At 34.9% G+C, this 72089-nt stretch overlaps 4 protein-coding genes and 1 non-coding gene across 9 annotated transcripts; 2 read left to right on the top strand and 3 right to left on the bottom strand.

Annotated features, from left to right (window-relative positions):
* Positions 1-13735: 13735 nt before the first annotated feature.
* Positions 13736-14975, bottom strand: LOC107780661 (uncharacterized). 2 transcript variants are annotated; one of them, XM_016601226.2, is made up of 2 exons: positions 14729-14975; positions 13736-14209 (listed from the first exon to the last, which is right to left on the bottom strand). In XM_016601226.2, the coding sequence occupies exons 1-2, from the start codon at positions 14829-14831 to the stop codon at positions 13902-13904; spliced, it is 411 nt and encodes a 136-aa protein (XP_016456712.1). In that variant the 5' UTR covers positions 14832-14975; the 3' UTR covers positions 13736-13901. The 2 variants fall into 2 exon arrangements, with proteins under 2 accessions (XP_016456712.1, XP_016456719.1); XM_016601233.2 differs by having other exon boundaries at positions 13736-14206; positions 14729-14958.
* Positions 14976-18770: 3795 nt separating this feature from the next.
* Positions 18771-21160, bottom strand: LOC107780674 (uncharacterized). Its single transcript, XM_016601240.2, has 6 exons — positions 20844-21160; positions 20672-20713; positions 20064-20179; positions 19781-19886; positions 19557-19610; positions 18771-19360 (listed from the first exon to the last, which is right to left on the bottom strand). Exons 1-6 carry the CDS (start codon positions 21132-21134, stop codon positions 19202-19204), a joined length of 768 nt encoding a protein of 255 aa, XP_016456726.1. The 5' UTR covers positions 21135-21160; the 3' UTR covers positions 18771-19201.
* Positions 21161-40721: 19561 nt separating this feature from the next.
* TRNAS-GCU (transfer RNA serine (anticodon GCU)) lies at positions 40722-40803 on the top strand. Its single transcript has one exon. It is a non-coding gene; the product is annotated as a tRNA-Ser (tRNA).
* Positions 40804-45757: 4954 nt separating this feature from the next.
* Positions 45758-47237, top strand: LOC107763594 (mitochondrial uncoupling protein 5-like). The gene has a single exon (XM_016582084.2). The coding sequence runs from the start codon at positions 46096-46098 to the stop codon at positions 47062-47064; it is 969 nt and encodes a 322-aa protein (XP_016437570.1). The 5' UTR covers positions 45758-46095; the 3' UTR covers positions 47065-47237.
* Positions 47238-53264: 6027 nt separating this feature from the next.
* LOC107763593 (uncharacterized) lies at positions 53265-65430 on the bottom strand. Of its 4 annotated transcripts, XM_075228506.1 has the most exons (23): positions 65133-65430; positions 64416-64785; positions 63511-63556; positions 63339-63426; positions 63197-63253; positions 62961-63095; positions 62412-62530; positions 62019-62324; positions 61576-61663; positions 61377-61482; positions 60781-60894; positions 60027-60190; positions 59802-59922; positions 57749-57973; positions 57448-57638; positions 56419-56586; positions 56236-56341; positions 55565-55702; positions 55076-55237; positions 54774-54974; positions 54409-54603; positions 54233-54304; positions 53265-53765 (listed from the first exon to the last, which is right to left on the bottom strand). In XM_075228506.1, exons 2-23 carry the CDS (start codon positions 64749-64751, stop codon positions 53613-53615), a joined length of 3291 nt encoding a protein of 1096 aa, XP_075084607.1. In that variant the 5' UTR covers positions 64752-64785; positions 65133-65430; the 3' UTR covers positions 53265-53612. The 4 variants fall into 4 exon arrangements, with proteins under 4 accessions (XP_075084607.1, XP_016437567.1, XP_075084609.1 ...); XM_016582081.2 differs by having other exon boundaries at positions 63339-63556; XM_075228508.1 differs by lacking the exon at positions 64416-64785 and having other exon boundaries at positions 65133-65420.
* Between the last annotated feature and the right edge of the window lie 6659 nt (positions 65431-72089).

The raw sequence follows: 72089 nt of genomic DNA, 5'->3' as shown, positions 1-72089 counted from the left end.
ACATGACACGGACCTACTCGAGGCCTCAAATCACATCAAACAACATCAAAACAACGAATCGCACCTCAAATCAAAATCTATGAACTTTGAACTTTCAAATTCTATATCTTGTGCCGAAACACATCAAATCAATCCGGAATGACTTCAAATTTTTTGCACACAAGTCATAAATGACATAACGGACCTATAAAAATTTTCATAACTCAAATCCGACCCCGATATCAATAAAAGTCAATTTGTGGTCAAACTTTGAAATCTTTAAGCCTTTAGGCTTCTAGTTTTCGCCAACTGGCGATAATTCAATCTAGGGACCTCCAAATTAAATTTCGGGCATACACCCAAGTCTCAAATCATGATACGGACCTACCGGAACTATTAAAATATTGATCCGAGTTCGTTTGCTCAAAATATTGACCAAAGTCAACTTAATTGAGTTTTAAAGCTCTATTTCACATTTTAATCCATTTTTCAAATAAAAACTTTTTGGAAAATTATACAGACTGTGCACGCAAGTCGAGAAATGATAAATAGTATTTTTTTAGGCCTTAGAATACAAAATTAATTATCAAATTTAAAGATGACCTTTTGGGTCATCACAAGAAAATCCTTGATATGCTGAATTTCTTCCAAGTCATCTCCAGTAAGCAGTATGTCATCTACATAGACAGGTAGGATAGAAATCAGGTTTCCTCTACGTTTAAAGAATAGTGAGTAATCGTTTAATGATGAAGAATACCCCTTAAAAATCAAAGCTCTTGCAAGCCTAGCATACCATTGCCTAGAAGCTTGCTTTAAACCATACAATGACTTTCTTAGTAAACAAACATGTTTAGGACTAGGAGGTGTTAAATCTGCTGGAAACCTCATCTATACTTCCTCTTGTGGATCACCATGCAAAAATGCATTGTTGACATCCAATTGACACACATTCCAATCTCTTTTGGCTGCAATAGTGAGTAAACACCTTATGGTTGTCATTTTACCACTGGTGAAAAAGTCTCACTATAATCTATTCCTTCTCTTTGGATATCCCCCCTGACCACCAGTCTTGCCTTCAACCTTTCAATCCTTCCATCTGACAAATACTTTACCTTGTACACTCATTTGCAAGGTAGAGCTCTTTTTTCTTTAGGTAATTCAACCATATCCCATGTCTGGTTATCTTCTATAGCTTTAATCTCTGAATTCATAGCTTCCATCCAACATGGATATTGACAAGCCTGTCCAAAATTGTTAGGTTTTGTGATAGTAGAGAGGGATTGCAGCACATGTTAATTGTTGGATGACAGAGAAAAGAAACAAAATTCCCTAGGCTTACTTCGTTGAGTGAAAGGAGTTGCTGCTACATTTGTGAACATAATGTTACTACATACATAATATTTCAAGTAGGCTGGTTGATTGGAAACTCTTCCTGACTTTCTCAGTGATATAGAAATAGGTGAGCTAGTGTGTGGTGTATCTAGGATAGATTGAAAAGGAACTGGGCTAGTAGATAATTGGTGATGAGGAGGAGTGTATGAAGAACTTGGTAATGGTGAGGAGAAAACATCAGAAACTTCAGGTTCTAAAGAGATGGGTAAGGATTGATCATGTGATGAAGATGAATAGGTAGGTTATGTAGTAAATGTTAAGCTTAAGAATATAGGGTGTTGTGATGTGCTGGTTTCAACAAAAGGAAAGTGTGATTCGTGAAATTTCACATCCTTCACACATACTCTTCATGTGGACAATTCTAATAGCTTATATCCCTTATGATGAAGGGGATAACCAAGCAAAATACAAGTTGTTGCCCTGTCATCAAACTTGCCTCTTCCCTGGGCTACTGTAGAAGTATAACATAGGCATCCAAAATTCCTTAAATGATCATACTTGGGCTTCTCTTGAAATAAAACCTCATATGGTGTCTTTCCTTTAAGAACACTAGAAGGCATCCTACTAATAAGATATGTAGAAGTTAGAATAGATTCATTCCAATATGACATAGGTAGATTGGATTGAAACAGTAACCCTCTTGCAATCTCTAAGAGGTGTCTATGCTTCCTCTCAACAATTCAATTCTGTTGAGGAGTTGCTACACAAGACAATTGGTACAAAATTCCTTCTGAAGATAGGAAAGTTGCCTCTTGTGTACCTTTTCCCAATTCTAATGCATTGTCAGATCTTATCATTTTGACTTTCACATTGAATTGCCTTTCAACCATAGACAGAAAAGAGTTAAGCATAGAAAAAGCATTGCTTTTTGCACTTAATAAAAATGTCCATGTTTCTCTGCTATAGTCATCTACCATAGTAAGGAAATATCTTAATCCATTGTAAGTATTTGATTTATAAGGCCCCCCATGTGTCTACATGTATAAGTTCAAAAATATTCTTGGATTTTATGCTACTGATAGGAAAAAGATTCCTCATTTGCTTAGCCTTATGACAAACATCACAGATAAACTTAGAATTTGACTTACAATGAAGTAAACTTAGAATTTGACTTATAATGAAGGAAATCTAAATATTTCATTACTGAAAATGGGAGGTATCCCAATATTACATGCCAAAGTTTAACATCAGGAGTAGTATTAACTTGAACTGGACTAGAAAAGGAAACAGACTCTGAAATGGAATTTCTTTGTTTTGGAATTGAAAGTACATTACTACTGAATATCCCCTTAGACTCAACACTACTTGGTTCCAATAAGTAGAGTCCCTCTCTAACTTCACCAAAAACTTATGGACTCTTCATTAAAAGGCCCTGCAAGACACACCCAATAGATTTGAATAGGATATCATACTTGAACTGAACACAAAACCTATTAACTGACAATAAGTTATATTTAAAATCTGGAACAAGTAATACATTGTTCAGGATATGACCTGGCAGAATAGAAATACTCCTTATATGAGTAACAATCACCTTGAAAGAGTTAGGTAAACTGATATTCAAAGGTAAAGGAAGTAGAGTTAAAAATAGGAAAGAATTATGTTCAAAACACATATGCACTAAGGCACCTGAATCAATGATCCAGGTGTCTGATTTTAGACTAGTAAACACTGAACCTGAGTATTTTAGAATAGTACCAGCAACTGCATTAGCATTGATTCATGTATTTCCTGCATGTGCTAACTTTGCTTGCTTATACATGTGCATCATTTCTGCAATTTGTTCTTTGCTGAGTTGCTGTCCAAAATTACTGCTGTTGAGCTCAGTGTTTTGTCCTGCTGAATTCTCACGTTCCTCATGTGTTAGGATTGCATTTCCTTTAATTTGATTCTGATAACCTTTGTGATTGGTGAACTCTAAATCTTTTGAAAATCCAATAATTTTGTAGCAGTCCTCTTGTATATGTCCTGTTTTTCCACAATAAGTACAAGACACATTTGGATTGTACTTCCTTTTCCCTTTAAACCTTTGTTGAGGTTGAACAAATTTTAGCCCGGAGTTGTTATATTTGGGTGCTATGGTTGCTCCTCTTTGTGTTTGGTTTCTAAGTTTCTGATAATTCTTCTCTTGTCCTGTGATCATAAAAGCTGCAAAATCAGCTAGAAGTTGTGCATTATGCTGCTTGGCCTCTCCAGCTGCCATGAATGATACTGATTCAGAATTAAAATGTGCATTTGCATAAACTTCTCTTTGATTTTCATCTTACAAGAGAAGTGAATAAGCAATATCTATGCTAGGCAAAGGGTTCAACGTGAGGATATTTCCTCTTGCTTGTGCATAGATGTCATTTAATCCCATTAGGAATTGGATCAATCTCTGATCCTCAAGAGACTTAGTCAACTTTGCCTTTCCTTGACAAACACAAACACATGAACAACATATGATAACATTTAAAGCATCTAATTCATCCCATAGTCGTTTGAACTTAGTGAAGTATCCTGCAATGTCACTGTTTCCCTGTACTAAACCTAATAACTCCTTATGCAGATGATAAAGCTTGGCTCTATTTGATCTCCCAAATCTCTGCTCCAGGCTGTCCCAAAGCTCTTTTGTAGTTTTGGAGTATATCACACTGTCTGCAATATCCTTTACGAGAGCATTTAGGATCCAAGAGATGACTATGTCATTCACACAACTCCATTGTTCATGGTTTGGAGATTTCAGATCTGGAGATTTACAGGCTCCATTGATGAAACCAAGTTTCTTCTTAGCTGACAAAGATAGGAGAATAGATCTCCTCTACCCTGGGTATCCTCTTCCATCAAACACGGTGTTGAATAGAGTCATTCCATGTGAATCGGAGTTGCTGAGATGATAAGGGTGATTGATATCATAGCTGACTGGTTTTGCAGCATTGCTCGTATCACCAGTAGATGTGATGGTTGTTTCAGGCATTTTAGGTTACTGATTATGATAATGAATCTGATGTAAATGGAATTGATGGTTCGACTGTTGGATCGAGCTTATTGCTCTGATATCATGTACGAAATTGAAGAAGAAATCTAATTATATTGGAAAATTTTCTGCATGTGTTATTCATTGCTTTGTACATGTATATGTACAGACTTGCATATGCAATAACAGAAATATTTATTCCTCTCACCTAACCCATTAACTATGTTCCCTTATATTCTATTCACCTAACCCACTAACTATAGAATTTATCTTATCATAAACTCATCCGAAGGACCCTTAACTTTTTCGTGGGCAGAATACACGACTACTTCTAGGTCTTCTTCTTCTTCACCCTTCTTTTTTATCTCTAAGCAAATCTCCATGAGTCTTAGAATTATGATAGGGTTTCTTCTTCCCAACAACTTCGTGGCATTGACATAGGCCTTGAATTTTAGTGTAAGTATGCCACTGTAACTTATACAATATGCATATATATTATGCTGCAATAGTATATAACTCAAAATTTGCCTTGAGTTATTCGCTCTATATGTCCTAAATATTTTATTGCATCACGTTTTAAGTACGTACTTTAAACGGATAATATGTTGTATCTATTAATGTATATTTAAGTATTTTCGTATCATTTTATGACGCGTTATTTGAACCTTGATTCTATGGCTGCTCATAATTAATGTTGTATCTGGACTTATTCAAATGCAGTATTTCATCCTTTACTTAACATACGAAAGGCTGAGCAAATTGAAAAAGACTGAAAAGTAAACAATCGAACAATAATAATAATTTACTAGTAACAAATGCATGCAATAGTAAAAACATCCCAAGGATATATATAATCACAGTGCTCAAGTACAAAGATATATCCTCAAACTCAACACCAAAATCCAGTAAATCCTTAAATCTCTAAGAACACAATATGGTCACATGCTCCATAAACGGCAGCCGAGGGCGGGAAGGGTCATACCACAAGGGTTTATTTTATGCAATCATGTATTTCTTCAAGAGGCTGTTTCCACTCGTGACCTCCTGGTCTATAAAAATACTATAAGTAAACAATAGGTACATGTAAATAGTGGTGCAACAACTCAAAATTAGTTCGATGGAGGTGGCGATAGAGTAGTAATATTTGGAATATTGGGAATTGAAGGCATAGGAGGCAAAGTGACCTTAAGGATAGTAGTAGTTGAAATTGTTGGCAAAGTTGGGAGAGGTGTGTTTGGCAAAGATGGCAATGGGCCAATGTTGTTGAAATATTTGGCAATTGTGGCACTGTAGGAATAGTGGGCAGTGGAATTTGCAATATGCTACGAGCTGCAAAGCTATGACTAATGCTTGACAAGAACAAAGTCATGACTAAGCAGAAGACAAAGCCATTCTTGAAAGTAGCCATTGTAAAAATGATTGGGAAGAATGTTTTTTTTTTCAACGGCAAGGTGGCTTGGGCACCACGATTATAAAATAAATACTTGTTTTTCTTGAGGAAAGGAAGTGGAAATTATTTGGATTGGGTTATGGGGTAAGTTGTAATGAGTATTTATAGAGAAATTTATGTTGAAGGATTCAAAAGTTTGGGATGAGATGTGGGTGTGTGGAAGCATGGAAAATTAGGAGTTTGTTCACCTCTTTACCTGATTTCTTTTTAAATTTTGAAGTTTCTCAAGTTTACTTTGTATTACTTGAAATTGAGTATAAGAGGAGGACTTGACCTTATGATCCGTCACTTGATTAACTTCCCTAAAATAATGTATAATCTCGATATTAGCTTGATTTCAATATTTGTAGAATATTATCAATGATCTATTTCATTCTGTAATTACTAGCCTTCCTATGTAACATCATCTGTGTGACACCTAAAGAATCTTTTTGTAACCATTTTTTATGCACCTCTTCACCTAATGAAAATTATAGTTTGAAATATTATCAATACCGTCCTTGTTTAATATTTATTTTTTCCTACTATATGATCATAAAAAGAAAATAGTGAATATATATAAAAAAAATTAATTTTTCTATGTGTATAATCTACTTATCTGATCGATTGTTATATGACTTGTTACCAGAATAGATCAGAGAGGGAGAAGATGTTTGACATTTTACCGAAATTGAGGGGAAGTAAATACTTTTTTTTAATCCACTTCAGATAAGCATAAGACAAGTTAGTAGGTCAGTTTGGTCAAGACCCAACTCCAGATCATTGAAAGTGATTGAACATTTAGGTTAATTAGGAAACAAAATTTTCCATTTCTGTATTTCTTTCTAATGTAACGAAAAGATATATACCAGAGGCGAAGGTCTATACATTGATGGTATAAGAAATTATATTACAAATCTCTATGAGAATAATTAATTGATAACATGGTAAAAGTAGTAACTTACCTACTAGCTATTATCATTAATTTACACTAATATTATATACAATTTTGTACTCTAAATATATATGTATAATATTATCGTGGTTTGCGTTCAAGCTTACTTTCCTCGCTAGATATAGTAATATTATCGTGTGGTTTGGTATATAAGCAGAGCCAGGAGGAAAGGATTCATCTGTACCTCCTTTGCCGAAAAAACTATACTATATATATGTGATTAAAATTAATTTTTATGTATATATAATAGTAGATATTGAATCCCTTTAACTTCTTCTCGTATTAACTTTTTTATATTTTGAATCTTCTTAGTGAAAATTCTGCTCCCCGCACTGATTTGGTAATTGTTTGAGAGAAGCAATTGTCTGTCACCAGCTTGAATCCCTTTTTCTCACCTCCATCTAACTAATTAACCTTGCAGCGCCCCGAGACGGATCTACTATTTAAACTTAAAAGCGAGCTCAAAATCCTCTCTCTTCTTTAATAATCGATCACATGGGTTCAAATCAAAACTTAATAAGCCAATAATTTTTTTCCGTGTTTCAGAATTGCTTTTCAGGGTTTTCCACATAGTATATATTAATGATCCATATATACTGAAAATAATGAGTCCAATTACCCGAACCATGTTAAAATGATGATAAACGAGGAAGAATCCATGAATTCCTTTGGAAGAAAACCCCAGATCGAGTGTTCTAGAGAGAGCTGAAATACAGAGATAAGATGAAATATATATATTCAATAATATCCCATGTACAACTTAACCCTTATTTGTCTATTTATACTAAACAATAAAAAATGGCTATCTATTACATTTGTGGCTATTGATACAATAACATTACAAAACTACAAATCTGTCAAGTGTGTGGGCCTGGGTCTATTTCATCTTCAGAGACGTTTGGGCCTAAATGAATTGGGTGGAATTGGAGCAGAAATAGAAAGTCCCAAGTCTGCCAACAACCTAACAAGCCAAGTAAGCTCAGCAACATTCTTTCTAAGAGCCCTGTATTCAGCCTCTGCAGAAGATAATGATACTGTAGGTTGTTTCTTAAACTTCCAAGTAACAGGACTGTCCCCAAGAGTGACATAATAACCAGTTACAGACTTCCTAGAAGAAGGACACCCGGCCCAGTCAGAGTCTGAATAAGCAATGACTGAAAAATCCTAATTGTTGTTAAGGAGAATTCCTCTAGCCAGATCCTTAGCCAAGTATCTCAAAACATGAAGTCATGCTTACATATGAGCAGTTCGAGGAGCATTAAGGAACTGACTTAGGTGTTGAACAGAGAAAGAGATATCTGGCCTTGTGTGTTGAAGAAAGTTTAGCTTTCTTATGAGCCTTCTATAAGGGGAAGCATCAGCCAATGGATCACCAGAAGTGGGAGTGAGCATGATAGACATGTCCAATGATGTAACAACAAGAGAAGCAGAGTCACAATGAAACTCAGTAAGGAGCTCCTTGAGATACTTGTGCTGATTAACCAGCAATCCTTGGGGCAGATGAGAAACTTCAAGTCCCAGAAAATAGTGAATAGAACCTAAATCTTTGATCTTGAATTGGTTGTCTAAAAAGGATTTGATAGAGTCCAACTCAGAGGTATCATTGCCAACCAACAGTATGTCATCCACATAAACAGCAATAAAAACAGTGGAGCTGGGAGTGATTTTAGAGAATAGTGAGTAGTCATTAAGGCTGGAGGAATATCCCATTTAAGTGAGAGCATTAGACAATTTTGCAAACCATTGTCTTGATGCATGTTTGAGACAATACAATGATTTCTTGAGTTTGCATACCAAAGGAGGACCAGAAGAAGAAGAAGAGACAGTGAGGCCAAGAGGAACTTTCATGTACACCTCCTCGGAGAGATCCCATACAAAAATGCATTGTTTACATCAAACTGGTATACAAGCCAAAAAGATTTGACAGCCAAAGCAAGTAGACATTTAATGGTAGTGAACTTGACCACTGGTGAGAATGTTTCAAAATAATCAACACCAGCCTGTTGAGTATCCCCCCTAATGACCAACCTGGCTTTGTATCTCTCAATGCTACCATCAGATTTTTGCGAGAGAATAAGGATGCGAAATAATTTATTCCTAATATAAAGGGATACTCATTTAATTCCTAAAGTGTATATAATTGGTAAATTTGTATATATGATGTAATTAAATTGAAACTTGAGTAGGGAGGGTAATAAAGTTTCAAATAGTGTATAGGAATGTAAAAATCTCATTTATCAATGTTATATATTTGGCAAAAAATAATAATTTTTATATTTAAAAAAATTACTTTTAAATATTTTATTTTTACTCTTAACGAGATGATTTACAACTCGACAAATAATTATGGCTTATTTTAAACTATAAATTTACAATTTTTTTGGCAGCTTGATGGTAGAAAGAAGGTTCAAGTAAAGTGGTAGGTGAAGTAGATTGAGAGGAAGATGAAGAAATGACAGAAGTAGTGGGAGGAACAACATAGCAAATATAGTCCTTAAGGTAGTTAGGAGTGATGGTAGACCTAGAGGATCTTCTTAAAAGAAGATAAGAGGAAGGAGCAGAAATAGGAATTTATGTGTTGTGTGTAATATTGGGTGAAGGAACAGAACCAGGTTCAGGAGAAGAAACAAAAGAATGAAAGGGTGAAGAAGGAGAAGTAGCATGATCAGAAGTATGAAAAGGATCAGAAGAGGTAGTAGCAGGATCAGAAGAGGGAAATGGTGAAGAAGTAAAAGTAGGAATAGTATTAGGAGTGATGTGATCAAAAAAGGAGGAAGTAGAAGAAGGAAAGAAACCAGAAGGTGTAAAAGTAGATGGAAAGATATGCTCAACAAAGGTGATATCCCTGGAATAGAAGATAGACTTGGTTCCCAAATTCAGCAACTTGTAACCTTTTTTATTAAAACCATAACCTAAAAACACAGAAGGAATAACTCTAGATTACAGTTTATCCCTGGAAGGATGGGGAAAAGTTGCATATGCTAGGCATCCAAATGATCTGAGGTGACCATATTTAGGAGGATGATCAAGTAATACTTCATATGGTGTTTTGTTAGAAAGAATAGTGGAAGGTAATATGTTGATGAGGTAAGTTGCAGTAAGGACACACTCCTCCCAATATTTGGCAGGCAGTTTGGATTGAAAAAGAAGGGCTCTAGCAGTCTCTAACAAATGTGTATGTTTCCTCTCTACTATTCCATTTTGTTGAGGAGTGTGTGGACAAGAAATTTGGTGTGAAATGCCAAGAGAAGTGAGATATGAAGCATGTGAATGAGCAGATCCTAATTCAAATGCATTATCAGTTCTGATAGTTTCAATAGAAGCATAAAATTGTGTACACACCATGGCAATAAAGGATTTGATGATGGAAAATGCATTACCTTTACAGGAAAGGAGATGTGTCCAGGTGACCCTACTGTAGTCATCTACAATGGTCAGAAAATATCTGAATTCATTATATGTAGCAGTGTGGTAAAGCCCACATAGGTCAATGTGTACAAGTTGAAAAGGTCTGTCAGAGTGTATGGAGCTTTCAGGGAATGGTAGCCTTTGTTGTCTAGCCATTGGACATATAGTACATGTGAAAGATTGTCTAGAAGAAAATTTTCCAGACAAATGAGGAATAGAAACTATTTTTACAAAAGGTATATGTCCCATTCTTTTATGCCAGAGTACATCATTTTTATTAATAGAACTAGAATTACAAGCAACTGGAACAACATTAGAACTATCAACTACAGAATCATGAACAGAAAAAATAGGAATTGAATCAGATTTAGGAAAAGAAGAAATTGGACAGGCATTTGCTTGAGAAGGATCAACTGCAGCAATACCATGAGATGACAATCTCATAATGTATAGTCCATGCTCAACCTTACCAATTTTGAATGGCCTCTTCGGAGAAGGGCCCTATAACCAACATGAAATATTAGTAAGGAGTACATAGCATTTGAGTTGAGAAAGAAGTTAGTGTATAGAAATTAAGTTGTAGTGAAAGGAAGGTACCAATAATACATTAGTTAAAATGATACTAGTGGATAGGGAAAGACATCCAAAAGAAGTAACTTTTACATTATATCCATTTAGTAAAGTAACAAGGGAAGGAGAGATTAAAGGTTGTATATCATGAAGTAGGTATTTATGAGGTGTCATATGATTGGTTACTCCTGAATCTAGGATCCAAGAGCTAAAATTGTTATGGCTAGCATGACATACAAGATAACCATATAACCTACTAACAGGATTGTCATGCCAACCTACAATATTTGCATAGATTGGATAGTCTTGAGATGTAGACTGTTGATTTGGAGAAGACATCTGCATCTGATGGAATAGAGACATAAGATGAGCATATTGTTCCTTGGAAAACCCATGTGGAATGTCTTCAGTTTGGGATGAATCAGGCTTGGGTGAAGTCTGATTTGTTGACTCAATCTGGACACAGGCAGCAACCCTTTTTCCCTTGGTAAATCTAAAATCTTGTGGGAATCCATATAGCTTGTAGCACTTGTCTACAGTGTGACCAGGCTTTTTGCAATACTTGTAAGTTAGTGTGGTTCTCCTAGGTTCAAAGTTCACCCTCTGAGTAAAATTTCTGGTGGTATTTGGTTGATTAGGACCAGAATTGGAATTGGAGTTGGCTATGAAAGAAGTGGAATCAGAAGAAAAAGGTTGGGAACTAGAATTAATTTTCATTTGCTTCTCATCTCTGATCAGAATAGAATATGCCTTCTCCACACTTGGAACAAGACTCATCATTAAAATGTTACTCTTAACAGTGGAGTAAGTTTCATTTAGCCCTGATAGGAACTGAATGAGTTTCTGTGCCTCACTGAATTCATGCATGGCACCACATGTACAAGGCCTTCCTAAAGAGATTGTATATATTTCATCCTAGTATGCCTTGAGTTTAGTATAATAGGTGGCAATAACATATGATCCTTGAGATGTAGAAGAAATGGATTGTTGAAGGCTATAATATTGGGAAATATTGGCAACACCATATCTTTTCACAAGATTATGGTTTCTCTAGCAGTTTTATAATAGAGGATTGTTTTGGCTATGTCCTTAGAGAGTGAATTCATTATCCATGCTTTAACCATATTATTACATCATTATCAATGAGGATATATAGAAGAATTAGTTGTAGGTTGAATTATACATCTATCAATTAATCGGACCTTGTTCTTTGCAGACAGATAAATGAGCATCCATTCTTTCCAATCCCCAAACCATGTGCCAGTGAAGGGCACAGATACTAACATGGTTCCTGGAGTATCAGAAGGGTGAAGATAAAGAGGGTGAAAGGGATCGAGGACTAATGTTATTGAAACACCAGATTGCTCAACTGAATCATTATCCAGAGTCATGATTTCTACAATTCAATATCTAAACTAATCAACTAGAAAAGCTCAAAGAGATAGGTTTAGAAGAATGTTACTGCATGCGAAGATCGATGATGACAGAAAACCCTAGTTTCTGATTGATCTTTATGAGGCAATTTGTTGTGAAATCGATCAGCGAGGATGACTCGGGATCTCCATAGGATTCGTCGAATGAGAGATTTGAATGAAAAACCCAGTCGAAGACTCTAAATCGAAAAAAAAACGAGAAAAGCCTTCGAAATCGTCGGAACCAGAGAACTCGAATCTCTCCAATGAACACTCAGATTAGAGCAATAATCACCAGGATTCGCTCTGATACTATGCTAAAATGATGATAAACGAGGAAGTATCCATGAATTTCTTTGGAAGAAAATCCTAGATCGAGTGTTCTAGAGAGAGCTAAAATACAGAGATGAGATGAAATCTATATATTCAATAATATCCCGTGTACAACTTAACCCTTATTTGTCTATTTATACTAAACAATAAAAAATGGCTATCTATTGCATTTGTGTCTATTGATAAAATAACATTACAAAACTACAAATTTGTCAAGTGTGTGGACCTGGCTCTATTTCATCTTCAGAGACGTTTGGGGCTGTATGAATTGGGCCTGTTATTCTAACAAACTCACTCTTAATACTCTAGATCCGCCTCTGGTTGATATTACCTATATATATCATATGCCTTGTTTCATATCTTCCACCTGGATTTGGCTCAACTCATGTACAGTATCTCTCTATTTCCATCCGTGCATGTCTAATTTAATGACATATATCATCTTTCAAATCCAAGGGCCAAAATTTATTTAGACTAAACCATGATTAAACTACAATCTCTTGTTGGGTTAGTATCAAAAATTGAAAAGCGAAATCAACTATCCGAAAATCTTGTTGGGAATTTCATTTTGATTGGAAAAATATTTTCTTATCAATGGAAACGATTCTTTGGCGCGAGAATGAAGAAAAACAAAAGATTAAACCATTTATTTCTTCTTCACATTAACTTCAACCAAAAAAAATTCTCAATGCAACCAATTGCCTGCGACAAAAAATAAATTATTTGGTTTCCAAGAAACAAAAAAGGTGGAAGAACAAAAATAAAATTGTCCCTGTGAAAATAAAAATGTTATGATGCTTGTGAAAATACTATCTCATTTGAAGGAATTTGAAATTTGGGGAGAAAAAAGTTTAACAATTTGGAGATGTGATTCATGAAAAATAATAAAAATAAAAAATCCATGAAAGGATTGATTTTGCTGATACGGTATCCCAATATCCTTGTAAGTAAAGGAAACATTTAAGGAAAGGCTAAATTATAGGAATATTTAGTTTTAACCATAGTTTAGGGATTAATTTAGTATTGGCCTTTGGATGTGAAAAATGACATATGTCATTAAATTAGACTTACACGGGTGAAATTGGAGAGATTCTATAAAGGAGGGGAGCCGGATCCCTTTCACCTTTTGTATGGAGGTAAGAATATATCCCCCTCCTTGTAATTTTCTGATCAATAAAAGCATGCACCATGCAGTGGGACTTTAATTTATTTTTTTAAAATCTAATTATGGCTCGTAGAATTGTTTGTTCGAGCTTGAGGAAATTATGGGAACATTTATGGAGGAAAATTAGGGACGGATATGGAGAGAATAAAATACTGATACTTATTGCATATTTGCTACTATATCATTTCCAGTACACATGCATGCAACTGCATTACGCTAAAAGCTAGAAATCAAGAAACGTACGTAGTTTTATTTGGACTTATTACAAAAGCACTTAGAATTAAGTTGTTTAGGTTCTTCATTTATGGGCGATTGGCTTCTTTTTGCATGTAGGCCAGAGCTTCTTGAGCAGTAGAGCAACACCTGCAGCCTCCTCCTCTCCCATATCCGCCGCAGCACCCGTATCTGCATCCTCCGCCATGGCCACTACCGCCATAGCCACCGCCTCCATGACCACCGCCTCCATGACCGCCACCTCCATAGCCGCCGCCTCCATGACCACCACCTCCATGACCACCGCCTCCATAGCCGCCATGACCTCCGCCTCCATAGCCGCCTTGGCCTTGTTTTGCGGCATCTAATTGAACAGTTGATTGGCCTTCATTTGCTGCTACATACATACAACATATTGTATTTCTCAGTGCATGCATGGAACTAATATTGCTAAGTAATTTACAAAAAGACTAAAGTTTGACATGTATTCTATATGGTTAATTTTAAAAGAAAAGACTAAAGTTTGACATGTATCAAAAATATTCTCAGTTGTGGTTTTTATGTTATGACATTTTTATAATTATAAGAACGAAAAATCAACGTCAAAGAGTTTTCAAATATAAAAAGATATTATTCCTTTTAAAACAGGTCAAAAAGAAAGAACTTAACGTAAAGTGAGAAACAGGGAAGAGGAAGTCATATAAAGTACTCCTATCTTTTATTTCTTGTCAGTGCATGAAAGATTAGTTCGCAATAATATAACATCAAGACGGATGAAAAAGAACTAATTTATAAACTAAACTATATTTAAGTAAACCAAGAAATCAATAGTGTATATGTTTAAGCAAAATAGAAATAATACTACTGTCTAAATCTGACCTAATTAATTAATCTTTAGAAGTACTGTACACATTACCTTTTTTCTCATTTTGAGATTTCTCATCAGCTGCTAAAGTTGAAGCAAGAAAAAGGGATGCACATAAAAGTGCTAGAAGAAGTAGAGAACTACTGAGCTTCATATCTTGTAACTTTCTTCAGTATCCAAAACCAAAGACTTCAATTTTGAGAGTAGAATGAAACTTTCTTTCAACTGAGCCTTAATTTATACTGAAAACATCCCACTACAAGATATAAACTCTGACTTAGGCTCTATAATTTTAGAAGGTTTTTCCATTGGATGACGAACTGAAGAAGAAAATTTGCTACTGCAAGCTGTGAAGGAAGCAGAGTAAGCTTAGCTAAGCTACGTGGAAGATGTGAAGGCTTTACATCTGGAAATTTAGGTAATGCTGCTTAGAAGGAAACATTTGTCACTATCTTCATATAGTCTATCTTGGTGTCTTGGGTTGTTCTGTTAATCATTGCATCTCATTTTCAAGAGATAAGCAGAGAAGTGGTGCAAGTCAAAATTTCTGACAAATTGATTTTAAGAAAATGTGAAAATATTGTACTTGAAGGAGAGGATTCAAAGATATATTTAAATATGTAAAATTGTTGCCATGTGACGAGGAGGTTATGGGTTTCAAGCCGTGAAAATAGACTCTTGCAGAAATGCATGGTAAGACTGCGTACAATAGAGACCCTTGTGATTAGGGGCGAAGCTATGTTGGCCCAAGGGTGGTCAACTAACCACCATTCGCCGAAAAATTATACTATGTATAAGGTAAAATATTACTTGTTATTGATTAAAAATAGATTTTGAACACCCTTGCATAGCCCACTGCAAAGGTGTTCAAAATTTAAACACCCTTATTGAATTTTCTGGCTTCGCCACTGTTTGTGATCCGACCCTTCTCCGGACATTGCACATAGCGAGATTTTAGTGTATCGGGCTGCCCTTTTTCTATTTACGCAATATAATTTTTCGATAAAGTAATTCAATTAGACTAACCGACTTCAATAGTTGTAGCTCCACTTTGGAGGATGAAATGGAAAGGACATGTGGATGTCTTTTTATCAAACTACTCTTGTGTTTCAACGTGCAAAAAGGGTAAATTTCACAAATGATCATATAACTATAAAAAAAATTTAACTAAAGTCATATAATTATGACTTTTTTTCACTAAAGTCATATAACTATGTTTTCTCACACAAAAATCATAAAACTTTTACTAATTCCCAGAAAAATTATAGTGATTGGAAAATATAATTTTTTATTACAGTATTTTCTTATTTTGTGGTTTTTTATTTTCTTATTTTCAGTCTAATAAATAATAATCCAATTAAAATAGGGATGAGTCAACCCGGCCTGATCCACCCGACCCAATACTCATATATAAAAATTAAAATAATACTAAAAGTGAATAATAAATCCATCAAAACATAATACTTCTATCTTTTATTTTTCTTTTCAAGATTTTTATTCAATCGATAGCATTTTTATTTCAAGTGCTCTCTAATTATACCTTTATTTCCTTGTTTTATAGTCAGAATCTCATGAATTTACTTTTAGTATTATTTTAACTTAGTATATGAATATTGGGTCAAATGGGTTGGATCATTCCTATTATAAATGAAAAATATAAAATTAATCGGCCGACCGAGACTAATTGCATTTGCTAGCCCAAAATATATATATGGAATGTGCATATTATATGTATATAATACACACACACACACACACACACACACACACACACACACACACACACACACACACACACACACACACACACACACACACACACACACACACACACACACACATATATATATATATATATATATATATATATATATATATATATATTTTTTAGAACAGCTAAAAATACTCATATTTCTCCTATTTTAATTGGATAATTATTTATTAGATTGAAAATAAAAAATAAAAAATAAGAAAATATTACTGAAAATTTTATTTTTCGACCATCATGTTTTTTGTGTGAGATAGTGAAAGTTTTATGATTTTTGTGTGAGAAAAAGTTATATGACTTTGATGAAAAAAAATCATAGTTATATGATTTTTGTGTGAGAAAACAAAGTTATAGGAGTATGATTTTGATAAAAAAAAAAAAAAAAGTCATAGTTATATGACAATTTGTGAAATTTACCCGTAAAAAGATTGACAAAACAAATACTAACTCGGACATAAAATAAAGGGATTCAATAGAATACTCTTCATCGGAAAGTTTTCCGATATACTGTACAAATAGGGTACAAACAATTTTTTTTGCACATACATGAATGTTTGAATCCACTTGACAAAAGAGAATAACAGGTTCAAATCTCGTATTTGACTTATTCTTATTCTTTTTAATCCCTTTGTCAGAACTCCTGATTCCGCCACTGTTTGAAAGACGCCCAACCAGAATACTCAGAGTATCCTAGAGGATAATCAAGAGGTAGCATCACTCATCACTAGTCCATATATACAGAGAGCTAGGAATGAGGGATCTTATCGGAGTCCCACATTATGGGATGAGGTCGCTTGACTCCTTAAATAGTCTTGGGCAGTCCTCATATTATGAGCTAGCGCTTGGGGTTAAACTAGGACCAATGTCCATCAACGGATCTATTAGAAATCAAATACATCTGCTGTATCCTCAGATTTTCATTTCACCAATAGGGCACTAGAACTCAATTCTATCTTCAGTGACAAACAAAACTAAGGGAATACAACAGCTGACAAAATTTGGATACATTTTCAATAATGAGATTCAGCATTCAGAGAATGCTGCACAAAATAGACTAATCTACGGATTGATTCTATATTGTTCCATTTGATCAATCCATAATAGTTTTATATATAATACTAGCAACAAGAGTTATACCATAGTATCGGGGGCAAAGTAGATACATACAAGCTGATAAAATTGAAATTGATATCCCTCAATAAGGTTAAAAGAACCACAAGCATATGCGTAAAATCAAAATCTGGAGTTAATATATGATAATCTCAGACATAAATTTATCCTTACTATATTAATTTCAATACAAAAAAGTCCACATATGAACCAATAAGTTCCTCAACAAGTATTAAACAAGTTATGCTTTCAAGTGTTAAAAGTCAAAATATGACGAGCAAAATCGAAGTCACAGAGCGGATACCACAAATGAACAAGAAACTGATTGCATTTTGTTTGCACATGGTTAGAGCCTATAACGAAAGTAGTACAGAGTATTATCACCGAACAATGACCTAGCATTAAATTCCTCAGCATCAAGAGACAATATCAAAGGCAGAATCAAACAAGGATCTCGGCAATCAGTTATCAGCATTCAAATTTTAGCAGAAAATACCAACAATGATATACTATTTTGCAATCTTACCTTGAACTTTCACCGAACGCAAGCATTACTCCAGCTCCAATTTGCAGATGAAAAGGAAAACATGTTGATCATATCCTCAGAACAAAGAGATCAATTACAATACATTCCACAAACATATGAGGAAATGAGGATACAGGCTTTAGTATCATATAGCTTTCTCCACTCTTCTACGTAATTATCACAAAATATGAACTATAGATGAATTACCTGGTCTCACAATTTCTGAATACCACAAGAATAGCTATACTGCAGCGTTTGCATAGCTTATGAACCATACGTCCGAAAATGCGGATCAACATGTAAATAACTCAAACCTCACGAAGAAGAAATGATATATAACTCAAATGCAACTGGATACTCTCAGCTCGGGCACATGAAGAGACCAATCAATTCTAGAAACATAAGCCGGTGTCAATCACATCACTGTAATTTAAGGCTCTTCACTGCATTAAATGTTACCATCTACCTATAGTTAAACACCAGTTCAAAAGAAAATTCAGGATACTGCACATTTTTTTCTTAGATTTTGTATCACAAGTTAAGATTTCAAATATGATAATCACAGAGGTTATACATGATATCTTATGACATTAGTTTTCCTTTCACCATTATTAGCTGTTAGCCATTAACAGATGTCAACACTTTCTGCAGACAGATCATACTTAAAACTAAGTTCGGTTATAGACTAAGCTCGTAAACTGTATAGACATCCATTTCTTATTCATAAGAACTGAAAACAAAAGTATCAGTAGATGTACAAGTATAAATTTCTGGAATTTGTATAAACATGAAAGCAAATGAGGACAATCCACCTCTCAGCTTTCAAGGTCCTTCCTATAGTGACTCCCAATCACAGAATGAAACCAAAAAAAGGAGACGGAAAGTGCAATCTACTTCCAGCTAGAGTGTATCAATCAGGTAATGAAGCTAATCCACTCACTAAATTGTTAGCTCAGACTTTGGAATGAACAAGAGCAATGCTTTGAACCTATCAGAAAAGAGTGAATGTTATTATCCATCTTGACGAGCAGCTTGCTTCTGGATGAGAAGGTATTTAAGATCTCCATAAGTTCCAGCAAGATGGAACCAAAACCACCAAACAAACTGATATGGCAAACTCTTAGCTTTTGTAGAATACAATGTCACGGCTGCAGTTGGCCTTAATAGCTTCCTCTAAACCTTGTACACGGTCAAAGTCAACTTTAAAAGTGACCATGGTGACTCCATCTTTTCCGGTATCATAATCCTGCTTGATGTCCTCCGCTTGGAAAGACTGTAGCTGCACATCACAAAACAGATCTTCAGAAATGCACTACCATATAGTAAACATGCACCAATTATGCTCTTGATGCGTCCAGCTTTTGATTAAGAGAATGGACCGAAAAGGAACGGGAACAGAAGAATCAAACACTACTAGAGAATATAAATAGAGCAACAGCAACAAATATTAGCATTTTTCACACATAAAAACTTACCTGATGGTATAAAACCCCTAACAGGTCAAAAGGAACCTCCAAGCCCATCGGGACCTGAAGCCAAAAGTATTGCCTAATCATGAGTAGGTCTCGAGTTTATGCTAAAAGCGAAGAATGAAATGAGAAGAATAGGATCAGCATTAAAAGTGGAGTTTGAAACTATGCTTATACAAGATGGGCAAGGGACAAGGGGCAGAAAGCTGCTCAAGCAATTAGTTTATTACTTTAGATTTTATGAGACACGTAGGAGCATTTCTCAAACATTCTGCAGCTACTCCTCCATAAGCTCTAACTAGACCGCCAGTGCCAAGTTTAATTCCTCCAAAATACCTGCGATTTAGAAAGCAACAAGATAAAGAAACATGAATACTTTCACTTCTTGGAAACAGTCCCCAGTTTAGGTGCATGAATTTTCGTTTAACCTCAAGAAAGATGCAAGTCTAGTTTACATCTCCTTGACAAATATTATGCTAGTATTAACACTGTTTACTGAATAAAATGGTGTACCTGATCACAACAACCATGACTCTATCCAATCCTGAGGATGCAATTGCAGAATGTATTGGCTTTCCAGCAGTACCGGATGGTTCACCATCATCATTACTCCGATATTGTTCTCCAACCTAAATAGAACAAACAATAACATTTTTCACATGGTAAGATAAAGAGCTAAATTTGGAGAAACCTAAAACTAGAGACTTTGTTCCTTAGTTGTCAATCTAAAAACATCAAACAGTTGTTATCATTATGGATGGAAACAGTTGTAACTGAAAATGCTACTCACTACAAGTCAGCCACATGTTCTCAAGTAACCAATGTATCAACTACACTAAAATCCCAAACGAGTACAACAACAACAACTAAGTCTCAGTCCCAAACAAGTTCGGTCGGCCTCACGGACCATGATACTTCACATAAACTCAACTAAGGAGTTCTTTATATTTTCTATTGACTTATAAATCTCTAAAAGGCTAAATAACTCCAGAGCATACACTTACACTTGTTTTCAATAGGTGTGGTTGTATTATATATTAAAGCTACTTTTCTTCATCAAATACCAAATATTCCTAACATAATATAGCAATAAAAACATGATTTTGGCCATAAGTACATACCTTGTACGCCCAACAATTATGAGTAGCTCGAGGGTCTTTTACCTAAAATCAAATCCAATCAAGTATTACAAAAATATAACCAAACTAAACACGAATCTTCAAAAACAAATTCAACATTCCAATTCCAAGAACGAAATAAATGCAAAGATTCAATCTTTACACAAAAGGGTACCTCTGAAAGGAAGGATTGGGCAGAACGCTCGTCAGGAATATGGCCAGCAATTGCAATAAATTTGCTCTTTTTTATTTCTTTTTCAAAAGTGGCTCTTTCTTTAATTGTTGTAAATGCACCTTTACTGTTATTGGGATTTGAACTACTGCTGCTGCTAGTGGTGACCATTTGTTTTCCGGTGCCGGAAAATAGGATCGCCGGAGAGAAAATCAGGTAGTGGTTACGGCGGCGACGGTAGAGGTGGTGGTTCAGTTTTGAACAAGGAGTGGAAAATAACCAGTTAGCAAACATCTATGGCAGCTATTTCGTGGAGATTGAGGATGTTGGCAATTAGTGTAAAATTAGAAAGGGTAAATTGAAATTTTTACCCATTTAGTTTATAAAATTGCGATAACTTACCCCGTAGTTTTGGTAATTACGAATTCGTCTTCGTAGTTTAAAGAGCTCCCTAGTAGCAACCATACTTCTTGAGCGTAATTAAGAATCATTATGAAACTACGATTGTGCAAAGAAGAAAATCCTTCAAAATGCATGTCGTTTAACACTAGGAATTAAAGGTAAAATATCGTAAGACCTCTTCTTTCATATACTGTGTCACGCCTCCTTTTTCTCGAGGGATAGGGGAGTTTTTCCAATTAAACTAACATTATTCGAAATAGGATTATTTATTTAATCAGAGTCGTCACTTGGGATGGTTATTATGGTGTCTCAAGTCACCATAATAATCGAGAAAATTGACTCTATTTTTGGTTCGCGAACATAGAAGATCGGGTAAGGAATTCTGTTAACCCGGGAGAAGGTGTGAGGCACTCCCGAGTTTCGTGGTTTTAGCACGGTCACTTAACAATTAATATTTGGCCTAATTATCTTATTTATTACCTGTTTTAAATCTATTGTGCATTTTACCTTTGACCGCTTTTAATTATTTGCTTAACCGCTTTTAGTATTTATGGAATTTATTTGAACAAGCTACGATATCGTACACTTGTCGTTTTGGTACACATTGCAAACCGCGCCACGTCAAACGCACCTGCGATTCACCACATGTTTATTTTTATTATTATTTGAAGTTATGGTCAAGTCGCGTGAAACGCACACTTTTGGGGTTTACGTATCATGACTATACCACGGGAACCGTACCCACAATCACGATGATTTATTGTTAATTGCGTCTAAAGCAAGCTACGATGTTCGAATATTATTCAATTACTAATTTTGAGATTATTGTAAGGTCATGAGGTATGAATATTGTTGTGGAGGAAATGAAGTAAGTTAATTATGGAAAAGTTGGGTAGCTTGAGAATGTTTATTTGTTTTTGGTCCTCGACAACTAAAATGGAAAGCCATTACTTCATTGAATAAAGAAGAAAAGTAGCAAATTAATACATATTCATCAATAAGATTAACCATATGAACTACCAAAAAGGACAATAAATTAATCTTAACAAATACTCAGCATGAGAACAAATTAAGTTTAGCACACTAAGATGCAAACTCGACCATATCATACTCAAAGTTAAATTAAAATAGAGTGACCAAGAACATTAATGAGAAAATAAAATATAAAGAAAAGTGAACCTTTGCATTGATGATTGTGAATTTAAATTACAATCACTCAATGATCGGATAGCTCTCAACTGGACCCTTCGGACCGCGGAAAACCCGAGCGGAAAATCTCAACTTACAACCTCAATCGACCTTGCAAAACCGACGATTTGGTGGCTATTTTTGGAGCTTTTTTTGGGAGGTGGGGGGGGGGAGGGGGGGAGGTTAATGATGGCTCAAAAGTGGTCAAGGGATGGTGGCTTTGGGGTGGTGAAGTTGCTGGTTTTTTCGTAAGAAAGACGAAGAAAGAATAACACAAATAGAATTTTCCTTAGCATAGAAGAAGCAAAAATATTTCTCTCCAAATCCCTCCCCTCTCTTTTTTCCTTTCTCTCTCTCTTTTTCTACTCACATTTCTTTTCTATTTATAGAAAAAAATTCGGAATTTTTCAGATTTTTTAAAATTATTTTATTATTTTATTATTTTTTATTTTTAATTAAAAAGAATTCTCACTTCCCATATTTCTTCTTTTTAAAAAAAAATAATTCCCCACTTTCCTTTACTTTTATTTTTTAATTTCTCATATTTTACTTTTATTATATTTAAATTTTCACTTTTTTTACCTTTTTTTTTTATATTTCTCACTTATTTTACTTTTTTTTTTTTAAATTTCCACTTACTTTTTTAAAAAATAAAAAATAAATTCAATTACATTTACTTTTATTTTTTAATTCCAACTTTCTTTTACTTTTAATTTTTTCAAATTTCCACATTCTTTTACTTTTATTGTTTTTAATTTTCCACTTTCTTTTACTTTTTATTAAATAATTTTCACCTACTTTTAATTTTACCTTTTTTAATTATATATTTCTACCTTTACTACTTTTTTATTTCCATCTGAAATTTGTTTTTTTAAAATATTTAAATTTCTTTTTTTCGGTTTTTTAATTTATTTTATTTTAAAATAAAGATAAAAATAAAAATAAAAATAATACTAATAGTAATAATTGACCTTTTAAATTATTATTTATTTTTACCCTATATATAAAAAAAAGTGTGAGAAAGCTAAAAATATATATATTAAATTTTTGAAAATATTTACATAGTAGAAGGTAATAAAAATTTAAATATAATCAAACATTAGGTGCTCACAGCTGCCCCTCTTTACTTGAAAACATGAAGAGTTTTCAGGTAAAGACTAGGTGAGCCATGTAACTAATTTTTTTTACCAAACCATTATTCAAAAGGAAAAGAAATAAAAGATAGGGTGCAACCGAGTCCTGGTTTTGGACAGCCTACATATCCCCGGGTTACAGGGGGATCAGGTCGCGTGTAGTTCAAAGAGAATGGTGGAATGATGAGTTGAGGAGTCAAATGAGGTTCCGTCGAGGCTCCGGTCCGCAATCCTGCTATTATATCAAAATAAAAAAGAAACTAAACAAGCCTATTAGTTATGAGTTACAAGATTCCTAACTATGAGTCTTCTGAAACTTGATCTTGAGTCTTGACTGGTTATTCATGCAGACTCTGATCTAAACCTTGATGCTTGCTAGTTATAGGTTCTAGTTCATTGTTCTATAGCTTCTTCTAATCAAAACGGGACTCCAATGCTCGTGGCTTCAGTCATGTCTTGAGCATTCCGCATCTTTTCAACTGCTTTTGCATTTTGGATTCACTTATTTTTCTTTTCTTTAATTCTAAATTGAGACTTCTTCTTTTGGTCATCTCGAACCCTGTGCCTCGAGGTAAAACCTACTCAGGCACCAAAACAAACGAACAAAATTTTTCTGCCCCATTTTGCACTAGAAAAATTTCATGAGTTATTGTAATAAAATTCTAAACTACTTCTTTATTGAAAGCAATAAAAGGTCGGGAGTGGTGTACCCCGAAAGAGTCGTGTTGTTATTTTGGGTGGTGTTCCTTTATTATCAAAAGGATGTCTCAACTAAGGATTGGTGTACCTTATGTTGGGAAAATGTGGCCATAGAATGGGATACCCTATATTGGCAAATATATCAGGGAGTGGTGTACCCTGCATTTAAGATCAAATCAACTAGGGAGTGGAGACCCTATGTCTAAAATAAAATCAACTAGGGAGTGGAGACCTTATGTTGGAAAAGAGACAAGAGAGTGGAGACCCTATGTCTAAAATAACATCAACTAGGGAGTGGAGACCCTATGTTGTAAAAGAGACTAGGGAGTGGAGACCTTATATCTAAAATTCATCAACTAGAGAGTGGAGACCATATGTTGGAAAAGCGACTAGGGAGTGGAGACCCTATCTTGGAAAAGGCGACTAGGGAGTGTAGACCCTATGTTGGAAAAGATGACTAGGGAGTGGAGACCCTATGTCTAATATAAAATCAACTAGGGAGTGGAGACCCTATGTTCGAAAAGGCGACTAGGGAGTGGAGACCCTATGTCTAAAATAAAATCAACTAGGGAGTGGAGAATCTATGTTGGAAAAGCGACTAGGGAGTGGAAACCCTATGTCTAAAAAATAAAAATCAACTAGGGAGTGGAGACCCTATATTCGAAAAGGAGACTAGGGAGTGGAGACCCTATGTCTAAAATAACATCAACTAGGGAGTGGAGACCCTATGTTGGAAAAGAGACTAGGGAGTGGAGACCCTATGTCTAAAATAACATCAACTAGGGAGTGGAGACCCTATGTTGGAAAAGAAACTAGTGAGTGGAGACCCTATGTCTAAAATAACATCAACTAGGGAGTGGAGACCCTATGTTATAAAAGAGACTAGAGAGTGGAGACCCTATATCTAAAAATCATCAACTAGGGAGTGAATACCCTATGTTGGAAAAGCGACTAAGGAGTGGAGCCTCTATGTCTAAAAATTACCAACTAGGGAGTGGAGACCATATATTGGAAAAGCGACTAGGGGGTGGAGACCTTATGTCTAAAAATAAAATAATAAAAATTAATTAGGGAGTGAAAACCCTATGTTGGAAAACGCAACTAGGGATTGGAGACCCTAAACTACCATGATTTTGAACTTTTTCTTCCTTTATTTTTTTATATATATCATTTTCATCATCATTTTTTTTTTTCATTTCAGAGAATGAGTAAATGCGGGAAAGAATTTTGGAGGAAACTTCTCTTTTTGGAGTTGTTGCTGCAAAGTTGTTTCTAGCCCTTGTGCAGTTTCTTTTTGGTTGCACTTGCTTCTTGCAAGATTGCTTTTGGATTGCACCTGTTTTCTTCTTTTATTTTTGAACAAAGAACAATTTGTTAGTTTGAAATGGTGGTTGGTTTTGTGGTCTTGAATGTTTTAGTCACTTGATATCGGCCCTTTCAACTGCAACTGGTTATTTCCTGAATACCGATTGCATTTCTGACCCTAGAGAACCTCTGGCTTTTCCAGACTTTGCCATGACGGTTAGTCACGTAGGACTTAACCTTTCAACTTTATTTTGCCTTTGTGGGCATTTGACTTTAATTTCCTTTCTTTTCGGGAGTTTTGATTTCGAAACATCAGCCATTATGGCCAGTCGGAGTCGACTTGATGCCCTTGCCGAGGCTGGGTGCCTTTTGAATATTGGCTCGTATCAGACAAAAAACCTTGTAAATCACTTTTGCCATCCTTTCTTTGTCTTAGTTTCAGAACAAAATTAGACCGAAGGGGATTCAAAGAAAAGCACACAATGGAATGGACAAATGAACTTAGACGAGTGGTATCCCATTCGGGGAAAAGAAAGAAGGACTTATCTGGAGTGTATGCGGACTTCAATGAACATGACATGCCTCTTGGACTGGATGCCTAATATGTGTAGACCGTCCAACTCTCATAAATTCATCACAACTTTTCGAAGGAAAGGCTTTGAAAGAAAAGAAAATATTTTTGGATTTTTGATTTTTGATTTTGGTTTTGAATTTCTAGGCAAAAGACTTCTAAAAATGGTGAAAAATATTTTTTTGGATTTTGATTTGTTTTTTCTTTTTTCGAATGAAAGACTGCTACAAAGAAAATATTTTTGGGTTTAAAAAAATTTCTTATATTTTATTTGTTTGGATTTTTCTAAGAAAAGACTCCTAAAGAAGGAATTAATGGAAAATATTTTTTGGATTTTTAATAATTGGGGCCGGAACCGATGAGGTTTGCCTACGTATCTCACATCCGGTGAGAATCAGACCCGCGCAGTTTGGTAAGTTTGACGCAACAGAAAAATATGACTTATTTTGAAATAATATTTTTTTCAAAATTTCGGCTCAGTTTCAAGATTTTTTTAACACCAGGGTTTTCAGAAACGGGTGGTTTTCTCTCTCCTACCTCAATCTTGGTTTTTCTTTATTTTTCTTCCCTATTCTAGATGTCGGTCAACATGCAAGTCGAAACAAATAAATGTACAAGTAGCACGTAAAATGCATCAGGATAGTTTTTTTATTTCGGGTACTCCTGTCCTAGACGGACCCAACCTCTGTGTTGAGTCCCCAAAGTCAAATGCATGTGATGTAAACAAGCGTACCTACTAGGGATCCGGCATGAGGTTATGTTATTCTAGGTTTAAAACCTGGTGTATTGTTTTAGATCTGGCTTACTCGAGCGGACAACTCGAGCCGATGGGGGGCAGCGTACCGGTAACCAAAAGGCCATCACACTTTTTAACTAATCTGATCCTCGTTCTAAATTAGGATATGACACTAACAGAAAAGAAGTCACGCCAGCGTGCACTTCCCAGAAGATTTAGAAGACTTGGAGAGAAGAAGGGTTTCACAACAGTTTTATATACGGTTCAAACAATATCAAAGCGGTAAAAAAGTGGCATTTAGCACATTAGGCTCAAACACGTAAAAAATAGATAAAAATAAAAGCCAAGTATAGCAGTTATTCTAAATTCGAATTCTGAACCCTGAACCATAGATTATGGATTTTTGTCCCCAGCGGAGTCGCCAGAGTTGTCACACCTCCTTTTTTCGAGGAGATAAGGAAGTTTTTCCAATTAAAGTGATATTATTCGAAATTGAATTATTTATTTAATTAGAGTCGCCACTTGAGATAGTTATTATGGTGTCCCAAGTCACCGATTTATTTTAAAATCCCAAATCGAGGAAATTGACTCTATTTTTGGTCCGCGAATACAGAAGATCGGGTAAGGAATTCTGTTAACCCGGGAGAAGGTGTGAGGCACTCCCGAGTTCCGTAGTTTTAGCACGGTCACTTAACAATTAATATTTGGCCTAATTATCTTATTTATTACCTGTTTTAAACCTATTGTGCATTTTACTTTTGACCGCTTTTAATTATTTGCTTAACCGCTTTTAGTATTTATGTAATTTATTTGAACAACCTACGATGTTGTACACTTGTCGTTTTGGTACACATTGCAAACCGCGCCACGTCAAACGCACCCGCAATTTACCACATATTTATTTTTATTATTATTTGAAGTTATGGTCAAGTCGCGTGAAACACACACTTGAATTGGGGTTTACATATCATGACTATACCACGTGAATCGTACCCACAATCACGATGATTTATTATTAATCGCCCCTAAAGCAAGCTACGATATTCGAATATTATTCAATTACTAATTTTGAGATTATTGTAAGGTCATGATGTATGGATATTGTTGTGGAGGAAATAAAATAAGTTGATTATGGAAAAGTTGGCTAGCTTGAGAATGTTTATTTGTTTTTGGTCCTCGGCAACTAAAATGGAAAGCCATTACTTCATTGAATAAACAAGAAAAGTAGCAAATTAATACATATTCATCAATAAGATTAGCCATATGGATTACCAGCAAGGACAATAAATTAATCTTAACAAATACTCAACATGAGAACAAATTAATTTTAGCACACTCAGATGCAAACTCGACCATATCATACTCAAAGTTAAATTAAAATAGAGTGACCCAGAACATTAATGAGAAAATAAAATATAAAGAGAAGTGAACCTTTGTATTGATGATTGTGGATTTAAATTACAACAACTCAATGATCAGATAGCTCTCAACTGGACCCTTCGGACCGCGAAAAACTCGAGCGAAAAATCTCAACTTTCAACCTCAATCGACCTTGCAAAACCGACGATTTGGTGGCTATTTTTAGAGCTTTTGTTTTTTTTTTTTTGGGGGGGGGGGGGGGGGTAATGGTGGCTCAAAAGTGGTCAAGAGTTGGTGGCTTTGGGGTGGTGAAGCTGCTGGTTTTTTCGAAAGAAAGACGAAAAAAGAATAACACAAATAGAATTTCCTTAGCGCAGAATAAGGGTGGCAAGTGGGCCGGTCCAAGCCCGGAACCGCGAGCCAAACGGGCCAGGACCGTTAGGATCGATTTTAGTGGGTCTGGGCCGGTCTCATGGTTTGGTCCTATATTTTGGGCCCGCCAGAACCGGGACCCACTTGGCCCGACAGGGACCGATACTGGACCGGTCCCCTCGCGGGCCAAACGGTCCCAACAGTCAACTTTTTAAATTAAAATTTAAAAAGTTGGTATTTATAAAATAGCCATTTAAACCCCCAAACTTTGTTTTAACCCCAAACTTTTTATAATTATACTTTTTTCCTATTTTTAACTATAAATACCCCCTCATTTTTTCATTTTTCTTACAAAATCATCAATCTATCACAATCTCTCTCTAATTTTATTCTATAATTGCTATTATTGCTTACTTTATTGTTACAATTTGTGAAACAATTGTGAAGTTGGTGAATTAAAGTCTTCAACGATAATCAATTTTCAACAAGTTGTTCGTCAATTCGGTAACTCGTTCCAACTCTTAAGTTTTAATATATACATCTTATATAAGCGGTATCTTTTTCTTCTCAATGGTGGTATTAGCACCTTATTGTGCTCATTCCATAGGGGGAGGAAGACTAAGAAAGATATTGCCATATTTTTTTAATGCTATAATAAAATTACAAGGCATTGTTTTGAATATCTCTTTACAATATTTTTGTCTATAAATTTGAATTAAAAAATTTAGGTCACAATTCTATAATAAATTTACAAGGCATTGCCTTAGATATTTTTTTAACATCTTTTTGTCTCTAATTTCTATTTAATTTTTTTATTAAAAAATCAATATTTAGCCGTTGGGCCCACTTAGCCCGCGGGACCGGCCCATATATCTCGGGACCAAACTCAGTTTTTTTATATTTATTATTTTTAATTTAAAAGAATTTCCATTTCCCATTTTTATTCTTTTTTTAAAAAAGAAATTCCACACTTACCTTTATTTTATTTTTTAATTTCTCATTTTTTACTTTTATTATATTTAAATTCCTACTTTTTTTACTTTTCCTTTTTTATTTCCCACTTATTTTACTTTTCATGTCTTTTTTTAATTTCCACTTACTCTTTTTTTTAAATAATAATTTAATCTACCTTTACTTTTATTTTTTAATTCCAACTTTCTTTTAATTTTTATTTTTTAAAATTTTCACATTCTTTTAATTTTAATTTTTAAAATTTTTCACTTTCTTTTACTTTTTTATTAAACAATTTCCACCAACTTTTACTTTTACTTTTTTAATTCTATATTTCTACTTTTCCTATTTTTTTTATTCCCATCTGAATTTTTGTTTTTTAAAACAATATTAAAAAAAAAATCGGCTTTTTAATTTATTTTATTTTAAAATAAAAATAAAAATAAAATAAAATAATACTAATAGTAATAATTGACCTTTTAAATTATTATTAATTTTTACCCTATATATAAAAAAATGTGTAACAAAGCTAAAAAATATATATTAAATAGTAGAAGGTGATAAAAATTCAAATATAGTAAAATATTAGGTGCTCGTATACTGATTGGAAAAAAAGTTTTTTTACCTTGTAGTTGTTGCGGAAAAAGACCTATTTAGGTTCAAACAGTAAAAGTATAACCAACAACGAGTATGTTAGTGGTGCAGAGGCAGATCTTAGGATTTTTATAAGATGCGTACATCATTAAAGAAAGGAGAAAAAAGAAAGTATTAAGTGGAAATTAATCATTGCTCCTTTAGGTAAACAACTCAGTATTCAACTAAGTGCACCATTTAGTCTCTTTGGAGTATGAATGCTAGCAGATAACATTAGATCAATTCTAAAAAATATGTACATTAAATACCTAATTTGACGAAAAAACTTGGGTTCACGCGCCACATATATAAGTCCGTCCTTGTTGGGATGGATGAAATTTCAATAAATACTTATTCATATTTGATGTTTATATAAATACTAGATGTAATTATTTACCATATGATCCCTTCAACTTATACCAGAAATTTCTAGTTTGAGCTCATGTTTTTCCCTCGAGTAGTCCATATATGGTGCAATTCCCTCTAGTAGACCATATACCGCGCATATATCTCTGGTAAATCATATGTGGCGTGAATCTAAATTAATCAAAGCAGTTGTATAGGGTAAAATATGTTCATATTAAATGATCGCATGAGAAAGCGACACGTGGAGCCAAAGATAGAAGATAGTCGGGTCCGAAGGCAACAATCTCGTTTGTTACCGGAGAAAATAATATTCATAAAGGCGAAATAAATGCCTGCTATCCGATAACATTCAATGAAAAATATTCTATGGTATTAAGTGTACGGTCCGTTACAGAGAATATGGCATTCACTGCCTATCGTTACATATTCTTCAATGGCCCTCATAATTTTTATTTAAGAGGGGCTTGATCCTAGGACATCGTTCCCTAGGTGCAGCTATAAATAGTGAGCTCTACCATCATGGTAAGGACACGAATTTTTTAACAAGAATACAGTATATTCTATCAAAAATTCAAAAATATTTTACTTTCTTGTTTATTTACATTGTTCTTATTACCTCCGGAAGATCTGATCCTGGGATCAAGATATCTGCTATTTTATCTCAATTTCAAGGCTAAGTCTTATATTTTTGTCTAATTTATTTATCATTTTAGGATGAAATCTGTTACACCCTATATTTTCGTACGTAAAACTGCGTCGTGAGCAAACTAATGTTGGACCAAAAATGAGATCATCTTTGAAAATATATAAAGTAAGTTAATCATGTTACCTCGGAGGTTACAAATATTAAAGATCATGAACAACAAGTACAAAGAGGGTTGGAAGGTTCAGAAGCTAAAGGAATTGAAGAAAATAATGTTTCGTCGAAAGTCGACAAGTTGGGAATGTTATAGCATGTACTTTTGGGGTGAGACCATGGTGTTTAACATGATAAAGATGTTATATTATGATTTATGTTAGTCGTATGATGGGCATGGACTGGTTGGTATCTCGTTATACCACAGTTGATTGCCGAGCAAAGGCAGCCAAATTTCATTTTCCGGGTGAACCAGTCCTTGAATGGGTAGGTAATACAGGGACACCCAGAGGTAGGTTTATTTCCTATATGAAGGCGAGTAAAATGATCGCAAAAGGGTGCATTTATCATATTGTGCGAGTTAGAAATGCAGATGTTGAGATACCTACACTTCAATCTATTCCCGTAGTCAAAGAGTATGCATATGTGTTTCCATATGAGCTTCCAGGTATTCCTCCAGAGCAAGAGATTGATTTTGCATCGATTTGCTTCCAGGAACTCAACCAATATCCATCACTCCGTATAGGATGGCACCTGCCGAATTGAAGGAGTTGAGGGAGTAGTTAAAAGATTTGCTGGAGAAAGGTTTCATCAGGCCCAGTACCTCACCTTGGGGTGAACCGATACTGTTTGTGTGGAAGAAAGACGGCTCGTTGAGGATGTGTATCGATTATAGGCAGCTAAACAAGGTAACCATTAAGAATAAGTATCCACTTCCAATGATCGATGACTTGTTTGATCAGTTGCAGGGGGATAAATTCTTTTCAAAGATAGATTTGAGGTCGGGATACCACCAAGTCAGAGTTGGGGAGAAAGATATTCCGAAGACATCCTTCACGACCCGATATGGCCACTTCGAGTTCCTTGTCATGTCTTTTGGGTTGACGAATGCACCCGCTGTATTTATGGACTTGATGAATAGCCTATTCCGTCCATTTTTAGATCTTTCCGTGATAGTTTTTATTGATGATATTCTGGTTTATTCAAGTTTAGAGGATGAGCATGCGGACCACCTGCGAGCGGTACTTCAAACCCTCTGTGATCGTAAGTTGTATGCTAAGTTTTCTAAATGTGAGTTCTGGTTGAAGTCTGTAGTATTCTTGGGGCATATTGTATCCGATGAAGGTATTAAGGTAGACACTCAGAAGATTGAGGCCGTGAAATCTTGGCCGAGACCTACTACTCTGACAGAGGTTTGTAGCTTTCTAGGCTTAGTAGGCTACTACTGGAGGTTCATATAGGGTTTTTCTTCCCTTTTGGCACCATTGACGAAGTTGACGCAGAAATCAACTAAGTTTCAGTGGATAGAGGCTTGCGAGCGGAGTTTCCAAGAGCTTAAGAATAGGTTGACCTCAATGCCAGTTCTAACACTTCTACAGGGTCTAGAGAGTAATGCTGTATATTGTGATGCCTCATGTGTCAGGTTAGGATGTGTCCTGATGCAACATGGGAAGGTAATTACGTATGCTTCAAGGTAGTTAAGGAAGAATGAGAAGAATTATCCAACCCACGACCTCGAGTTAGCTGCGATTGTCCATGCACTTAAGATATGGCGACATTATTTATATGGTATTCATGTTGATGTATTTATAGATCATAAAAGCCTACAATATATCTTCAAGCAAAAAGACTTGAATTTGCGACAGGGGCGATGGCTTGAGTTATAGAAAGATTACGATGTTAGCATTCTCTACCATCCAGGGAAAGTTAATGTTGTAGCAGATGCTTTAAGTCGCCGATCTATGGGTAGCTTAGCATATGTAGAGGTCGAGAAAAGAAAATTAACTAGAGAGATTCATCATTTGGCTTGTTTGGTGGTTCGGTTAGTAGATTCCGACGATGGTGGAGTTGTACTCCAAAACACTACAAAATCATCTCTCATAGCTGAAGTCAAGGAAAGGCGGTACGAGGACCCAGAGTTGGTCGAGTTGAGAGAGCGAGTTCCACAGTAGAAGAAGTCGTTGCTAGAGCTCAAAGGAGATGGGGTTCTCAAATACAGGGATCGTCGGTGTGTTCCAGCTATAGCAGGGCTACGAGACAGGATTATGTCAGAGACACATTATTCGTGGTACTCCATTCATCGTGGGTCGACGAAGATGTATCATGACATTAAGGATGTGTACTGGTGGAACGATATAAGGAAGAACATTGTTGAGTTTGCAGCCTAAAGTGCTAGTTGCCAGCAGGTGAAGGTAGAGCATCATAAGCCCGGAGAGCTAATGCAGACTATAGAGATCCCGACATGGAAATAAGAGGCGATAAACATGGACTTTGTCACGGGTTTACCTCGTTCTCATCGTAAGTTCGATTCTATATGGGTGATAGTCGATAAGCTCACAAAATCATCTCATTTCCCACCAGTCAGATCTACATATATATAGCAGAAGATTATGAAAAGTTATATATTAAGGAGATAGTACGGCTACACGGAGTACCAATATCTATTATATCTGACCGTGGGGCCCAGTTTACAGCATATTTTTGGAGGTCATTTCGGAGAGGTCTAGGGACTCAGGTGAATCTCAGCACAAATTTTCATCCCAAAGACTGATGGACAAGCCGAGCGCACAATTCAGACGCTCGAGGATATGTTACGAGCATGTGTGTTGGATTTTAAAAGAAGTTGGGATGAACATCTACCTCTTGTCGAATTTGCATATAATAACAGTTACCACTCCAGTATCTAGATGGCACCGTACGAGGCTTTATATGGGCGTGGGTGCATATATCCTATAGGGTGGTTTGATGTTGGAGAATCTGGGTTACATGGGCCAGACCTAGTTCAGCAAGCCGTAAAGAAAGTAAAGCTTATCCGGGAGCGACTGTTGACATCTCAGAGTCGTCAAAAGTCATAATCTGACGTGCGGTGACGAGACTTAGAGTTTGAGGTTAATGACTAGGTATTCTTAAAAGTATCCCCTATGAAAGGCGTGATGAGATTTGGCAAGAAAGTCAAGATTAGTCCATGGTATATTGGGCCTTATAGGACCATTCAGAGAGTGTGCCAAGTAGCTTATTAGAATTTCCCTTAGAACTGGAGTCAGTCCATCCGATTTTTCACGTATCTATGCTACGAAAGTGCATTGGTAATCCTACCAGAGTGGTGCCCACGAATGATGTACAAATTACGGAGGACTTGTCATACGAGGAAATTCCAGTTGCCATCCTAGACCGACAAATCCGCAAGCTACGAAATAAGGAGGTAGCCTCCGTGAAGGTTTTATGGAGAAGCACGAATATAGAAGAGATGACATGGGAAGCAGAGGAAGATATGAACTATAAATACCCCACCTATTTCAAACTGAAGATATGGCTCGAGATGGGATGTTACAACATAGCTCTATTCAGGCTAGTAGGTCATCAGGTAAGCTCTTATTTCCTGACTTTCAGTATTTATGATTTACGACTGTGTGAGGCAAAGTGTTGCTATTTATAGACATTGGCCATGTGTGGCATGCATAGTATGTTTTCTGGTTGCATGCAGGTTGGTTATAGTCTAGTGTACGGAGGAGACTCTGGCAAAAATTTTCCAAAGTGTCTAAGAGTAAACATTCGAGGAGGAATGTTCCCAATGGGGGAATGATGTTACACCCTATATTTTTGTACGTAAAGCAGCGTCGTGAGCAAACTAATGTTGGACCAAAAATGAGATCATCTTTGAAAATATATAAAGTAAGTTAATCATGTTACTTCGGAGGTTACAAATATTGAAGATCATGAACAACAAGTACAAAGAGGGTTGTAAGGTTCAGAAGCTAAAGGAATTGAAGAAAATAATGTTTCATCGAAAGTCGACAAGTTGGGAATGTTATAGCATGTACTTTTGGGGTGAGACCAGGGTGTTTAACATGATAAAGAGGTTATGTTAGTCGTATGATAGTCATGTGTTATGTTTTGAAGTTAAGCGAGTGGTGGAACAAAAGTTGATGAAAGTCATCACAAGTTACGTTCATAAGTTTTACTGAAACTTTGGGTCAAATGTAACTGTGATTTTCTCCTAATATACTTAGAGTTATGGGGTGTTACACCCATCAAATTAAATATCTATGAGTCTAGTTTCTAAATCATTAAACCGTTTGTTAATACGATATCGTAGTAGATATAGGCATTTTTGCGAGACTATGCAGACTGTCACCTACTTGCTTAAACGAGAATCCAAAAATGGGCCAGTTCGGGTCGTACAAAGAGGCCTTTTTAAAGGCCTATCCCCTTCATATATTATACTTATAATAGGAAAAAATAACCAGATATAATCTCTGCAAACATCCTCCCAAAAAATTGCCCACAAACCCCAATTGATTTTCTCTCCCTTTCAAGTTCTAATGGGAGGTAAAGCCTAGAGTTTGAAGAACCAAGATAAGAGCTGAGTTATCCAATAAATAAGGTAAGTTTACTGCTCTCTTTAATCCATTTTTTTCTGTTGTAGATGTATAGTAAGTCGTTCTATATTTGTAAAAACTCACGGGACAGTGATCGGAAGTCGTGAGTTCGAGTTATTCACTTGTAGCAGACTATTTTATGAATTGTTTTGTGTTGCTATTGGGATGCGTGTTTTACTACTATTTTGTGGAATTTTGGAGGAGGAAGGGTGTGGATAAACACCACATAAATGCAGGGTGGTGGGCTGGTTGCTCGTCGTAATATTTTTGGGTTGTTTGACACTACTACGATGATCGTTTTGTGTATGAAGAGATTAGGGTGTGTTGGGCTGTTTTGTAGTATTTTTTGGTGTATATAAGGATGAAAAATAATGTATATAGGTTGTTATTGTTGAGTTCTTATGTTGTTGGTGTTATCTTGAATTTGAAGGAAGTAAGGATTATATGGGAGATGCTGCCCGTTTTAATACAAAATAAGCTTGTAGTTCATTGTGCGATAGTTGTACCTTTCGTAACTTAATGATAGTATTATTATCGTTGTTGTAGATTAAGGTGAAAATAGGAAAGTTCACTTGGTGATTGGAAAGATTGTGATAAGGTATGTTAAGGCTAAGCCCTTCCTTCATTTTGGCATAATCTCGTAGCTACATGTGTCTGATAATGAGACATAAAGAGAAGTTCGTATTCATGAATTTATTCACATTATCCTAGTCTCATAAGTTACAGTATTCTCCCTTATCATGACTTTATATTCAATTGAGTATTGTCTTCTTCCAGTCAAGAGAGCAGAGGGTCTATATATATACAATATTACAGTATTTTCACCACCATCGAGCTATAATCGGTGGGCATGCCCATATTGGGCAATCTATGATCAGATGGTAAGTTATATATATATATATATATATATATATATATATATATATATATATATATATATATATTCTATTTTGGAGCGCCTATGAGCGAGCCTAGGATGGCCGAGATACAGAGCCTAGTATGGTCGAGCGCCTATGAGTGAGCCTACTACGGCCGAGCAGTTACACGTAACGAGCCTTATAGGGCCGGGCATTTATTTTACTTACTATATTGAAGGAGTTGAGTCAGTATCAACAGGTAAGTATATCTCCAGATCATTTTTGACTCCTAGTTACTTTCAGTTATTATATTATTAGTTCAATTTCAGTTTTCAGTTATGTTATTTCCCTATATACTCGGTACATTATTTAGTACTGACGTCCCTTTTCTGGGGACGCTGCATTTCATGCATGCAGGTTCAGATAGACAGACGAGTAGACTTCCTCAGTAGGTATTCCCCGAGTTCAGCATGATCGGTAAGCTCCACGTCCTTCAGAGTTATCATGTCTAGGGTTTCATGTACATCTTTTATATGTATGTATATATGTTATGGGTAGGTTGGGGCCCTGTTCCGATCACAATACATCCATCAGTAGAGGCTTATAGACATATCCTGTCAGTTAGTGCAGTATGTTGGGCTTGTAGGCCTGGTATGTATATTTTGGTGGTTTGTCACCTGTAGTAGTTATGACGGCCTTGTCGACCCAGCTTTATATTGATGTTTAGTCTGCGATAGTTTCCATTCAGTTTTATATTTTGTTTCACAAATTGTCTTGCAATGTGATCCCATGGACAAATTATGACATTATATGTTCATAGTCTCTTAGTCACAATTTGGTACGCTAGGTTAGGTGAGGCACCAGGTGCCGGGTCTCGCTCCCAGGTTCGGGGCGTGACAAAATTGATTCACTTATTTATAAATCATGTATAAATTAAAATGTACCATTTTACGGATAAATAACTTGGCGCCCACCGTGAGGCTTAAATAGTTATGTAATTGAATTAATCCCTGCATCTATTACTAACTTGTTGGATTCTTTGTTCTTAGCAAAAATCATTTAAAACGGCAGATAACGATGTCAACATCGCACACAATGTCGACGCCCAAGGAAATCAGCCTCATCATAAAGATTCCATCAGCGATACCCGCAACGAGGGGGTGAGGCCACGCCGGTTCACGATGGGAAGTATCCACGACATGTTCGAGAGGCGACTCTTGATGATGTTGAAGACGAACACGTTGTTGAAATAGTAAGGATCATGAGGGAACAACAAAATGCCATTGTGGGCCATCTCTCGCGGCATGATCAGGTCATGACAGAATTAAGGCAGGCATTGTCGATAGCAACTCCCCGAGGGGCAAAGTCGGCTTTGACAGGGCCAGTGGGAACGGTAGCGGATCCGGTAACAACAATGAGAATGATCCCTTTAAATCCGAGCTCATGCGGTTTATTAGAGAAATAAACGCCAAAATGGATAAAATTCCGGGCGCGCCATCAGTATTGAAAGGATCAAATTCAAAGAAGTACACCCAATTACCTTTCAAACTGAGTGCAACACTAGAGTTGTTCCCGAAGCGGTTCAAAATGCCAGACATGCCGAAGTATGATGGGACTTCAGATCCTTAGGAGCATATCACCACCTATACAATGGCGGTGAAGATAAACGATTTGGCTCCGCACGAGATTGAGTCAATGTTATTGAAGAAATTCGATGAGACCCGCACGAAGTGGACCCTAACATGGTATTCACTTTTACCCGAGCATTCCATAGATTCCTTCAAGATGCTCGCAGATTCTTTTATTAAGGCCCATGCCGGAGCCAGAAAAGTACAGGCCCGAAAGACCAACATATTCAGAATTACAGAAGGAGAGTCCAAATTATTGCGGGAATTCGTGACACGATTCTAGAAAGAAAGGATGTTGCTCGCGGTTGTACCACACGAATAGGAAGCAGAAGCATTTACTAAAAGGTTGAATCTGAGAAGTTACGATGCTTCCTAGAAATTAAAAGAAAGTCTGCTCGAGTTCTAGGAAGCAACATGAGCGAATGTTCACAACCGGTATGAGTCAAAGATAAGAATTGAAGATGATCAGCTCGGCTTTCCGGCGTCAACCAAAGGTTGGGACCGGCAAAAGAATAAGGAAAAATTGAAGGATGATTTTGACACAGACCGACGGTCTTCAAGGGGTCGGTTTTTGCCCTATGAGCGGGCTGAAGGACACAACAGAGGTTTCCGGTCGGCGAATAGATTCACTAACGATAAGAGAACTAATTGAGGCCGGAATAATAGGTCATTGCAGGATAAGGAGACATCGGGGGCTTGAGATTCCTCCTATCCCAGGCTTTTCGAGTACAACTTTAACGATAATGTAGTGAACTAGTGTCGGCTATGAGGAACATCAAAGAGACACGGTTTCCAAAGCTAATGAGATTTGATCCCAGCCAAAGGGATCCTAATTTGTGGTAAAAATATCATGAAACCAACGGTCACCGGACATGGTACTGTCAGCATCTGCGCGAAGAGGTGGCGACATTGCTGAAAAACGACCATCTCAGAGAATTTTAAGCGATCAGGCTAAAAACAACTACGGTCGTAATCGTGATAATACATAACCTTCGAAAGTAGGAAAATATCCCCCACGCTTGACGATCAACATGATTTTCGAGGGGGGGGGGGAGGGAGGGGATTAATGGTGTGACATTTTCGATGGCAAAAAAAATGAAGATGTCAGTAACCCACAGTAAGAGACTCCGGAAAGTCGCTGAGGACAACATTACTTTCACGAAGGAAGGCGCAGATGGAATGCTGCTGCCACACAATGATACATTGGTAAACTCTTTAAATGTCTTAGATTATAAAATTAAACATATTTTGGTGGACCCCGGAAGTTCAGCCAATATAATCCAATGGAGAGTGTTGGAGCAAGCCAAGCTCACCGGAAGTATCATTCTGGCTACAAAACTCCTTATCGGGTTTAAACTAGCGAGCGTGACAATCCGAGGAGAGATCCTGCTGCTTACAAATGCCGAGGGGGTGATGAGAACGATCCTTTTTCGGTCCATTCTATTTACATTGTTTTTATTGCCCCTAGAAGCTCTGCTCCCGGGATCAAGATATATGGTGTTTTATCTCAATTTCAAGGTTAAGTCTTACATTTTTTTCTAATTTAGTTATCATTTTAGGATCAAATCGATTTACTTGTCTATAAACCACATATAAATTCAACTGTACCGTTTATGTTTCGAACAAAAGTTTATAACAACTCTGTAGCACACAGTATCAATTCTATATCATTCTCATTTCTCTTCCTTTTTAAAATTTCTCTCTAAAAATTTTAAGCTACAATTGAGGTCAGGTGAGACATTTACCAGATGTTTTCAAATGCTGAGAACAATTGGCAAAAGCAAGACAAGGCCCATGTATTATTCCCCTAGTTGGTGGAGTATCTATTCTAGGAACTTTCCATGGGTTTGAGGTTTGGAAGAAGAATACGCAACCATTGTTTCTGTTTATAGCCTCAATTGCGTAAAATAGTTTTACTTCATTCGTGCATGTAACATGAATTCATAGAACAAAAGTTATAAGCCTCCACGTTATTTATTGTGGGAGCTTGAAAAAATAAAAAGTTAGAAAATTTCAGTTTTCCAACAAATCTTTATTGAATTTAAGTTTGCTTGATGAAAATATTTTTTCACTGTTAACTTGTTTGGTCAAACTTCTAAGAAGCCTAACATGCTTATTTTGAAGAGTTAAAGATGTTTGATCAAAATTCTCCAAAAATAAAATATAAATGCCATTGAGTTGTAGAGCTTTTTTTTTCTGTTGTAATGAAGAAGCTGGAAAAAAAACTTCTCCTTAGAGGTAGAAATATAAGTTATTTTAATTTTTGCAGCATAAAAATCTAGTTTCAGAAAGAGGTATCGAAAACAAACTATTTTACAATACCTACAAAAGTGCTAGCCAAAAATACCCTTTCAAAAAAGACACCAAACACAAACTCGTTTAACAAAAACAGATTGCTAGACATTTTATTTACTTATAATATTTTTTAACACACAAAGATTAAGAAGTCGCTTTGGCCGAGTGGTTAAGGCGTGTGCCTGCTAAGTACATGGGGTTTCCCCGCGAGAGTTCGAATCTCTCAGGCGACGATAGTTTTTTTTGCCTTTTTTGTCCACTTTTTAACACCAATGGGCCCAGGAAACTCAGCTGCCATTCACCTTTTGCCACGTAAGAGAGAAAAAAAAACAAAAGTGGGCCAAAGTGAATCAACACCTTCCCCTAATAAACCCAAAAGCCCAAACGCGGTGACTCGGTCGTGTCTTTCCAGCTTATTGGCGATTTCGTCAACATTTTGAAATTGATTTGTTTTAAGTGTTTTTAAATTATTTTGTAGTATTTGAATAAAGTTAAAAAATATTTTTAAGTATTTGTTTTAAGTTAAAATGATAAAAATAAGTCAAAAACTAAAAATTAAAATTTCTAACATATTGACTTTTAGCTTAAAAGTCACTTACGAACAAGCTCGTCCAAACGTTCTCTTTGTTCCTTTTTATTACTATTCTCTATTGGGTGCCCCACAAGTGTGAACAACTCAGAAGTGGAGTCCAAGTCAAGCTCTCATGTTGTAGTTATTTGGCAAATTTCCTTTATTTGCCTTCAAAAAAACAGTCTTTTTAGCTTTACACTATAGTGTAAGATTTGCGTACACACTGACCTTTTTAGCCCACTCTTGTAGATTACACTGGATTGTTGTTGTTCCTTTATTTGCACTATAGGTCAGAGGTAGAAGCCAAGCTTCGTGTTCGACTTGACTCAATAATTTTTGTTTAAACAATGTATTTGTATTAAAAAAATTATTAAAAATATATAAATACTAAATTTAGAATCTAATTATTAACGCTTGAAGTTGTTGATCTAAAATTCAAAATCTATAAGGTAAGAAATCGTAGGAACGCTTCTACAATATGACAGTCTTGATTCACTTGAGGAGTAGATTGGATCTATATTAGTGCATCACACAATATTATAAATATCACAATATTATAAATATTTCGTATTTTATATACAATTCGTTACGCTAATAAGTTAACAAACTGATTTTAACTAAGTGGACTTGAGTTAAGAGTACGACAATTACATTTTTATATAGGATATAAGGTGTTAAATTAGTTTAATTTATATATTTCTTATCAAATAAGAAAGTGGTAAATACTTAATAAAATTTGTTAAAACGTACTACATCTGTTATGACCATACAAAAAACCTGAATTTTTCATAACATTTTGTGTATTAATAAACATCGGATATCATTAAATTTTATTCTTAACACGTAACGTACTAAAACTCAAAACTTAGGAATGAATAGAAAATGAATAATGCCTTTATTATAGTCTTTTTTTTCTTTCTCTTTTGGGGGTAAAAGAATCATGGAGTAGATATTACGCATGTAAAATAAGCCACAAACTGCAGATGCTAGCTTTCTCCCATTTTCCATAAACAGTTGACCGCACAATTGGATGGCCCGAGAGACCAAATTGGGGCATCAAATGCCAAGTTGACCCGTTGGCATTAGTTGGGTTTGAAGATGAGTACATCCTATTTATGAACGAATTTTTTTGTTCCTATATACTATTTGAAACTTTATTACCAAAAATATTGTTTAGTTAATTACCTAATCTAAACAAGTTTTATCTATAAAATATATACATTCCACCTTAAAAGGCTCCAAATTCATTATTAGTGTCTTCAATCAAGGGATTTAGTTGCACCCTTTTTCTTTTTTTTTCTTCTCTTCTCTTTCCTTATTTTTCTTCCGTCTTAATATATGGTAATCAATTAAATGCATACACACATATTACTGCAACAATGCTAGTGATGACAACGGCGAATGTTATCTTCCTGGTAAAGCGACTATTGCCCCATTGTCCCTCAACAGACATGCCCCCAATAGCCATTTTTTTTCTTAGCTACTTGAAGAGATCGAAAATAATGTTTTATAGAGTATAATTATATTTCTTATAGTCTAAAGAGTGAGTAGCTTCACATATATATGAACACAAATTTATCCACTAAAGTAAGATGTTGCTAATTAATGAACCAGTTAAAAGTATCTTGACATTTTAAACATTGTTAAAAATGAAAGCGATGAAGGAATTTCTGGTGAATTTTAGCTATGTGCATTTCCTCTTCTGTTCGCTTCCTCTCCTTCATTATACTATAGCTTGTATTTAATTAGTATCCAGTGCTCTTGATCATGCTTAATAATTTACAACTTATCTACAACTTTCATACATTATTTCTACATAGTTAAATACAACTACAATATCATACAACTTAAATATAATTTTTATTCAAATTTTATACAATATGTCTTTTGTATATTTTGTATCTGATTTATACATAGTAAAAATAAATTTTATACAATTAATTATATATTCTACAACTTTCATACATTATTTCTACCCAGTTATATACAACTACAATATCATACAACTTAAATATAAATTTTATACAAATTTTATACAATATTGTTCAACTTTCATACAATATCTAAATAAAAAAATATATAACCAACAGAATACAATTTATCTACAATTTTACTACACTTTACTACAATTTCATAAGTATAATGCATGTCATGTCTTCCTATTCTTCTTCTTCTTCCTCCTCCTCTTCTTCTTCTTCTTCTTCTTCGAATTTCAATCTGAAATTCAGCCAAAATCAAGTCTAATCTTCACCAAAACACCCTCAAAATTGAGATATAAACTTCAAACAATATTCCCAAGTGATTGCAACAACACCCAATCCAAATAAATAATGGCTTTTAAAAACTCAAATTCGAATTCAAAGTTTCAAAGCTTTTTAATGGCTGTCAATGGTGGAGAGTCAAACACCTTCAAAAATTATTGATTGACAATTTCAATTTGAACACCAATTGTGCAACATTACTCAAATTTGAACACCAATTGTGCAACATCTTCAGCTCTACATTACTGGAATTTCAATAAGCATGGAATTGATGCTCTCTTTCCCTTTGATCTACATTACTCGAATTAGGGATTGGGAGATAGAGAGACGTAGAGAGAGAGAGAGAGAGAGAGAGAGAGAGAGAGAGAGAGAGAGAGCAAGAGAGAGAGCATGAGGGAGAGAGAATAAGGATGCGAAATAATTTATTCCTAATATAAATAGATACTTATTTAATTTCTAAAGTGTATATAATTGGTAAATTTGTATATAGGATGTAATTAAATTGAAACTTGAGTTGGGAGGGTAATAAAGTTTCAAATAGTGTATATGAATGTAAAAATCTCATTTATCAATGTTATATATTTGGCAAAAAAAAATAATTTTTATATTTAAAAAAATTACTTTTAAATATTTTATTTTTACTCTTAACGAGATGATTTACAACTCGACAAATAATTATGGCTTATTTTAAACTATAAATTTACAATTTTTTTTAAAACTCTATGTTTAATCAAACTGCATCACATAAAATGTGACGGAGGAAGTATATGCCACGTTTTTTTATTGCACGGTTTTAAAGTGCGGGGTAAAATTTTAGGGTCCTTTAATTTATTCTCAACCTATACATACGCGCCATGAATTTTCTACAGAAAAAAAGGTCATATGATCCATTAATTACACAATAAAATTTCAACTTTTTGATAGCAATTCCTTCGCGTAACGAATAAGAATTTTTCTCTTTTCTGTCTAACGCTTCTTCCTAAAACAGAGTAACTATTTGTCATATTGTAGCAAAAATGACTTTAAATTTATCGAAATGGACACATATAGTTCATATATGCACTTGACTTAGCTAGCTAAAGATCGGAAAAAAATTAAAAAGGAAAAGATCTTCTAGGAATTACGTGCAAATAAAGGAATTCCTAGAGTTGGAAAGCTACGTACAAATTAGTATGGAGCAATATTTTCCAAACTACTGCTTTCAAAACTAATATGTACAAAATCAAATTCAAACATGCACGTTATTTTCTGAAACTAAACCTAAAATCAATTTCTTAGACAAAATACAATTGTTGCACTACTTAGAGTTCATGTTATTTTTTTACCATTGCTATTACGAAGGATTAATAGTATTCTCACTTACTCTTCACTCGAACTTTAAATCTAAATTAAAAATAATTGTTTTAATCATTACAGCGAGTGTCACTCGTCCATGTTAAGCAAGATAAAGAAAACAATCAAATAATTAATAACATAATGTGGCGTTTCATTGACTTTTTCTTACAAACCACATGGGAATTTTGAGAAAATATAGTTATTAGATATCCAAAGTTGTTAAAAACCAGATTGACTTACTGTTCTATATTTCCTACCATACTTACTTCAAAAGCTCCCTAAAATTAGGATCTACACTGAGATCTAGAGAGCATAATCATCTCCAAAAGACTTTCTTACCATCACTTTTAAAATTTTATTGTTGTACTAAACGTGTGTTGGTAAATAGCAGAAAAAGAATTATTTTTAACCAAATTTGAATCGTACATCTAATAGCCTTTTTCGCCAAACTTTAGTTTTTTTTTTGGGCCAAAAGTATCTTTTTTTTAAAATTTAAAGTGTTTGTCAAAATTTTAAAAAGAAAAAAGTATTTTCGATAGGAGTAGAGACAATTTTTGGGAAGCAAAAAAATCTTCTCCCCAAAAGTACTTTTTTAAAAGCACTTTTGTAAAAATATATACTTAAAGTATTTTTTAAATACTTGATCAAATACTAATTGATGTTCAAAAATAATTTTTAAATTAATTAGCCAAATTTACTCACCAAAAATATTTTTTTAAATAAATACTTTTGAGAAAAATAATTTTTAAATTAAATTAATTTTAAAAATTTGACCAAACAAATTATAAATGATGCAAAATAAAACATCATAGCCAGCTGTATTTTGAGTTTTTGACTACTTTCCTAAGTTTCTTTCAACTTCATTAATAGTACTCCCTTTTTTGTTCTCTGTTGTAGTATAGCACCACCACGTGGAAATTTCCAATAAATAAATTACCATGTCACAATTTTTGGCAATTTAATAATTTTGGTAAACATGTTTTAGTAAAGAGAAAAATAAAGAGAAAGAGAACCCGCGTATGCTTTCCCCAAAACCCTATTTCCACTTCATTTCCTTTCTTTTCCCCTTCCCCTATAAATTCCTTTCTTCTACCTCTTTCTCAACTCACCAATTCATTCTTTACTGCTTATGTCTCAGAGACCCAACGTTCCACACTTCGCATCTTTAGCTTTTGGTCTTCATTCCCATCTCCTGGTTTCCAGTGAGATGAGCTCTAATTCCAACTGGTCCTCTTGATTTGATCCATTCTAATTTCAGTTTTTTTTAGAGTTCAAACAAATTCTTAAATTCTTTTTAGTTCTTATATTTCATTCAATTGAAATACTAAAATTTTCGATCTCGGTTTGATTTCTGAAATATGGGTGTTAAAGGATTTGTTGAAGGAGGCATTGCTTCTATTATTGCTGGGTGTAGTACTCACCCACTTGATTTAATTAAAGTCCGAATGCAACTTCAGGGTGAAACCCCAGCTCCGGCGCCGGCTGTTCAAAATCTCCGGCCTGCACTTGCCTTTCACAGTGGTACCCACGCTACGACTCATATTCATGTTCCGGCGCCGCCACCTCCGCCGCGCGTGGGGCCTGTTGCTGTGGGTGTAAAGATCATACAGCAAGAAGGCGTTGCTGCTCTGTTCTCCGGCGTGTCGGCGACTGTTCTCCGGCAGACACTTTATTCTACGACCCGGATGGGGTTGTACGATATGTTGAAGCAGAAATGGACCGATCCGGATACTAACAACATGCCTTTGTCGAGGAAGATCGTCGCCGGACTTATCGCCGGAGGTATTGGAGCCGCCGTCGGAAACCCGGCCGACGTTGCCATGGTCCGCATGCAAGCTGACGGCCGGCTCCCGTTAGCTCAGCGGCGCAACTACAAAAGCGTCGTTGATGCTATAACGCAAATGAGCAAGAGCGAGGGTATTACTAGCCTGTGGCGCGGCTCATCTCTTACGGTGAACCGCGCTATGCTCGTTACAGCATCACAGCTGGCATCGTACGATCAGTTTAAAGAGACGATCTTAGAGAAGGGGCTGATGAATGACGGGCTTGGGACCCACGTGACGGCGAGCTTCGCCGCCGGGTTCGTGGCGGCGGTAGCGTCGAATCCGGTCGACGTGATTAAAACACGTGTCATGAATATGAAGGTGGAGCCCGGTACGGTCCCACCTTATAGTGGGGCCCTTGATTGTGCTATGAAAACTATCAAAGCTGAGGGACCCATGGCTCTTTACAAGGGTTTCATCCCTACAATCTCAAGGCAAGGACCATTCACTATTGTGCTCTTTGTTACACTGGAACAGGTCCGGAAATTACTCAAGGATTACTGATGATGACGAAGAAAAATATTATTACTAAAATGTTTCATTTAATTAATGTTCTAAATTTTAAATTAGCTCCTTAAGTTTAGGAGAGAAGTAATACTAAGTCTATGGTCAGATGTTGTGTTCTTACTATTATATTACTTATATATATAAAATAAAAAAAATCTCGTTTGATTGAATTATTCTTGATTATGCAACTGTTGATTGAAGACAAGTATTGTAGTTTCTAATTTTCTGGTGTTTTTTTGCTTGAAGTAGAATTTTTGTGAAAAAAGAGAGCACGAAATGGAATTTAATTGAGCCTAACAAGTATAGATAAAATTATCGCCAGAAAATCGGATTTAGTTGATTTATATGATGGTTTGAAGTTTTAGATGAAAATATAAACATATACGTAATACTTAATTAGCTAGAGATATTGAGTGTTAAAACAATTTAGAAGGGAATTATTTGCTCAAAATGGTTTGTGCATACTATGTGCATTGGTCATTATTCTTAAATTTAAACAGAGACGGATATATTAAGCGATTTTTTTAAATATAAATATAGAGTTTAAATAGAGGCAGATTCAGGTTTTAAGTTTATGATATTTTTTGCTTAATAACATCATAAAATTGGTTTTTCAAAATTAAATAGAGGCATTTGTTAATAAAATTTATAATTTTTACTTGAAGATTTTTGAAAATTTAAAAAACTTCAAAAGACTATTTTTCAAAATTTTCAGTCAAATCACTCACAAAATTTTAAAAATAATCCAAACTAAAATTTATGTCCAAACACAACTCTAAATTTTAAATATCATTTATTTGGAAAAAAAATTCACAATTTTTTCGAATTTTACAATTCTTATGTCCAAAAGCCTACTAAATTTCTTAATAGAACTATAGACCAAAGAGCATATTTGTATAATACGTGCTAAAAGCGTAGTACAAGTCAATTGTATAAAATGTGCAAATCACATAAACCAAATTTAAACACCAGAAAAAACTTTTGACCAATTCTATAGCATCTCACTTGACAAAGTCGATCCTTTATTATGTGTAAACCACATCTGTATTCCATGCTTTTTTCTTAACAAATTTCAATCAATTACATCCCAAATTTTGGTATAATCATCCGGTATTTGATATCTATTGAATCAACTAATTCAAATTGGTGTGGTATATAACTCATTAAAGGGGACACATTCTTTACCAATAATTTTGTTTTTACATGCTCAAACACGTAAATATCTTATCTCATTCGTCCTACCACATTCTTTGATGATCGGCAGAACTTATAAAATTATTGTTAGATGAAAAAATTATAAGACTATGTCTTTCTAATGTAATGCTTCTAGACATTTTAAAACTTAAAAATGATTTTATTAAATATGTGGCTCCATTGGTAATATAAAAGCAATGTCTTAAACAATTAAATGATTTATTTAAGTACAAAGAACAAGTACTCACTCCGGTCCATAATAAGTGACCAATTTATTTTTTTATTTTGGTCCAAAATAAGTATCCATTTATATAATCAAGAAAAATTCAATTTATTTTTCCAAAATTACTCATAGTACGTATCCCTAAAAAATTATTTACTCCTCACATTTGAGAAGAGAAGTAAGTGCTAGTGTGCTATTATAACTATACTGCAATATTTAATTAAGGATAATTTAGTCATATTAATTATTTTTATTTAAAATTTAGTATTTTTTTAATGGATGTGCCCAAAGCAAATTCGTCACTTATTATGCACCGGAGGGATTAACACTGTGTTACGTATGTGGGAACAATATATCATGCGCACTTTCAAAGGACAACAAAAACAATGTCAAAATGGCTCTTGGCCGCCAAAAAATTTATATTAAACTCTCTTTATTTTCACACGCTTTAGAACAGCTTGACCTAAGAAATTTTGAAAAAGTCGTGGTCATACTTGTAAAAGTCAAAAAGTGTTGAACGCCATTTCACTAAATGTTTTTTCAAATTTACATATCAAAAGATATCAAACATTACATAATGTTATGTCACGAATAATTTTTATTAGTTAGAAAATACAAAAAAAAAAAAAAGAATTCCTACAAGATCGTTTCAATGCATTTATTCTAGTAACCAAAAGCTGTGGTCTCTTTGATAAAATGAAAAGGTTATTTCTAGTTATGACTTTTGTTCTTTTTAATTTTAAATACAACTTTCAGGTTTTGCATAGAGGCTATTATTGTTCCTTATAGTAAGAGAATAGTCAAACCTAATTAATTATGTTAGAAAAAAGCTCCCTGCATTGTTAGACTAACTTGAATCTAGAAAATAAGCTATCTTCGCTACAGCATGCCCGTTATAATAGCTTGTTTGGCCAAATTTTAAATATTAATTTATTTTGAGAATTATTTTTTCTTAAAAATATTTTTTTTCAAAAGCACTTTTGGTGATAAACAATTTGTGTTTGACTAATCAATTTGAAAATCACTTTTGAGTAAGAATTAGTGTTTGGTCAAGCTTTTAAAAAGTGATTCTAAGTGTATTTTTCTCAAACGTGCTTTTCAAAAAAATATTTTTTGGGAGAAACTATTTTTTCTGTTTTTCCAAAACTGCTTCTGATTCTACACAAAATTACTTTTTTTTTCCTCCAAAAGTTTGGCCAAACACTTCAACTTTGAGAAAAAAACTTTTTTTTGAAGAAAAGATATTTTAGGCTTTGGAGAAGCTTGGCCTAACAGGCTAATAGTCTCACCCCATCAAGAGTTCGATAAGATGTATGTGATATTTTTATTCCTTTTTAGAGGTTTCATATTTGAATTCTGTCAATAAAATTTGTATTCTTACAACCATTGCTTCTAAAAGTTATGGAGTTAAATCTGTGTTCTCACAACCATTGCTTTCACTCTCTCTTCTTCTCACATCTTCTACATATGCTTCAAGGGGTCTAGTATTTTCTGCTTCTCCCCCTGTGTCATATGGTTGCAATGTAAGAAAATTGAAGAGTAGAAGTTCACCATTGAAGGCCATTCAAAGCCTTGCTTTCGAAAATATGATGTTTTGAGTTTGTTAATTGTTTGAATTGAGTGTTGTTCCAATTGGTTGAAAATATCAAAAGGAGTTCAAAATTTAAATTTGAAGTGATTTGGAGTAGATTTGAGTAAGATTTGAGCTAAATTTCAGAAAAGACGCAAGGAAGAAGACGTGGTCTGTTTTTTTATATGATTATGTATAATCTTGTATAATAGTGTATATGACTGTATAAACACATCTTATACACCTTTATACAAGCGTCTGTAGACGAACTTCTTCCACGATTTTCAGTTGTAATTATTGTTCAAAACCCGTCCAAATCTCCATTAAATGACTTCAAATTTTATATACAACCTCTTTATATTATTTATAACAAGTCTAAATAACACCCACTCCAAATTTCTCACAAAATCAAATTCGAAACTTAAACCCACATATTTAAGCTTATTAAAAATCTAATTCTCACCACCCAAATGGATTTGGTTTGTTGAACTAATATTTGAGTCACAATTACTTAATCGAAAATTAACTTAAAAACTTGATCAATCTTTTTTAAAAATTAAATAGTAATTTTGAGAACCTATTGGAGTTTGATGTTAAATCTTAGCCTATTATTTTTGAACTAGTTGGTTGTAAATTGAAATATGAATTACAAAATTGAAAAGTAGGGAACTCAATTGTTCTTATGTAAAATTTTCTACTGCCCTTGATATCATCCGATTTTTTACCCAAATATATTTTTCTTCTTTCTGTCGCTAACCAAATAATTCAATCCAATTAAAAAATGGGTTCTAAGTGTGCTAGGCACATGCATATAGGCCCTAAAGAATGTACTTTTTCAATGTGGCTTTTGTTTTGAAGACTTTTTTCTAAAATAAAAAACCTTTTCAAATTTTTGGAAATTCTTTTTACTTGTTTTTTACACAAACGCCAGGTAAATTCTAGGGCAAGTTAGCCGATCGGCCAAAAATAATTATATTTGTTATCCAAATATATATTAGAATATACAATGATTATGTATAAAAAGTATATTTTGTTATATATTAATATAAAAAAATATATTTTAACAGTTATTATTTATGGGAGAGACTATACAGTATAGCTAGGATACAATTTGCTAGCTCTTAATTTTGGAGTGGTTGTACAATATAATTGGGGATACATTATGCCGACTCTTATTTTTTGAACCAGCTATACAATGTAGTTAGGGAAGAAATTCTTTCAACAAAGATGTGAATTAGGAATAACTGGTCGACGAAAATGAATCGCAGACTGAACTTTGATATATCCCAGAACCAAAAAGTTTTGTTACCACGAGATATATTGGCAATTGCTGATCATTTAATTGGGCTGAAATTTAAAATGCGTGCACTTGACGTATGATGAAAAATAAATGTACTCGTTTTGTAACAGATCTTTTACAAGATCAATTTGGATTGACTCTAGTTCGTCTTAGAAAATGATATATTTTGCCGGCAAGATGCCAATTATCTTTCCTTCCTGCCAACACAACCCCATTTTCCTTTTAATAATTGAAAGTTGGGACCAAAAAGTGAAGGAAATTTCTTGAGACAAGCAGCATAATTCTTTGTTATTTATAAATGCATAATGTATTTGGTTCTTTATAAAGATTTGCAATGAAGATTGGTTTCATTCCTTAGAATGTGCCTCTGAATATTTTTGATGAATTCTTGAACATGCACTTCTTTACATGCTTTGATACTCCTATAATTGTAGCCCATATTTGACTACATCCACTGAATTCTTCTCTTTTTTCATTCTATTTTTCTAATGAAAATATTCTCTTGGTTCCTATTTAATTATTACCAATAAGAAATCAGAAAATTTAAATAGAATCTATGCAATATGGCCATCTTTAAATCCCCCCAAAAGGGAGTATATGTAATTTAGTTGCATATTATACAAGGTGACTTTCATAACATAATTTTAACAGAGATATGTTAATGTCACATAATTCTTTTTGTCTTTTTTTTTAAAGAAAAAAAATAATTTTACGTTAATGTTTGATCCGCATAATACAAATATTGTTGCGATGTGTCCACATATATGGTAATAACATAAATTGAGTTTAAATAGAGAAATAATATTTTATATAGTCAATCCTAATTTATTTGAGTTCAATGTGTAGTTATTAATGTTGTTACGTTAATATCTGGGTAACGAAAATACTTCCCGTATTTTTTATTGTTGTAAAAAAGAAAGAATCATTATGAGTTCATGTACAACTTTTTTTTATATCATGTTATGCCACATATATTGGTCGGGCAGATCTAAAAATAATTATATTCTGTTTGCCACTAACAAGCTGTAACATCACTTATATTAATTTTATATGATAAACTATATTCTTAAGGACAACCTATTAAAAAACTTACAGAAAAAAAACATTTTTTGGACGGAGAGTAGTAATTTTCAAATAACGTGTTGAATGGTAGGTTGTCTGATTTTTAATTAGGCCTATGATTCTCTGCCTGGTCAAATATATGGGACTAAGAAGGAAAAGGACTTTACTTTATATTTTTACATTATTACAGCATTTTAATATATTGTAACATGTAACTTATCACATTTTTTGAGTTACTAATTCTCACTTTTTAGGAATGATTAGCTGTCATCATCATTTAGATAACTTGATGACATAAAAATTATTTTACACAATCAATATATATAAATTAAACTCAGATAAAAATAGTTGCTATAATCCAAAGGCTCAAATTCACAGACTGCAAAAATAACCACTTGAACTAAGCCTAATACTCCTACAATAATTGAATAGTACTGTAATAAAGATCTAGGTCCAAGTGCTTTTTAGCTGGAACCAGGACAGAGGAAACAACATTGTATTAAGTGCATAATTTAGCAGTCACCATCATTTTCCAATAGTTCATTACTTCATTATCTCAAGGCACATTAATCTCCATTAAACACTTGGATCCATATTTATAACATAAATCAAAACCTAACACGAAAATGATGCAGATCTACAAAGGGGAGGGTAATAAATTAAAAAAAAAAATTGCTCAGATACTCAGCACCTCCACCTACAACCTCAGGGTCGTTGTAACGCGATCATGCTCATGTTCCCTGTTCGAGCCTAGGAATGAAGAACCTTTTGGTATAGAGCATTTTGCCCTGTTAATAATAGACCTACTCAATGCAAATTTCAATTAATTAGGCTAGTGGACTTTGATATCAGAAAAAAACGTATATATATTAATAATACTTAACACAATGGCGCTTAACTGATGCTTTCATTATAACAACATACCCAGTATATTCTCACAAGTGAGGTCTGGGGAGGGTAGTGTGTACGCAGACCACCTACCATAGCAGCCATTTGTAAGAACCAAAACATAGAGTACCTAACAAAATTGGACAGAACCCTAATTCGGCTCCATGTTACAAGATGCCTTCTCTTCATCTCTACACTTCCTGTGGTGCAAGGCTGCAATTCTTGATATTCTCCGCGACAAAAAGTAGTTAGGACAGTGCTATCCAGAAGTATTTTGTATATATATACTATGTACAATTTGCTATACTCTAATAGAAGTAGTTGTTATCGTTGTCATTTACAGCGTCTTTACAAAGCATTGATCGAACATCTGCAATAGATCTAGGTGGTTCCAAGTCTTTCTCTTGAAGCACATTGCCTAGAAATTTTTGCATTTCTGATGCAAATATGTCGTCTAAAATCTGCAAATTGAAAACAAAGCCATCAAGGGAAATGTACACAGTAAACAAACAAATTAAGCTAATAGGCCCTTCTTTTATCTTTTTCTTTTTCGACAGGAATTTCATAGAACCTCTATTCTCCACAGAAAAGTTGGAAAAAGTAGCGAAAACATTTTACAACGGAGGGAGAGATGTGAACCAATGGTTACATAGAGAAGGCAGAGATATAAAATGGTTTAGATAGGAATCGTCTAATTAGCTCCTCTATAATCATTCATTCACAAATAATAATCATCATATGAAAGTTTTGAACCTATAAAGAACCTGAAGATCACCATTCCCTTATTTTCGTATGACATGAAGATTCTAGATTACACACAACTTAATTTCCTGGCGGAAAAAGTAGTACGCAACGCAAAGTTTCAAACTATGTGATGATTCTTGAATACAAGATAGACTTTACTAGAGGAAAAGTAGCATCAACTCACAGATACTGCAACGCGTGATGCTTTGTACCAAGATCTATTGTCTTTCTTCTCCTCCAAAAACTTCCGCACATCCTGCAATTAAACAAGTGCGAGTCATTTAAAAAGTGCACGAGATTAGGGAAGAGTTATTGGATAAGCCATTATTAGCTGTTTGAAAAAATATGCTATTTACTAACCTGCCCCATTCGATCCCAGAAGCCTCGGCAAATAATTATGAAAACTTGTGTATCAAATACCATATGAAGTTGCTCTATTGTATTTTCCAGCATATCCTTCAGCGGCTGAATCCTAACTCGTAAATCAGACTCCTGTGTACCTTCCTTAGCATCTTGGATTATCTTCTTCAGTTTAGTGGGACTCTGCAATCTTGTCTGTATATAGGAACAGTTTATTCAGACCCCTCTTCGTAGATATCTTTAACTCTAGAATTACAGGAAACCGCTATTGATTAAATCTTCAAAACTCTTGCAAACAACAAAGAAGAATTTTAAAGAAAAACTGAAGAGCACAAGACTGTAATGCATTCTAATAGAATACCTACATTTTCGACAAGTTTATCCATAATTGCTTGCATATAACCTCTGAATTTGGTTCTCAACATAACTGTAATTTCACTGATACGATCTCCTGGGGTGACGTGTCCACCATCTGGCAGGCAAGAACCCCATGACTTGAATTGCAGTTCTATCTGCGGCCGTAGAACATCCAGCATTCTCTTCATGGAATTCAAAAGAATTCCCAGCTGAAAAATAAGTCAGATCGTTGTTCTCTTGGAAGTTGAAAACAGAAAAATAGAGGATTCATACATTTACAAGGCTATTGCACAAAGACCGCGGAGCTCACCTCTTTGCAGACAGCATAAGGACATACTGTGCCTTTGGTAATTTTCTGGACATACTTGAGACCTAATTTAATGGGCATTACATTCTCCTTTAATGGAGATAAAACATCTGCATAGTGCTTATCCAAGGCTCCAATAACTGCCTTTTCTACATCTGCTATAGCCTTTTGAAAAGACGTGGAAATATAAGTGTCGTTAGTCACTGTAACAAGTCGTGAAAAATAGACAAACTTATTTAACTTTAGTGAGTAAGAAGAGATTTCACATATATAATCTTGCTTTCTAGAAGTCCATCATTAATATGAGAATCATATATAACATTTCTAAAGTGTTCTCACGCCAAATGCTCCACAGCACAAAGGGAAGGGAAAAGACAAGATGAAGAACTCCCTCCCCCCCCCCCAAAGTTGTTACTGGCTTTAATTTAAAGAGCAGTCAAGTGCACAAAGGAGTTGAAGATGAAGAATTTGAAGAGCAAAGTTTGTACATACAGTTTCCAACGAGAAAAGGTACTCAGGCCAGCGTCTTATGACAGCATCATATTCAGCTAATGTCTCCTTTATTCGTTCATAGATATCATCAACAAAAGGAGTTGTCGAATGCTGTGTATCTACACAGGGCCACTTTATCTGCAGATAATACAACTATAGTCAAGTACAGAATTCTAAGAAAGCAGTTCAGATCTCTCTCATTAAGCACATTTAAAAGGTCTTATACAGTCGAGGCACTTTAAGCTCCTCATTTGCCTTAATAAATTATTTAGTAACCTTATCACAATAAAACACAGATTATTTAGTATAGGAAGGAAATGGACCCGTGTAAAGTAGAATGGAGACAGGATTCATGCAGCTGAACCAACAAGTTTGGAATTGAGAAGAAGTTTATCAACTGATTGTACGATATAGCCACTGGGACTTGGAAGTCAGGTACTTAATGTACTGATAGCTTTCTCCTTGAGGAAGCAATGCACAAAATGTCGGATTGCGAAGCTGTAAAATGTAGGAACAAAAACCACTAGAAATTGAAAGACACAAGACGAACTACCTATGGTATACATCTCTGTCCTGTATGCACACAAAATCACAATACATATATTATGTGCATTAGCTAAGTCATTTGAACATACTGTTGACAAATCACAACAATGTGGGGATTGACATACCTTGTCAGGTTTACAGAATTCGAGCAAAGCAAGACGCTTCTCCTTGATCCAGAGGGTAATATACGGATGGAACAACTCTTTTGCGTCAATTCCACCTTTGACAGGACTGAAAGTTTTTTCACCTCTGTTAAGATCATACACACAGGACGAGCAGTAAAAATTGAACTAAAGAACATGCATTACCTGATGTTCCAGGCACTAAAATCCTTCTGAAGATCAGCTGTCGCGACAATGAGTTCTGCTACAGGAGACGAGGGACCAGTGGGAGGATATGCAACAAGGAATGCGCGCAATCTGCTACATAGCTCCATGGAGTATATAGCTGAAGAAAGATTTGGGAGGTCTAGGAAACTACACAAGATTAAGCCAGAAATAGCTATGAGTAATGGCGTTCCATATAGTAATTGCCTGATAACATATCTACATGCTATCAGAAGATCTTTCCGCTGTCTTTATTTAATGTCTTCCTCATTTATCTTCTTAGCAGCAAAGAGAGATGATTACTAGTATCAAGAATAGACCAACATCCAGAGTTTTTTTTTAAAAAAAAAATTATGGGAGACTTACATAAGAACCAACAAAATACACGAATATTTCTAAACAATTCTATACTAACAAGACTAGGTCAAATTTTATCCATAAGAACAAACAAACAGATCATAAAGAAGGTGGGTGAGACAATAATTTATTTCCTCATACGGACCACAAAGCACAAAGTGTAATTTCCTAAGAAAGCTCCACAATATATCTGCAACAAAATGATTCACACCTTTACTTACCATGCTTGAATGAAGGTATTGAGCATGCAACTTGGAGTAAACCAGTCAATAAGTTGGTGTTAATTGATGCAAATCAAAAGATATGCATATCCAATTATGATTAGAACCAATATGAATAGACTTTGATTGAGACAAGTTTAAATGGAGCGACATGGATAGTGAGAATTCATATAGTCGACCCCCGCTAGCTTGTGGTTGAGGCTTAGTAGTAGTAGTTGCAGTTGTTATATAAGTAGACTGTGTTGTATTTACATGGTTCACCGACTCAATTATCCAAATTAGCAAGCAAAAGGAATAATAGATTGATCCATCAAAATCGTTATCACAGGCAAAATGACCAGCGAACTTCAAATAACCAGCATTGACCATCTAAATTTCCAGCTTTATAGATGACAAAGGACCACATTCCAATGAGGAAAGGGGGGTAAAGTACCTTGGAAGTATATTCTGATTATGGATCTCCATGTCAGTACGAACTTCATTTCTGATATTCAAACAAAGTAACACCATCTTCTGGTAAGCGGTGGAGCGAGCCACAGGATCCATCAATATGTTGTCATTGTTGTTGGAGACAAACTCATCTGTTTCTGCCAAGTGTCTTCTGGATCGTTTCTTCGCAGCAATCTACACAAAAATTGATGTGCAAAAGTAAGAAGCTTCTCCAGAAAAAAAGGAAGGTCTCACATCTTCCGCTCCTTTTAAAAGAAAATAAGTAGGAAGATAGTTTCCAAAACCTGAAAATATTTGCATAGCTTCAACTGCGCCTCCGGAGAAAGTATATCATTAAGAAGACTATACAGCTTCAAAGCAGGAGACAGTGCGGGAGCTGCAACTCCAGTAGCAGGTCTGAACACATCCGCCATCCCTGGTGGTAATGATTCGTCTAAAGACTTGTAGTTCTCAAAAACTAGTGCAACGATCAGCTCGATCTTTTCGGAAACTTCTCCTAAAATACGATTCTGGTTCATGATAAAAAGTCAAACAAAGTATTGCAGTGAATACAAACACGTTTCATTATCCTGGACAAACTGAAAAGTAATAAAATAACACTAAATTCTGGAACACAAACTTGCATGTGCATAACATGTTGAAAAAAATTACATGTTAAAAAGACTGAAAGAGATATGAATTTGGAAGATAAACCTAAAATATAGGACAGAATTCATAGAAAGTGGACATTTTTAACACTTTTTCATATGAATTAAAATTGTTTAAGATAACCAAAAAATAAACAGAACCACCTATACAATGTATGGGTGTCTAACGGGCCGGGTTGACCCGGTTCCGGACCGGCCCAGACCGGTTTTAGACCGGCCTGGTAGGTAGGGGGCTGGGCAGGGCTGGATTGGGACGGGGAAAGGGTTGTGCCGGGTAGTTTCGATATACCGGTTAACTGGACTGGTCAAAACCGGTACTGTCAAGTCATAGTTGAACCGGTTAACCGGACCGGCCCGGATCGGTTCAACAGCTATTTCAGATTTTTTTTTTTTTTAATTGACTGTTGGCCTGCCATTTTGACCGTTGCCCAACGGCTATTTTGCAAGAATAGCCCTTTGTTTGGGCATTTATTTTCAAAAATAACACTTTTAGTATTTACTAATTTAGCCCTTTGAAAAACAATAAATATACCCCCCTCTTCTTCATTTCTTCACTCATCTCTCAATTCTCAAACCCAAATTCTCAATTGTCATTCTCTCATTCTTCACCTAAATTGCAATCAACTATTTGCCTCTCATTAAACTTTGAATTTACTCTTTTCTTTAATTTAAATTTAGTTGTTGTAAAATGTAAACTTTAATTTGCAAGTTTGAATTAAAAAAAGAACTTGCAAATTATAAGTTCAATTTTTTTCCATCTTTATTGTATTCTATTATCTTAAATTCTTAATGAAATATTCAAATATAAGGATTTTAAAGCCTTTGAAATTTATTCAAACACTCTTTTTATAAGATTGTTTTTATATTTTACATTTTTACTTTATTTTAATATAAATTACGGTAGTTATACAAAATACAAAAAAATAAATAAATAAATAAAACCGCCCCGGCCCGGCCCCTTAAGCCCGGAACCGTTCCGGTTCAATAATTCACCGGAGGGGCTAGGAACCGATAAAACCGGTATTAAAACCCCGGTAACCGGCCCGGTCCGGAGACCGGCCGGTCGCCTTTTCCAATAGCCCGGACCGGACCCTTGACACCTTTAATACAATGTAGTGACATTTTTACCACTTTCTTTTTTGTTTGTCAAAAAGGTAGTTAGAGAGGTATTTAGGAGGCGAAAAGTATGTGATAGGCTTCATTAAGCAATTGCTTCACTCTCCCTTAACTATTAGTATAGATAAAGAGTTCGTAAGAAGGATCACAGAAACTTATGTTTGGAGCAGCCGAAAACATAAAGTAACTACAACTGCAAATTACCCCATATTTTGTGAAATCACAGTGCCTCCTATTACAGCTTTAATTAAACAAACCAATCTGTCTGACCACTCAAACTATGTTTTATCATTTACATTCGGTTTTTAATGCCACCAAACATGATGTTTTTCATTTTCTCGAGATAAGCTGTAATTGCCTCCAAAAATATTTATGGCTAGGGAAAAAAATCTTTTTTCTTTTTCTATATATATATGGTAATCCCCACTCTGCCAACGGTCCCCTCCCCAGGAGCCCAATAGTAACTCTTACCACTAAGCTATCCATTCCTGCTAATAACTATATGGAAGAAGTCAATTAACTAAAGGGAAAAAAAAAGTCCCACAGCGAACAATTCAAACCAAAATCCTCTTACCTCTTGATGACTTAGGGTATTCTTAGTTCTGCCTTTAGAGACCACAGGTAGTAGCAAATCATATACCAACCTCAGACAGTCTGCTGTAGGCGTCGCAACATCCATGACATAAGAAAGATATCTAACACACAAATTGGAAATTTTTAGCAGAATTCCCCGTGTGTTCATTTATCAAATCTCTGAGTGATACCAAGTATAAAATGTTTTCCAAAATAATCTACATACCTTAGCCTAGTGTATGCATCTGAGACTCCATAGTATGATGCAAATTCAGTTACCAACCATCTCCAAGCACCATGAAGTAACAAATTTCTCTGCTGAAACTGTTGAACTTTCATTGCTACTTCCAGAACACAATCATATGCAACGGTTTCTGCGACAGGACCACCCTAGCAGAAAAATAAGCAACAAATCAACTTCAAGAAACCTAACTTCTGGTCATCCATCATACCACATAATCGTGAACATACAGAAAAATCAATGAAGAAATATATATACCATGTTTAGTTTATGGCAGAATATACCTAGAAAATATGTTGCATTGTCATTGTTATAAAATTATCATAGCAAAAAACTGAAAATATGCTTCTCTTTCTTCAGGGGATGATCTAATTATCAATATGTTCAATTATTCGGCACTACTTACAGGGGCAGCATAACAATAAACCTTTTGTTAAAGCTAACTCCGAATAACAATAATTTGACATTCACCAAATAAGCGTGTGTATAATGACCACGCATATGGTTATATAAGCATGAGTAATATAGAAGTATTCAAATAAAGCAACGTAGTGATGGCATACAATATGAATCTACAAATCATGGAGAAAAAGCTACGATACTTGAGCTTTCACAAAAGAAATTTTGTGTTTGTTAATTCAGAAAAAGGTAGGTGGATGAGTACCAATAGTTAGATTCTGGAAGTTTTTTTACAGCCAAATAATACAGAAAAATAAGGTTTTTGCAGGATTTTTGATACCTTAGTGTGGCTATTTTCATCAGGACTAGTAGAATAATTTATGTACAGTTGTACTCTTCCAACAAGTTCATGCTCTGGTTCATGATATATGGACCACCAACGGAGTTTGTCTCCCTGCATTTTTGCAATCAAAATTAAGTTTTTTTTTTTTTATGAAATAAGGGATATCATTAATGACATCAAGTAGATGCAATTAGTACAAAAGATATCAAATGCAAAAGTGAGTTTGTTAGCTCAATTACAATGTGGCCTATACTAAAGATAAGGAGCTAACAAAGTCCAAAAACTTATCAGTGGAGTTTACAGGAAAGAGATTACTCCAGCTATATAAAAATAAAAGACAATTAGCCTTGAGAGTGTGGTTAGGAGTTGATATTCCATCAAAACATCTTCGGTTCCTTTCTGTCCAGATACACCAAAAAATACAGGCAGGAATCATTTTCCAGTTCTTTCTAATGGACCTACCAACTTTCCAAGAACTCCAGCACATGAAGGCATCCTTAATCCTCTCAGGCATTACCCAAAATTAAGTTTTCCTCCAAATAAGTTAAACCTCAATAACAGAAACAATTACAGAAGAGATCCAGAAAGTATACCGGATCATCAGCAATATCAGCAACCTGAGCTACTGCACGGCCACAGTAGTTTCCCTTTGAGTCATGTACTTCAAGAATTAAGTCATCCCCAAGCCCCTCTGGTAAGCTGAATTGTATTACCGATAATATAAACCGTCAATGTCGAGAAGATGAAAAACATGTACTAATAATTAAAAATTGAGCAAACAAGTCCACATACAATAGATGTGTTTCAGCGGATCCAGCTTGCATTTTTACTGTGTCCTCTTCAGGTAAGCTTTTCAATCTCAATGAACAAAAGTATGTCTCTGCATCAAGACAAAAAAATCGAATTCAGTCGCATTGTCTAGAAAGAACAAAGCACCATCCCGATTTGCAGCAATGCACTTATCATATTATTTTACTGAAGCTTAGGCACAAAGTTTTAATATCAAAACCTCTGAAGTCCTAAGAAGAAAGAAGTGAACTGGTACATTATTCCTCAAATTTTCCAATTCCAAATCCTATGCAAAATAGGCTATCAACTACCCACTAGATCCATAGTAATTGGACCATAATAAGTGCTTTCCACCTTAACAGTCTCCGAGGACAATTGAATAGAAGAAAAGGAAAGCAAAGTTGCTAATAATCATAACTCCAAGAACTCAGCTAAGAGTTGCATACCTGGAACTACTTCATATGATGTTGAACTGCTTCGTAAAGTAGTTGCACCAAGTTTCAAAATCTCAGAAACGTCTTTTACATAACGAGTACCGGCATGGAGGTATGCCAAGCTTTGACGTGATAAAGAACCATTTGGAGGAATCCTTGGAGCCACACGTACTTTTCGTATGGCTCCCCACTCAGAACTGAGAGTTGATTTCACGTTAGACAACTGAGAACGTATAGCCTCCAGTTTTACCTTCGGTGGTTTCAGAGTGGAAAAGCTGCAGCCCGTGGGTGGGTCCAATGCCATTTTCACTTTACGCACTACAAGAGAATCATACAGTTCAGTTTGACAACTGATTGGTTTAAGCAAGAAATCATCAAAACTTTAACATGAAACCTCTAAAGCACCTTGTACTTTCAGTTTGCCAAAAATTTTCTTTGGCTTCATCGAGGCTCCCTCACCGACAAGTTCCAAGGACTTTTTCTTCAATAGCTCTTCCTCCGATTGTAACAATACTTGCCTTACACTGAAATATTTGCAACATAAGGTCAAGAATTACAAATAAATAAAATGCATGGGATGAACCGACATGCTATCACAATATGCAAAAACATTACAAATCAAACAGTGTACACCATTTACACTCGGTATGCAGCACCAGCAACAAAATCATCATTAAAATAAAAGCGCAACTTAAACTTTCTGTTATAAGTTGACAATAATTGGTATCAGATAAGTCTTAGCTTCTGAATCGTCCTAATGTGATCACACTCTATACAGATAACCTCCGGCAGCATATTAATTAATCTGTAAAAGAAAGCATATTAATTAATCTGTAAAAAACAGGACTATTTGAGACTCCAAACAAGATAATAGCTTCTTCCGTATTTTGCCACGATGTAGAATGTACAGAGCATGGAAACAGAAATAAAGCATAGTGTTGGAACGAAACGCACCCAAAACCATCTCGCAACAAGGCACATTCATTTTCCAAGAAAGCTGGAGCCTCGTTGAAACCCTTCGCCCATGAGTGAAGACATAGTCGAGCACATGCCTCGTAAGCAACAAAAGCTTGCCAACTACCTCGTACACTGTATCCAACTCAAATTACAAAAGAAGATGATGAATACATCAAATACTCTTAACAGAAACTTTATGATAGAAAAATTTTAGACCACTCTGAGTGAAATACCTTGCATGATATGTTGGAAAGAGGGCAGATGAAGAATTAGAAGGTACACCACCAACCCTGGGAATGACAACAAGGTTGTCACTTTATGTCTTCAAAATCCTCGACGATTATTCAGAAAAAGAAAACATGTCATGATTCATACCTTCCGGACGGATCAGACTGTCCATCTTTTGCAGCACCTGCGGATGCAGTATTATATACTTTAGCTTCATCCATTGCTACAGAACAACCTGATATTTTTGGGAAGGATATATCATCTGCCGCAAAAGGTTTACGTTGCTCAGAAATTTGATCGCGTTGTTGTAATGAACTACCTAACGGGGGTGCACTGGGAATATCACCATTGGACAACTTCAGGCTCTGCTTCATCACAGAACAGAATCAGTAGACAGAATAAGCGTAACATATTTGCATAGGAAAGGTTACTACAAAACAACAGAGCACTTGATCCTCGTTGTAACAGTTATACAGACACGTGGTTATGGAGGCACATACGATCATAGTTTATACCCAAACAACGAACCAATCAGAGATTTATACTTCTGGTCCACCTTCTCGCAAATGGTTTTAAAGGCTTAAACTTTCAGTCCACCTTCTTGGAAACTTATGCCAAATAGAAACCTAAGATACTTGGTATCATAAGTAGTGGCAATCAGCACCCTACTCATGAAGAGAAATAAGTTTAACAAAAAATGGGATTCCTCTGATTAGCACTCCAATAACAATATTGTTAGATGTTATCTCCACTTTCCTGGTAACTTTAGAGTCTCATTAATAGCCATCTAATGCAGAGGCGGAACCAGGATTTCAAGCTTATAGGTTCATGACTCTAAGGCTTTTAAGTTACTGGATTTTATATTAATAGTTTGTATATATTCAATAAAATTTTTCGATAAATACAAGATTTGAATCAAACCTACTAGGTTCAGCGGAACCCATAGTCGGCACTCGGCACTCTGGCTCCGCCCCTGATCCAATGGGTCCTCATAAGAGACTATAACCGTTGTATTTCCCGAGAAGGACAAGCATAAACAGGCCAAACATAAATTTTGCCTCAAATTAAGTCTTATTCATTCACAAGGATATCAGGTTGAGCATTAAAGTAATCTCCAAGAAGATTTCACAGTGGTAGTTATTTATTTCACTCGACAAGTAGAAACCATCCCTAGCTTCCACTCTCCTGCATTGTTTACCAAGAGGCAAAAGTAGAACTGCAAACCTGTCTCGAAAATGGCACCGAAGCTGTAGTTTTAGAACTTGCAACAGAATTTGATGGTTTTTTAACTCCATAACCAGGCTGCACACTCTCAAAATTGTTCTTTAGAATACCAACATTGTGAAACTTATCATCTTGAGGTGAAGTTTCAACTGAGTAATGTCCACCATAAACCTCATCGTCCGAATCCGAACCAGTATCCATATCAGACCCCCACCCATTATCATTACCCAATGGAAAAAGCCCAGCTTGAAACTTAGAACCACATAGTATTCCAAAGCTCAATCCATCATTTTTTCGGCCAAGAATAGGATCAGATTGCATCCTCCGAGTATACATTGTAAAGTAATCTGTTCTTCACACTATCTCCTACCTAATTCAAATCAAGGGGAATCCAATTTTATCATAAAAACTCAAACACAACAAGCACAACACAAATAAGAATACAATCTTTTTTTCTATTTTCACAAACAAAAGACAGTTTTAACATATGACATTAATCACCCAGAGCCAGTTAAAAGCATTGTTGCAACAGAACAAGTTAAAAAAACAAATAAAAACACAATCTTTTTTCAGTTCTCACAAACAATAGACAGTTTTAACATTGTGATTAGGGCTTTTGCACTAAGTAAACCATTAAATACCACACAAAAGTACATAACAATGAGAGATAAGAAAATTGTTAGCAGAAAAAATCAATAAAAAGTAAGCAGAACTTACAAAGAGCAAAGAAAGCCCAGTTCTTTAATGAGAAAGATTGAGGAAATCACAGTTTTAAAGATTCTCTTTTTAATACACCCAAATTCCCAATTGTCCCAATTTTCCGATCTTTCCTAAGAAATCAAGATTTAGCGTAATAAGCAAAGTTAAGTTGCCATAAATAACCAGGAACTGGAAATAGAGCAAAGTATAAAAAAAATTGACTAAAAAAGGCAAAGAAAAAGACAGAAGAAAATAAATAAATAAATAAATAAATAAGCAAAAGATTGAAACTTTTTCTCTTTATGTGCATGTATATGACAGATTGTAATGCACTTTGGACTGAGGTGTGAAAGTGACAGCAAGTTAGAAGGAAAACCCTCTTTCTCACTCTCGAGCATAAAACGTTTAATGGTGTTTTCCTTTTTGTTTTTTCACTTTTTCATAAATAAATAAATAAAGAGGTTGGAGGGAGAAAATGGAAATAAGTGAAAATTAAAAAAGAAAAAGATTTCAAAAGGAGATTGGTTTATGCAAAATTATCTATACAATCGAGTAATTTAAAAAGTAATTATTAATTATTACATTTAACAAGTATTTTAATTAATAAAATAAATAAAAGATTAAATTTCTTATATTGTTTGAATATATACTTAATTTTCTTTAGAAATTCCCCAAAAGATTGAGAAACAGTTTAAGGCACTATTAGTGTATTCGAGGTCGCTGAAAAATTATATATTTTTTGTATTTTAATACCTATCAATGAAAATACTAGATCCAATAAATTTCTCCTATATTGTTTATGTCATCGGTTTGAAACTTTGAGTTCTTGTACATTGTTGTCTAGCTAATCTTTTATGGGATTTTTACACTAATAGCCGGTCGGATACGTTATTTATCTTTTCTAGACGATATACATAGATGATAGATTATTCACTAATTATACACGGTTATACATAAATTATATATGAATCATATATATATATTATACATACACCGGTTATATTTAATTTAAATGATTGGGTGGGCGACTATTTAGGCTAAGTTCTCATCTTTTATACCTTATTTTGTGCTTTTAGTATAGACTCCCTTATTCCTTTTATTTATGTTTTATATATTGATAGATTAATAACTTTTTTATGATATTAGTGTAATTAACTTATTATAGTAGACTACTCATTGTTTTATTTTATATTAAATAAAAATTATTTATAACTATCTTTTAAGTAACTTGATTGTATAAGTATTTTGCCATTTATTAATTATGTAAAATAAAAAAGAAGAAAAAAGAGGCATAGATTGACGGAGAAAAGGGCAGAATAGACGTAGAGAAGATAACGTCAGTATGACGTGGCAAGGGCATGTTTGTCTTGTAATAACGGTCAGTCGTTTAGTGGCGCGTATTTGCCGCGGGGAGAGCGGTATTGGTTACAATTGGGTGCACCAAGTTTCTGTGCTACTTCTTTTTTTTTTTTAAAATAATTATACTATTATTTTGCTATTTTGTTTGTTTTGAGAGAATTATTTTCTATTTTCAAATTGACTGATAGGTGAGAGAATGTATGAAAGAAACAATCTAATATTTAGATTATTCAGTGCTTTATCTTATTGACTAAGAAACGTTTCAGAAAAAAATGAAATAATATTATTAAATGTTCTGTGATTTGGAAAGATCTAAAAATAGATTCCTTTGAGTATTAAAATGTGTCTTTTTGGACTAATGTTTTTACTTTTTAGTTGCATTCCTTAACTTTTGGTCTGAATCTCAAAAATAAATAATTGATTATTGTCTACATATGCTAGAAGACTTTTCATCGAATTAAGGTCGAACATATCAATAAGCTTGATCTATACTGCAAGCTGTTTCCTGCTACAAAAAACTCGAAAACTCAAGAAATTTATTGGACGGAAGGATTCACTTCTCTTACGGCCAACATAGTGTAAGATTTCATATAGATGTTAATACACACAACGAAAGACAATAATAATTCTAGACAAAATTTTTCGTATTTAAATTTTATTTACATGTTAAAGATCGGATCTAAAACATACCTGGTGAAAAGAGTCTCGTTTCAAAATCTTCTTCCATAGTGCGAAGACTCTATGTGTATCTACACCGAGACCGATCCTTGCTATCAACTCTTTGATCAATGAAACCCGTGAACAAATTAAACGAAATTATGTATTAAAATTTTTCCCATTCCAAATGGGATGAAATTGACGACAAGTTCCTTTTGTGAACTTTACACGTGATTTAATCCAATTTCAAATTGGAATTACTAACAAGCCTTTTATTAATATATATTTTATATACATCTCTTATATAAAATAAATATTAATTATATACATAACATATATATGTTTCAACCAAGAAATATAATTCAATTTTTATTCCAAATAGAAAACTTCAATTTGTACACAATATTAATTATACCCTTTGTGCTAGCAAAGAATATAATAATATTTCATTTGGACTAATAACTTTATTTATTTGACTAATTAAATTCTTTAATTTAATTATCAAATAATAAATTAATTAATCCTTAGCAAAGATCAGAACACTCGTTAGTGTGCGACCCCATAAGCTCAATACTAAAGCGGTAGTAAATTAATCATATCAATATACTAATCAAGGGTGGCGTCTAGCAATACTCCTTAACGACAGGATAGAATGAAGTATACAATTTACTCTCAAGAACCATTAGAAGAATAATGTAGTAATTCCTTATGTCCATATAGCTCTAAGTCACCCTAGGATATGGTTTAACTGTCAAATCCTAATAGGCGACCAACTATGTGTTAATGTCAAATATAATCGACCATTGAATGACCTAAGAAACTCTTTTCTTCTTTCATTCAATTGCCCTGGCCAAGGTCTTAGTTTGGTTGTTTATAATTCATGACAACATGGAGCTTAAATTCATTACTAAGAGTCGACAGATTCCATCTTGATCAATCACTAATTCTACAAGTATTTAATCGTACCCAATATCCTTTCAACTATCGCCCTAGGGCTATAGGTGTCTAGTATCAAAGCACAATAAATAACTTGTCAATTACTATGACGATCTCATGTCAAAGGAAACTCTTACATTGCATTCTTCAAGAGAATATCCTATTGACAGTTTATGGTAATTCTAACTATTAGGAATTATCCAATGAGTCGGTTAAATGATCATATCTCTATATGCATCATCTATCTATGTGATTACTTAATGAGATCAACTAATCTTTATCCCATAAAGACGATCACATAAATATTGATCTAACTGTATTACTAATGTCCAAATTAACAATCCTACGATCAAGAATAAATTTAGATTAAATTGTAAGAGACTTTACTCTCATTATCATGATCTCCATCACAATGACAAGTTTAAACATTTATTCAAGGACCTTATTAAATTGATAAAGTAATTAATAATAACTATGATAAAAGAATATCAAATACCATATATATTTTTATATCAAATAACGTTCACAAAAATATGTTCAAATCATCAAATATGAGATTGGATCTAAGGCATATCTAATAGTCCTCCACGAAACACAAGATAACTTTACAATTATCTCAAAGTATCATTTCTAATATATCATTGGGAAAGGCTCGGATATATTGAGTACATCCTATATACGTATCATAAATCTTTACTGAATATAACATTTGTGCTATTGTAATATTTTCTCTCGTTATATATGGGGAAAAGAGTAATGGACTCATATTTAATTGAATTATAGATTAATCTCAAACAATGAGTATAGGATTCCTTAACTATATAGTTCCCTAGATTCTTCTTTTGAGTCCAATATATACGTGCCAATATACTACGTATTGTAAGACGTACAAAAGGTGAATATTTTCTACTCCCTTTGATCCTTTATGTTTGTCATTTAAAGTTGACATCATTTAATTGTAATTAAATTATGATTAAGTTTGTTTTCTTAGTTATCGACTATATGCTATCTTGAAATAGATTTAAAATATAATTTATGTTTTTTTTGAGTTTATGAAAAGTGATTTGTTTTTAGGTAAAGTAATCAATAAAATGGACCGCCAAAAGCTTTAATGAATATTAAGTGCAAAGAGTAGAGCTAATAAATGCTAAGTTTTAATGAAGTTAATTACATAGTCATGTTTAGTTGGGGATTTAATGAGTCAATTAAGAACTTATTAAATACTGGTGACCAATTGTGATTTTGGCTTTAGTAGTGCATACAAAAGTGTACACTATAGTGACTACTATCCCCGGGGCCCTGTTTCCACGTTATATTTTGTACTCCTCTTTCATTTCTAATTCTTTTGTTTATGACCGTGGTTTCGGTTTGTGCGCACCTTAATTGTTTTACTAGGTATTTGCTATCTTCAATCAGCATAAAACTATAGATATGTTTACCCTAAAATCGGATAACAATTAAATTTATACGCGATTTTAATACAAACTGAGAGAACAAATTAATATTGAAATTAATGAGAATAAAATAAATACAAACCACACAAATTGAACAGCCTTAGCCTTGAAGGTTGGTCACTCTCTAGTCAAGAAATGCCACAACTGGTGCCAGAACAGAGCAATGAGATAATAATAATTAGAAATGGCAGTTTATTGCTTTAGGATGCCTGCTACAATGTGTTTTACAAATAATCAGACCCCCTTTTATATAGTAAGGGAGTCTCATTCTTGATACAATTACATTAAAGGTATAAAATCACATAATTTACTAAATGACCAGCCTCTCCTTGAGACGCGCCGAGATTTTCGTCGTGATATCTAACCAATTGCGGATATTTTAGCCTTCCGTTATTTGGCTCGACAATGTTTCCTCGATTTTATTCGGTCCCGGAGTTACGAGCTCAATGATTTAACTTCGCGCCTTGGTTTGATATAACTCGAGGTCGAGCTTCGACCTGTCACGTTTCTGTCTCGACTGGTCATACAATAGACGAGCCCGATTTCGACCGTATACAGATAATCTCCTCGTTTTTCGGAGAGAAGATGATGAGAAACGATATGAACTTCCGAGCCTCACTTCGATAACTCATGACGTAAGCGACAAAAGGTAACTGAAATGCCCGGCCGGTCCAGTCTCCAAGGCATTAAATGTGTGTTAGTTGTTGGTTGACCACTACGGGTTTTGAACCGTCATTTACAAATTATAAATAGTTCATCCTTCCATCCATTAATACTTTTACATTCAAACGTTTGTTATTTTGCTTTTAAAAAAAAATTCATCGCCATCATCCTCTGGTTTTCTGGTTTAAGTTTAAAACTTCTTCCTTTATAGTTTTCTCACAATTTTCATAAACTATCCGCCAATTCCCTCTCTTTCATCAGTACCATCTCTTCACCCTTCCTCAGAAGCAATGGCAAAGACTTCTAAATTTGTTCCTCAAAAGGAAACTCCTTCTTCCTCGAGACCGTCTAAAGAAGAAAAGGCTTCGTCTACTACTGTCGAGGAAAAGACACTGGAACCTTCCTCAACTGTGTTCGTTCCTGCGGGGTGTCCAACCAGGATCGACTTCAAGATCGAGAAAACCCCTTCCGTACTGGATCGATGCGAGCCGGTCTCTAGGTATATATGCTCCATCACTGGCGATCTCCTCCCCAAAGTCAAGAAAGATTATAATTGGGCCAGTAAACATGTGGTGGTACCTACTCCCAAAGAGTCAATCACTACCCACGTGAAGGGTTTTCTAAGTGTTTACACTTATCCCTTCACGTTAGGCCCTTTAGACCCAATTATCGTAGCCTTTTGCAAAGGTATGAAGTGACACTCGGGCAGATTAATCCTTCATTTTGGAGGATTGTTATTATGCTTTATTCTTTGTGAGCAAACTCGACAAGTGCCCCTTCACCATCGACCATCTCATGCATCTGTACAGTCCCCGACTCTACCGAGGGGGATTGATAAAGCTTGCCCATCGGGCTACTAAGGCCCCATTCTCGAGCATAGATAAGGACCGAGACCGAGGCTAGTTGGGTTGGTTCATTCGAGTAAAGACCTCGGATCTAATCCCGGTCGAGGAAATATCATTTTTCGAGAAATGGAACATGAAACGTAAGTATAACTTCACTTTTAAGATTTTGATTATTGTTTTTCCCTTTCCCCTCTCTTAATCGATGCTTCGTGGTGCAACTGTCATTCGGATGCCAGATGCAGTTCCCTGACTCAATGAGTGGGTCGAGGGCATCATATCTCAAAAGCAATATTCCGAGCGCGCATGGTGTGAACTTTCAAAGGGCCGGTGGGAGGGCCGTTCTCACGGTAAGATTCTTTCCTAGTACTGACATCACTTGGATTTCTTTCCAATCTTATTCATCGCCTTTTTCTTTGTAGGCCTTGGGAAGGATGTTGCAATGAGGCCCTCATCTGCAGATCAAATCGTCCTTCCCCAATCTCCTGCTCCGAAGCAGGATAAAGAAAATAAAAGAAAAGGGGCTCCGAGTTCCCCGAACTCGGAGAAGGAAAAATCAAAAAAGAGACAGGCGCGCAAACCCAAAGAAAGCATCGGTGCCCTCTCATCGAACTTAGTCCACCGACTGAGGGATGAGTCTGAAGAAGAAGAAGATTTTGAACTGGTGGCTCGGGTGCGAGTCCATACCGCATTGCCCCAAGCCAGAGAGGCTGTTTAGAGGGCAGTGACCGGGGTCTCTGAATCGGAGAAGGACGAGGCTGCTATGCCCCAAGCTAGGGAGGTGAAGAGGAAGCCGGGGCCGATATTCCTCGAGTAGGGGAGAGTGGCCCGAAAGATGCACTTGGGGCGATTGATCTCACCGGATCTCCTTTATTCTTCGATTCCATGATCAACGAGGCATGTATACTAAAGGATCGTTTGCACGAGGGGCCTCAGGGGGCGGCAGATCTCAATAACTTCTTCGATGGTTTAGAATCCACTGCCTCGAAGGATGTTACCGGGTTTGGTAATTTACCGGTGCCAAAGAAATCACCGTCTTCGGAAGCCAGCGGGCCTTCTTCGAG

The sequence above is a fragment of the Nicotiana tabacum genome, chromosome 13, assembly GCF_000715075.1.
Source record: "Nicotiana tabacum cultivar K326 chromosome 13, ASM71507v2, whole genome shotgun sequence".
Lineage (NCBI taxonomy): Eukaryota > Viridiplantae > Streptophyta > Magnoliopsida > Solanales > Solanaceae > Nicotiana > Nicotiana tabacum.
The sequence above is the reverse complement of the archived record's forward strand: the minus strand, read 5'-3'. Positions and strand labels throughout refer to the sequence as shown.

Coding starts and splice junctions, on each gene's coding strand:
- LOC107780661 (XM_016601226.2), bottom strand. CDS start 14,831: ATGAAGCTCAGTAGTTCTCTACTTCTTCTAGCACTTTTATGTGCATCC. Junction 14,210..14,728: donor ATCTCAAAATGAGAAAAAAG/GTAATGTGTACA, acceptor GTATGTATGTAG/CAGCAAATGAAGGCCAATCA.
- LOC107780674 (XM_016601240.2), bottom strand. CDS start 21,134: ATGTTTGCTAACTGGTTATTTTCCACTCCTTGTTCAAAACTGAACCAC. Junction 19,887..20,063: donor GTCATGGTTGTTGTGATCAG/GTACACCATTTT, acceptor TCTAAATCGCAG/GTATTTTGGAGGAATTAAAC. Junction 19,611..19,780: donor CGTGTCTCATAAAATCTAAA/GTAATAAACTAA, acceptor TTTTGGCTTCAG/GTCCCGATGGGCTTGGAGGT.
- LOC107763594 (XM_016582084.2), top strand. CDS start 46,096: ATGGGTGTTAAAGGATTTGTTGAAGGAGGCATTGCTTCTATTATTGCT.
- LOC107763593 (XM_016582081.2), bottom strand. CDS start 64,751: ATGTATACTCGGAGGATGCAATCTGATCCTATTCTTGGCCGAAAAAAT. Junction 60,895..61,376: donor CTGATATTGCTGATGATCCG/GTATACTTTCTG, acceptor GCAAAAATGCAG/GGAGACAAACTCCGTTGGTG. Junction 57,974..59,801: donor ATACCCTAAGTCATCAAGAG/GTAAGAGGATTT, acceptor ATCATGAACCAG/AATCGTATTTTAGGAGAAGT.